The sequence below is a fragment of the Gossypium hirsutum genome, chromosome D06 (assembly GCF_007990345.1).
Source record: "Gossypium hirsutum isolate 1008001.06 chromosome D06, Gossypium_hirsutum_v2.1, whole genome shotgun sequence".
In the NCBI taxonomy this organism is placed as follows: domain Eukaryota; kingdom Viridiplantae; phylum Streptophyta; class Magnoliopsida; order Malvales; family Malvaceae; genus Gossypium; species Gossypium hirsutum.
The window spans coordinates 38,664,984-38,737,072 of NC_053442.1; the positions used below are offsets into that span (position 1 = coordinate 38,664,984).

The 72,089-nt window shown below is 33.8% G+C and overlaps 2 non-coding genes across 2 annotated transcripts; both read left to right on the top strand.

The window, feature by feature from the left end:
- The first annotated feature begins 14,948 nt into the window (after positions 1 to 14,948).
- Positions 14,949 to 15,055, top strand: LOC121218817 (small nucleolar RNA R71). Its single transcript, XR_005915294.1, has one exon. It is a non-coding gene; the product is annotated as a small nucleolar RNA R71 (small nucleolar RNA).
- A 16,377-nt stretch (positions 15,056 to 31,432) lies between these two features.
- LOC121218893 (small nucleolar RNA R71) lies at positions 31,433 to 31,539 on the top strand. Its single transcript, XR_005915375.1, has one exon. It is a non-coding gene; the product is annotated as a small nucleolar RNA R71 (small nucleolar RNA).
- The last annotated feature ends 40,550 nt before the right edge of the window (positions 31,540 to 72,089 follow it).

A 72,089-nucleotide genomic window follows, 5' to 3' on the forward strand; every position in this document is an offset into this window, starting at 1 on the left:
ATTTATTTGCCTTACCCCCTTTTAGAAAGAAGCAATGTCCTCATTGTAAGAACAAAGTAATGAATGAAAACTGAACACCAAGTAGGGTTGTAAAGAAAGAGAGGTGAGTCATTAAGATTGCTTAAATACCAAGTCTTCCTTAATAACCCAATCCTAGACATGTTCATTCCCATTACCACATCACTTAGTCTTATTCTTTCTAAAGAAGTGTTAAGTTTGATCATGCTTGCTATATTTTATTCTGCAGAAATTAAATCCTAAATACGAAAAAAAATTTAAGACCAAAAAATAATTAAATAAATAACAGGACAAGAATCCACCCTTTTATTTTTCTAACTTATTTCCCTTGTCTTCTGTAGCTCCACCTCTGCTTGCATCGTCAGTATCTTTCGTCCATGTCTCAAAGATAGCATCTGAGAACTCAGGAACAAAAGTACTAGAGATATTCTTAAAGGTATTTCGAATTGAGTCATCTCTAATTTTTGCATATTTCTAGTAATTTTGTACTTGATTCTGCATGAACTTGTACATATCAATCAAAATTGACAACTCCGATTTCCTTGAAGTACTTATAGAAGTCGGCATGGGAGTTGTATATTTAGGTTCAACAATTAGCTTGACTGGTTCTTCTTCTGGCTCAACCTTTGGTTCAAGAATGTTCGGTTCCTTATCAGATTCTTCCTCTTCAGTGTCTGTGATTGGATTAGCTTCAGTTTCAGTTCCATTTGTTGACTCCTCTGTATCTGGCTTAGTTGGCTCTTCTTGCTCGCCTTGATTTAGTTCATGCACCCTTTCTACTAATCTTTCAAGATCATAATTTGTAATTCATCCTTGAACATATCGCCTCTTCAGACTTGCTTGTGTTTTAACGGGTCTTTAAGCAAAGTTAAGTGATTAATGATGGGAAAGAAGCACTTCCTGCCTTCTTTTTAGCACAATCGTGAATCTCCTTGAGGATAATTTTCCCAACATTAATGGACTTTTCTGTCAAAATTGCATATAACAAAAGCATCCATTCCATCGAGATGGTGGAACTATGTGAGATAGGCATAAAACTGTAACGAACGAAATAAAACCATACCTTTGCTAGTCGTTTTAAGTATTCTCTTTGACAAGAATGGCTCCCATACTTTCTTATAATCCATTGGGATCCCAGATTTCTCAAAACATCAAGCACTTGTTCAAAAAAATCCCAATTGATATTGTCATCATAGGGTAGTACTCATCTTCTTCAACATTAGGTAAATTAAACAAATCATTGATGGACTTAGAAGTAAGAGGTACCTTTTTCTTTCGAACGATGACTTCAGTAGCATATTGCATAGTCAAACTAGTTCATCATCGGGAACTGAACGATCATCACAAAACCGTTCCCATTTGAGAGCATTGATTTTCTTTCTAATCAGTATAGGAACAACCATCAAATCATTACTATTTAAGTCAAAACCTTTTTCCAGCATCATAGGTTGATGCTTAAAGATTGAATCAAATCTCTCTTTCACTTCTTCACCGATCAAAATCGGGTTTTCAAGAGTAGTCTTTGAAGATCTCGTTCTTTTGCGAGACATTGTATCTTTTCCCGAAAATTCGGCAAAGTTTCTGCATAAAAGAGAAAAGAGAAATCGGCAAAGTGGGTAGAACTTGCTACGGCAAAAAATCTTGCGACGGCAAAATGGAATTTTGGCAAAAAAAGGAAGAGAATTAGGGTTTCTTTTGAGATTTGAGGTTGACAGCACAAAAGGGATATTTAGAGATTTTTAGGGTGTAAGCAAATTGCTTTGAGGGATATGAAAATTAGTAGAATGGGGAGGGGTTTATATAGGGAAAAATTAGGGCAACATGTAGCAAAAAGTTAGCTACATTATGGTTACTTGGTTGGGAAGCAACGGGTATGATGGCAAGGCATGGATTTTTCCCTCCTTTTTGCTGTCTTGGGACTCAAACTCAGACTGTATCTTACTAAAAAAAACTGATTAGTACTTGCGCCAAATTTGACCCCCTTTATTAACATAAAAATTTAAAATTTAAACAGAACAAATGAAAAAAAAATTAATTAGAAAATTAGAAAATTTCTTCTTAACAAATTACATTAAATTAATTCCCAAGAAAGGTTGGAGGGGTTACAGCGATCCCGCTTAAGTTCCAATCTCCTTAGACAGAATTGATTAAATGTAATAAGTTAAGAAAATAAGTTCTAATTATTTATTTATTTACAAAATGAGTTCATGAAAAATTAAAGGTCTGTTAATTTGAGCGAGTTGAACTTCACCATCCTAGTAGTGTTTGAGACGTTGACCATTAACTTTAAATGTACCTCTGTAATTGTTGTATAATTCAATAGATCCATAAGGATAAACTTGGTAGATGGTATAAGGTCCTTTCCATCAGGATTTAAGCTTCCCAGGAAATAACTTCAACCTTGAATTAAATAACAACACCTTCTGACCTTCTTTAAACTCGCGAGGTTTTATATGACTATCATGCTATCTCTTTGATCTTTCTTTACACATTTTGGCATTCTCATAGGAAAACAGCCTCAGCTCTTCCAACTCATCAAGTTGTAACATCCTTCTCTCACCGACTTGCTTAAGATCAAAGTTCAACTCCTTCAAAGCCCAGTGAGCTTTATTCTCCAACTCTAATGGCAAATGACATGCCTTTCTAAAGACTAACCGATAATGAGTCATTCCTAACGGAGTCTTAAATGTTGTTCGATAGGTATAATGCATCACTGAGCCTTCGAGACCAATCTTTTCTGCTAGGGCATACTACCTTTTCAATGATACCTTTGATTTTGCGATTCACTCTTTCAACTTGCCGATTAGAGTGGGGGTGATAGGCAGTAGCAATCTTGTGCTTCACATCATATTTTTCAAGCAACCACTTAAGCCATTTGTTCACAATGTGAGAAGCTTCATCACTAATAATAGCTCTTGGTGTGCCAAATTGTGTAAACACATGCTTATGTAGGAATCGCATGACTACCTTAGCATCATTTGTAGGGTATGCTTCAGCTTCAACCCACTTGGATACATAGTCCATAGCAAATAAGATGTATTTGATCTCATACGAAGAAGGAAACGGGGCCTAAAAAGTCAATGCCCCATACGTCGAACAATTCACTCTCCAAAATGTTTGTCAAGGGCATCTCTTTCCTCCTTGATATATTTCTAGTCCTTTGGCATTTATCACAGTTCTTCATATAAGCATAAGTATCTTTAAAAAGTGTAGGCCAAAAGAAACCTGCCTGCAAAATCTTTGCTGCAGTACGGAACCATCAAAGTGTCCCCCGCTTGGAGATGAATGGCAATGATACAAGATCTCAGCAATCTCGCTTTCAGGTACACACTTTCGGATTATATTATCTCCACATTGTTTAAACAAAAAACGGATCCTCCCAAAGATAATACCGACTATCATGAAAGAATTTTTTCCTTTGTTGGTATGTCATTTCTCGAGGAATTATTCCACATGCAAGATAATTGGCAAAATTAGCAAACCAGTGCATTTCATGAATTCGATTTACCTCAAATAAGTGTTCATTTAGCAAATTCTCGTTGATAGGCACACATGACTGAGTTACCTCATCTTGCTCCAACCTCAACAGATGATCATCTATTTGATTTTCGACACCATTTCTATCTTCGATCTCAAGGTCAATTCTGGAGTAAAAGTATCCAATGAATTAGCCTTGGTTTTGCATCTTTCTTCGTGAGCAAGTATTTAATGGCTGCATGGTCAGTAAATACTATAATTTTGGTACCTATAAGATATGAACGGATTTTTTCAAAAGAAAAAACTATAGTGAAGAGTTCCTTTTCGGTTATCATATAATTGCGTTGGGCTCCCATCAAAGTTCTACTTGCATAGTAAATAGGGTGAAACATTTTATTTCTTCTTTGACCCATCACAACTCTAACGACATAGTCACTTGCACCGCACATCAACTCAAAAGTTGAGTTCCAATCAGGTGTAATGATTATTGGGGCTGAGATTAACCGCTTCTTTAGCTCTTCAAAAGATTCCAAACATGCTTTGTTGAAATCAAACACTATATCTTTCTTTATCAACAAACACAACGGTTTGAAAATTTTTGAGAAATCTTTGATAAACCTTCGATCAAAATCGGTATGGCCTAAAAAAATTTATATTCCTTTCACATTCATTGGGGTCGATAATCTTTCAATTACGTCTAGCTTTGCTTTATCAACTTCAATTCCTTTCTTTGAGATATAATGACCTAAGACAATCCCTTCCTTGACCATAAAATGACATTTTTCGCAATTAAGGACAAAATTCATCTCTTCGCATCTCTTCAGTACCTTAGCCAAATTACTCAAATAGATATCATAAGTGTTACCAAAAACAGAAAAATCATCCATGAAAACCTCAACAAAATTTTCAACCATATCAGTAAATATTGCCATCATGCATCGTTCAGAAGTTGCAGGTGCATTGCATAAACCAAAAAGCATTTGCCTAAAAGCAAACATACCGTATGGACAAGTAAAGGTTGTTTTATGTTGGTCCTCTAGAGCTACAACTATTTGGTTATATCCCGAATAGCCATCTAAAAAATAATAGAATTCATTACCTGCCAGTCAATCTAACATCTGATCCATAAAAGGCAACAGAAAATGGTCCTTCCGAGTGGTTTTGTTCAACTTTCTGTAATCAATATAGATTTTCCAACCGGTAACAGTTCTCGTTTGAATTAACTCGTTATGCTCATTTTCAACAATCGTGATTCCACCTTTCTTTGGCACACACTACACCCGACCTACCCATGAACTATCTGAAATAGGATAGATAATTCTTGCATCTAACCATTTGATCATTTCATTTCTCACAACTTCTTTCATAATAGGATTGAGCCTCATTTGCCCATCAATTTGAGCTCTTTCACCTTCTTCTAAAATGATTTTATGCATGCAAAAAGAAGGGCTTATACCTTGAATATCAGCTATGGTCCAACCAATTACTTTCTTAAATTTCTTTAGAACAACAATTAGTTGCTCCTTTTGATCTTTCGTTAGTTCTGCTGAAATAATCACAGGCAAGGTAGAATAATCACCTAAATAAACGTATTTCAAATAGGAACCAAGTACCTTTAGTTCGAGTTTAAGTAGTTCTTCAATTGACAACTTGGGTTGCACAAATTCTCTGACTTCCAGCTCCAATGGTTAAACCGTGTGGATTGAATAAAATTTCTCGGATTGGCTTCCATCAAAGCCATGTTTTCTTCACATTCTTCATCCTCCAAAGGGTCAAGATCTAAGGCTTTCTCCAATGGATCTTCTTCAAAATTTCTTTCCATAGAAACCAAGGTTACCTGATCGACAGTTCCTATGTCGGATTGGGAAATTTCATTGCTTTAAAAATGTTAAAGGTTACCTGATCATTTTAAACTTGCATGGTGAGTTCTCCTTTCTGCACATCAATTAACGTTTTTCCCGTGGCTAAGAAATGTCTCCCAAGGATGATCGACAGTTCCTTGTCTGCTTCAAAATCTAAGACAATGAAATCAATAGGAAAAATAAATTTATCGACTCTTACCAAAACATCCTCGATCTTTCCTTCGAGATATGATAAAGATCGATCCGCTAGCTAAAGCATCACAATTGTAGGTCTTACTTCACCTATCCCTAACATCTTGAAACTAGACTTAGGAATCAAGTTGATACTCGCTCCTAAGTCACACAAAGCATTACCACAGTAAGATTTCGGTGGCAATTTGTTCTGCAGGAACGCACTGCACTCCTTTGTCAAGGCAACAGTCTCATACTCACTCAGTCACTTCTTCTTGGATAATATATCCTTCATAAACTTCACGTAATTTGGTATTTGTTCTAAAGCCTCCACCAACAGAATATTGATGTGTAACTGCTTCAGAACATTCAAAAACTTCTTGAATTGCACCTCATGTTTCTGCTTGTTTTACTGTAATCTTTACTGATATCGAGGTGATGGAACTTCTGGTTGAACCTAAAAACCTTTCTGATAGAGGGTTGCGCGCGGACCAAGATCGAGTTGTCAAGTCACGGGAAAATTCTTACGAGGCTTTAGACAATCGGATCTAAAAACGAAATAGAAAACTAAGATTAGATTCGATTAGATCTGAATAGATAGTATCCAAAACAATAAAGAACAGCCAAGAAACAAATGTCCTTAAGAATAAAAAATCTTGGATGTTAAGAACACGATTGGTAATCGAATTAAACCCCAATTTGCCAAATCTGAAAAGAACAATCACAAACAATAAGTTAATTTTAAAAGTCCAGCAAATTGATGGAATAAAACATAAGGTATGGACGACAAGAACTAAAGAAAGATTTAAGAATCGAAAACGGTTCTTGGAGCCCAAGGAGATGTCGATTTGCCCAAATTGAGAAGCAAATTAATTTCCCCCAAAATTCCAACAACCGAATTCAACCAGATTTGAAAAGGAGAAATCGGCAAGAACAATGGAATTTAGGGATCTTGAATGATCCTTGCTGCCAAGAACAAAGGGGGCCGATCCGATTTTGAATGATGAAGAGATCTTAGAGTTTTGGAAAGGCTGAAACGCAACAAGAACAGCAAACAAGTTAGTTAATAAAAATCGACACGAGCAGAATTTAAAAGATAGGATGAACAACAAGAAATAAAGATAAAGTCCTAAGAAGCCTTGAAATCCCGAAAGATTTCACAACTCCCTTCAAACGGCTCTAATCTCCCCTCCAATGAAGATCAATGGCAAGAAGAAGGCTAAAGATGGCTCCCACAATCAAAAAGATTGTTAAAACAACTTCTAAAGAAAACTCAAGAGAAAATTCTTGGAGAACTTAAAGAGAATTTTCACTAAAACACAAATATGAAATTTTCAAAGTGTTTCTAATGTGTTTACAAGGGTGGCCGGTCATGCCTATTTATAGGCCTTAATATTTTCCTAATCTTATTAGAAAGCTAAAACTAAAAAAAACTCCTAATTAAATATTAAAGAGAAATTCGGTCAAGGGCCTTAAATTAGGCCTCTTGGACTGAATAATTACATAAAATTAATTTAGAAAGTCTAAAATTGAAACTAAGAATTAATTTTTTACAAATTGGGCCACTTTAACGATTTGACTTGATTTTCAACTAAGTATGATTTTGACTTCTTGGTTGGGCTTGGAATCGTCTTATTTGGCCTTGCCTTCAAGAACTTGGGCTTGTAGTCCATCTCCTACTGAAATTGGTTCGTTGATGCTCATAACGGAGATCCAATGCGCCTTGGCCACAAGATTCGATTTCTTGGACCAAGATTTCCAAGATTTGAAATCTTGATTTTCTTGATTCTTGAAATCACTCCAAACAGCAAGATTGGGCCAAGATTCGGTTTCTTGATTTTCTTGAAAACAAGAAAGTGAATCTTGATTTTCTTTTTCTTTCGTGTATGCATCTAAGGCCTTGCTAACAAATTCTTGAATGGTCCCATTTAGTGTGGAATGCATTTGTCAGGCCTTTGACCTCATTATTGGGCCTTGTGGTAATTTGAGCCCATCACGTTCTTGGGTTGGGCCTTTGTGACTCATATCATTCCCCCTTCCTCGAAAAGATTCGTCCTCAAATCTAAAAATCAAATGGGGACAAGTCAGCCACATTAAAAGTAGAACTCACATTGTACTCACCAAGTAGATCAATCTTATAGGGATTGTCGTTGATCCGCTCAAGTACTTGGAAAGGCTCATTGGCCCTTGGGTCTAACTTGGACTTTCTTTTTGTAGGAAATCGTTCTTTCTTCATATGTACCCAAACCCAATCTACGGGTTCTAGGACAACCCGTTTGCGCCCCTTTTTTGCTTTGTTGGTGTTGGCATCATTTGTTTTGGCTATTCGTTGCCTAGCCTTCTCGTATAAGGATTTCACCAACTCAGCTTTCTGTTCGCCATCTAAATTAACAATGTGTTCAAGTGGTAATGGTGCAAGATCAAGTACTGTTAGTGGGTTAAAACCATAAACAAGTTCAAATGGAGAATAACCAGTTGTATAATGAATAGATCTATTATATGAAAATTCAACAAATGGTAGGCATTCTTCCCAATTTCTAATGTTCTTTCCCACAACAGATCGTAACAAGGTTCCTAAGATTCGATTAACTACTTCAGTTTGGCCATCAGTTTGGGGGTGACATGTAGTAGAATAAAGTAATTTCGTACCAAGCTTTTCCCACAATACCTTCCAAAAGTGGCTAAGGAATTTGACATCTCTGTCAGAAACAATTGTTTTAGGGATGCCATAAAGTCTTACCACCTTCTTAAAGAATAAGTCTACCACATGTGTAGCATCATCTGTTTTGTGACAAGGAATAAAATTTGCCATCTTTGAAAACCTATCAACAACAACAAATATGCTATCTCTTCCTTTCTTAGTTCGAGGCAAACCTAGAATAAAATCCATGGATAAGTCTATCCAAGGTGAAGTAGGAATCTGTAAAGGAGTATAAAGGCCATGAGGCATTACCTTAGATTTTGCTTGTTTACATGCAATGCACTTGGAACATACCTTTTCAACATCCTTCTTCATATGTGGCCAATGGAAGTGTTCTTGCAAGATGTCTAGTGCTTTGGCCACTCCAAAATGTCCCATTAAACCTCCACTATGGGCTTCATGAATGAATAAGTCTCTCATGGAACACTTTGGTATGCAAAACTTGTTTATACGAAAAAGAAAGCCATCTACAAGATAAAAATTTTCAAAAGTAGTATGTCCACAATTCTTATAGATATGGCTGAAATCAGCATCATCATCATATAAGTCCTTAATATGTTCAAACCCTAAGACTTTAGCATTCAATGTAGTTATTAAAGCATATCGTCTAGACAAAGCATCTGCAACTACATTATCTTTACCTGTTTTATATTTTATCACATAAGGGAATGTTTTAATGAATTCTACTCATCGGGCATGTTGTTTACTCAACTTACCTTGTCCCTTTAACCATTTAAGGGATTCATGATCTGTATGTATGACAAACTCATTAGGCAGCAAATAATGTTGCCATTATTGAAGTGCACAAACCAATGCCAATAGTTCTTTGTCATAAGTTGAGTAGTTTAATTGTGCACCGTTCAATTTCTCACTAAAATAAGCAATTGGTTGCTTATCTTGCATTAAAACGGCGCCAATTCCAATTCCTAAAGCATCATACTCAAGTTCAAAAGTATTAGAAAAATCAAGTAATTTAAGAAGAGGAGCAGAACATAACTTAGCTTTTAGGGTCTGAAAAGCCTTTTCTTGGGTTTCACCCCATTTGAAATCCACAGATTTCTTTATCACCTCTGTTAATAGGGCAGCAATAGTAGAGAAATCTTTCACAAATCATCTATAAAAACTAGCTAAACCATGGAAAGATCTCACCTCAGTTACTGATTTAGGAGTCGACCACTCCTTAATTGCCTTGACTTTGTCCTCATCGACATAAATACCTTGAGCACTAACTATGAAACCTAAGAATATTAGTTTATCACAACAGAATGTGCATTTATCAAGGTTGGAAAATAATCTTTCAGCTCGCAGAATATCCAAAACGGTTTTAACATGGAAAACATGATCATCTAATGTCTTAGAGTAAATTAAAATATCATCAAAGTAAACTACTACAAATTTACCCAAGTGAAGCCTTAAAACGTGATTCATTAATCTCATAAATGTACTAGGTGCATTAGTAAGGCCGAAAAGCATAACTAACCATTCATACAATCCAAATTTTGTTTTAAAGGCTGTTTTCCATTCATCCCTTTCCCTCATTCGAATTTGATGATAACCGCTTTTTAAATCAATTTTAGTAAATATGATTGAGCCATGTAATTCATCAAGCATATCATCAAGTCTAGGAATTGGATGTCGATACTTTACCATTATTTTGTTGATTGGGCGGCAATCAACACACATTCGATACGTACCATCTTTCTTTGGTACCAATAAGACAGGAACGGCGCAATGGCTTAGGCTCTCACGAATGTACCCTTTGTCTAATAATTCCTCAACTTGCCTTTGCAATTCCTTTGTCTCATCGAGATTGCATCTATAGGCTGGTCGATTTGGTATTGAAGCTCCGGGTAATAAGTCAATTTGATGCTCCATCCCTCGTAAAGGTGGTAAACCTTTAGGGGCCTCATTGAAAACATCCTCATAATCCTGCAAAAAAGACTGAAACACTAGGCAAATTTTCGTTAATGTTAGATAAAGATAAATAATTTTGCCTAAACCTCACAAGGATATAAGGCTATTTATTGAGTAAGGCTCTCCTCACATCTTTTTTTGTTGCCAAAAATTTTTTTCGCTCATTTTACCACTTGTGGATTCACTCACCTTTGGGCTTTTTAAATTTTGACTTTTGCCACTACTAGCCTCTTTTCTCTCTGTCTTTTGCACTTGTCCTTTCTCCCTTACCCCCTCACAAAATTTCATCATCTTCAATTGATCTTTATATACATCGATGGGATTTAAAGGAGCAAAAGTGAATTTTCTACCTTTAAACACAAAGGAGTATCGATTAAGCTTACCTTGGTGTGTAACATCGCGATCAAATTGCCAAGGCCGTCCAAGGAGCAAGTGTGCCGCATGCATTGGGACCACATCACACCATACTTTATCCTCATAATTCCCGAGCTTAAAAGTGACCAAGGACTATTTCGTAACTTTAACTTCAAACCATTCATTAAGCCACTAAAGGTGATATGGCTTAGGGTGTTTGGTACAAGGCAACTTTAAAGAATCCACCAAATAGCTACTCACTACATTCGAGCAACTCCCACTATCAATAATGAGTGAACATAAGTTACCTTTAATAAAACACAGAGAATGGAAAATATTGGTCCTTTGGTTATCATCATCTTTCATCTGAATGTTAAGGGTTCGGCGAACTACAAGGCATTGAAAATCAGCAAAGTCTCTTTCTTTTGTGGTTCAACCAACTCTTCGCCATTATCACTGTCATCCACAAGTTCTGGCATATTTGGATCTATTTTATCAGAGTCAGAAGTGTACTCACCATTATCTTTCAGAAGAAGTAATATCGTGTTAGGGCATTCCCTACTATAATGACCACGCCCTTTGCACTTAAAGCATTCAATCTCACGAGTCCTCTTCACATTCGAATCACCTAAATTGGGCTGCTTAGAAGGTGTTTGCGTTTTAACAGGAGCCCCTTTTTTCCAATCTGATTGCTTACTTCCATTACTCAAAGAAGACTTATTAGTAACAAAAGAGGATTTTGAACTTTTAAAATCAAAATTGGAATTGTTAACTCGATAATATTGTGAAGTAGAGAAGGAACCAAACCTTTGTTCCTTTAATTGTTGCTCGATCTCAATGGCTTTGTGAACTGCTTCTTCTAAATCAATGTAAGTTTGTAGCCTCAATGTATTAGCTATCGGCCTGTTCAAACCATCAATAAATCGAACCATAGTTGTTTCCTCATCCTTCTCCACATTAGCTCTCTGAACGAGCATTTCCATCTTATTAAAATATTCATCCACCGTCCTACTACCTTGAACAAGTCTTCTAATCTTTGTTTTAATCTCTCTATAATAGTGAGGTGGAATAAATATTTTACGCATAATCTGTTTCAACTCATCCCATTTCGAAATCTCACATTCATAATTCCGATGATGATTTACCCTAAGTTGAGTCCACCAACTTAATGCATAATCTGAAAATTCCAGTGTTGCTAACGCTACCTTTTCATCATCCAGACATTTATAATATCAAAACATAAGTTCAATCTTAGATTCCCATTCACAATAATCTTCTGGATCATTCTTACCACGAAATTGGGGAATTGTGAACTTCAGTTTTGCCAAAGAGGGTTGCCCGCGATCATGAAAATCAGAGTCAGTCCTAGGGACACGTCGAGGACCGTGTCGATGAGCAGGAGACTAGTTATCCATATCTTCTTTAATTGGATCTCGATATTGAGGCTCTTAATTCAATCGTACCTCATTTAAAGTAGCACCCAAAGGTCTGAGTAAGGCAGCCTGTTCGTCTAACTATTGTTGGAATTTTGTAAATGTGTCGTAGAAATCATTATGATCATTATCACCTTGACCAACCTTAGACATTTTCAAAAACCTGCAAAATAAACACTCAACACTCAAAAAGAAAAGTTAGCAAACCTCACCGTTAATCACTCAAAAAGAAAAAATCAAATTCTCAATGAGGTAGAATTCAGTCTTGTGAGTTCTTTAGTAGAGTCTATATCAACCAATTAGAAAGTGTATGAATCGAACTACCAAAGAATCCTAATTTGCACTAGGATGCCAAAAAACTGACGTGACACCAACTGATTTGTGTAGCACCGAGGAAGAATTGTGCACACTTTAAAATTCCTACTAACACAAGAAACAATAAGGTGTTAGATAGTGTAAAGGGAGAATAAAGGAAAACAAATGAAAACCTACAGCTAAGAATCAATAAAAATTGCTGAAACCAGAAAAACCCGAAAAACTGCGGAGTAACTTGATAACTTTATTCGAGGTGTTCCTGATCTTCAAAAGTCACAAAATTAAATCTGGAATGTCCTTAAATATTTAATTTTTGATCTGGAAATTTTGGGCACCAAACTAAACCCGCTGAATCTTTTTTTAAATTTTTATTTGATTTCATATTTTTTTTATATTTTTTTGACTTTTTTGACTAAATTTTTTATGGCAAATATTTTTTTATATTCAATCACAGTACCACAAATATGTATGTAAAATTTCAGATCAATCAGACAACGTTTACCCACTCAAATGAATTTTTTTCGAAAACTTTTTCTGGGTAAAACTGCTGTTTGTAGTTTAAAAAATAGAGATCAGTTTAGAAATCAACCAAGAACACCCAAAACGCCCAAAATCTAATACCAAATGATAGAGGGTTGCGCGCGGACCAAGATCGAGTTGTCAAGTCACAGGAAATTCTTACGACGCTCTAGACGATCGGATCTAAAAACGAAACAGAAAACTAAGATTAGATTCGATTAGATCTGAATAGATAGTATCCAAAACAATAAAGAACAGCCAAGAAACAAATGTCCTTAAGAATAACAAATCTTGGATGTCAAGAACACGGATTGGTAATCGAATTAAACCCCAATTTGCCAAATCTGAAAAGAACAATCCTAAACAGTAAGTTAATTTTAAAAGTCCAGCAAATTGATGCAATAAAAGATAGGGTACGAACGACAAGAATAAAAGAAATATTTAAGAATCGAAAACGGTTCTTGGAGCCCAAGGAGATGTCGATTTGCCCAAATTGAAACAGCAAATTAATTTCCCCCAAAATTCCAGCAACCGAATTCAACCAGATTTGAAAAGGAGAAATTGGCAAGAACAATGGAATTTAGGGATCTTGAACGATCTTTGCTGCCAAGAACAAAGGGGCCAATCCGATTTTGAATGATGAAGAGATCTTGGAGTTTTGGAAAGGCTGAAACGCAACAAGAACAGCAAACAAGTTAGTTAATAAAAATCGACACAAGAAGAATTTAAAAGATAGGATGAACAGCAAGAAATAAAGATAAAGTCCTAAGAAGCCTTGAAATCCCGTAAGATTTCACAACTCCCTTCAAACGGCTCTAATCTCCCCTCCAATGAAGATAAATGGCAAGAAGAAGGCTGAAGATGGCTCCCACAATCAAAATGATTGTTAAAACAACTTCTAAAGAAAACTCAAGAGAAAATTCTTGGAGAACTCAAAGAGAATTTTCACTAAAAAACAAATCTGAAATTTTCAAAGTGTTTCTAATGTGTTTACAAGGGTGGCCGGTCATGCCTATTTATAGGCCTTAATATTTTCCTAATCTTATTAGAAAGCTAAAACTAAAAAAAACTCCTAATTAAATATTAAAGAGAAATTCGGTTAAGGGCCTTAAATATGGCCTCTTGGACTGAATAATTACATAACAATTAATTTAGAAAGTCTAAAATTGAAACTAAGAATTAAATTTTTACAAATTGGGCCACTTTAACGATTTGGCCTAATTTTCAACTAAGTATGATTTTGACTTCTTGGTTGGGCTTGGAATCGTCTTATTGGGCCTTGCCTTTAAGAACTTGGGCTTGTAGTCCATCTCCTACCAAAATTGGTTCGTTGATGCTCATAATGGAGATCTAATGCGCCTTGGCCGTAAGATTCGGTTTCTTGGACCAAGATTTCCAAGATTTGAAATCTTGATTTTCTTGATTCTTGAAATTGCTCCAAACAGCAATATTGGGCCAAGATTCGGTTTCTTGATTTTCTTGAAAACAAGAAAGTGAATCTTGATTCTCTTTTTCTTTCGTGTATGCATCTAAGGCCTTGCTAACAAATTCTTGAATGGTCCCATTTAGTTTGGAACGCATTTGTCGGGCCTTTGACCTCGTTATTGGGCCTTGTGGTAATTTGAGCCCATCACGTTCTTGAGCTTGGGTTGGGCCTTTGTGACTCGTATCACTTTCTGAGTAGGTAAATCTACATCCAGAGAAGATGTTAAAATATCTAAATTCACTAAGTCAGGGTTTACCTTGTCAGACTTTGCAGATTCTGATTCTTTTGGTGTAAGAACTTCAACAGCTGGTTGATTTTTCTCAACAGACTTATCTTCGACATCAATCAATAAGGGTTCTAGAATTTTACCACTTCACAATGCCACTACCTTGATATGTTCTTTACCCAAATTTCTTGGATTCTCAATATCGCTCGGCAAGGTTCCTTGTGGTCTATTATGTAGCTTCATAGCTAACTGACCCATTTGGTTTTCCAAATTTTCCAGTGTTGCTACTTGGCTTTGGATCAAAGCATTATTCTTTGTCATGTACACTTTCAACAAGTTCTCCAAACTATTTGATGCCTCAGCTTGAGGTGGTTTTAAAACTTGCTGATTAAACCCTTGAGATTGGTTGGGTCTTTACTGCAATGAGTTGTTATTTGGTTTTGTCAATGTCTCCAACTGAATACCATGAGGAATCCCATGATGAGGACACTTACAAAGTAACTCCTTGAATTGTTCCCAAGCCTCATACAAAGACTCGTCATCCAATTATTGGAAAGTTGTGATCTCGTTCCTTAACTTAGCGTTTTTTGCTAGGTGGGAAATACTTAACCAAAAATCTCTCTGCTAATTCTTGCCATGTAGATATAAAACTTGGTGGCAATGAATTGATCCATGCTCGTGCTCGATCTCGCAACAATTATGGAAACAACTTCAACCTCAATACGTCTTCAGTCACACCAGCTATCTTAAATGAATCACTCACCTCCATAAACAATCAAAGGTGGAGATGTGGATCTTTCGTGGGCATACCACTAAATTGGCCCATCATTTGTAGCATTTGAAACATCACTGGTTTCAATTTAAACTGGGTTGCCTCAATATATGGCCTTTTAATTACTGAGTTTAACTCACTGAAAAGTGGCACAGCATATTGTTTGATGCATCGATCCCTATCATCGATCCCTATCACATGATCTGCTTCCTTACCTTGGTCTTGATTCTGATTTCCAAGGTCCATCTCGACTTGTCTTTGAGCTATTCGTTCACGTCTTCTTTGTCTGAAAGTTTGCTCAATTTCAAGGTCTATAGGGAATAAATCGATAATTTGATCTATGCTCATAAACACCTGAAAAGAAAATCACAAAAATTAAAAAGAATAAGTTAGTAATGTTAGAAATAAATCAAATTGAAAATAAATAATTTCACAAAAAAAAGACTATGGCAACAGTTGACAATCCCCGGCAACGGCGCCAAAAACTTGTAATGCGTAGGTTTGTGCAAGTGTACACAGTCGTTATCAAGTAATAAGTAAGTATCGAGTTATAGTCTCCACATGGATTGTATTTGTGCTAAGTCACTTAATTTGTAAAATTATATTAACAATTTGGTAAATGAAAACACAATATAGTTGAGAAATGGTGATTAAAATATATTAAACTAAATGTAATGATCCCTAATGCAAATTATCCTAAGTATGCAAACTATATGAATGAAATAGATTTTAGTAAAATTAAACACAATTTTCAACAATTATAACATAAATAAACTAGGAAAATTACTTTAATTAAACTCAATTTATTATCAACATGCTTAATAGCATTCGGAAAAACATTCCATGACAACTCGATCTTTCATGAGTTTGGAAACCACATTAGGTTCTTTCGAAATCCTTTACTTAGTAAATACGCATTTTACTAATCCTTATTTACTAAGGGTTTCTTAGCATTCATGTGAGGTAACAGGGACGTGTTAGGTTTGAAACAATTTAAGCATAGAAATCTAAAAACTATGCAGATAATAGAGCTTGGTCAGAGTTGTTATGCAATCTTCAATTTAATCGGGTCAGGATCTAAATGAAGCATGCACATTTCAATTATGTGTCCATTAGTCGTCGTCTAGTCAAGATCGCTCAGCTAATTCAGGTGCATTTCAATCACGTATGAACGAAATACAGACACGATTTTAATTGAAAACATGATCGATTGAGGCACAAACATTATAAGGATGAATCAAATACATATTATTTAATCAAAGCAATCATCCTAACTTAAATAAAATTAAGCTAACATTGTTGTAAACAAGAACAAATAACAGATAGCAAACATCTTTATATTAAATTAGAGAAAAGGAAGATTAAACCTAATTCAGAGTGGCTGTCACCCAAGACTCTGACTGACGAGGCTCCTTCAGTCCATTGCTTTGCTCCTTTGTTGATGGCTCTCCAAGGTGGCTGACTAAGGGTTCTTTAAGAGGCTTAATTTCAAAAATCTCTATGAAGAGATGATGCTAGGTGTGGGAATGGAAAAGGCTAAGAGAATTTGGAGAAAAGAGAGAATGATGAATGATGAGAATGAATGAAGAATGATTGAGGGATGCTTGAGGGATGATGAATGAAGGAATGAGAGGGTCTTATTTCTAGGTGACGACAGGCGGGTAGTTCGCTAAAAATAGTGGATTTTAACCTCTTCAAATCTCCTCAAATTGTGGCCAGCCATGCTTAGTGGCTTTTGACTTGATTTTTAAGCAATTTTGGATGCCACACAACTCAGGACTGAGACTCGGTCAATCGTAAATCTTCGGGCAAATCTCTAATTTCTTCAACACTGCAAGGCCCTTGTTTAGTTAAACCAAAGAATGGTTTAAATCGACAGCCCTATGTAGCCTAATATTTGGTTGACTTGGTCTCTAATTTGGACGATTTTGTAATCCAGCAAAGCTATCAGACCTATCCAGAATAAATCAACAAGTTAGAGGACCAAAGAATAAAATTTATCCAATTTATTTAATTAATTAAAACCCAAATTATTAATGAAACATTTTAAAATGAATTATTAAATATAATTTTATATTTTATTATTTAATTTAATCATGCATGGCCCACTTTATGTCTTAAAAAATATAATATATTCAAATTAATATAAAATAAGTCATTTATTGCATGAAAACTATATAATAAAGTATAAAATCACATTTTAATAATTTCTATGTCCTAATTTCATATTATCACATATTTCATTAATTTATTAAACAATTATTTAGTTTTAACAACGAATTTAAGTAAAAAGGTGATAAATTACATAGGAAAAATCCTATATATTTTTCTGTTTATAGCTTGGCACACGGGCATATGGCTTGGCCATGTGACCCAACTTAGAGAGTTACACGGGCATGGACACAAGCTGGGACATGGTCGTGTGTCCCTATTTTGAATGTTACACGGGCGTGTGCCTCAGCCGTATAAGTCACACAGTCGTGTGACCCCTGTAGTTCAACCTTTTTAACTTTTTCTTGAACTTTTCAATTGATTCCAATGTAGCCTCAAACAATTTCTAAGGTATTTTTAAGGCCTCGAGGGCTCGATTAAGAGACGTTATGCATGTTGATGAATGATTTATGATATGTTTATGTTAAGAATTAAAATGTATGTTTTAAAGTTACGTTTTGATGGTAATGCTTTGTAACCCTATTACAGCGATGAATATGGGTTAGGGGTGTTGCACTTACCGGTATCAATGCCACGATTTAGTCGGTTCTCAGACTGAATATAGCATGTATGAGTCTAGAAATACATGTCATTATATAACTTGTGATAGTGTGATAACTCATAACTCGATTTGAACTATGTCTTCCTATAGATATAATGTCATCCAACCAAGCTGATTCTGATGAGGCTGAAAGTAACACGCAAGCCTCCATTCACGGAGCAGCACTGAGTGGTAGTAGGCTCGTATTTGAGGGCTAAAGAGGAGAGGCTAAGGATGCCTTCTTTCTAATGATGAATGAATAGTTTACCGAGTCCATACGAACGAACCTATGGCTCAATGACTTCCACCCTCACCTGTTCCCCAATCGGTTCCCATAGTTCCTCAAGGTTTCAAACCAGTACGAGTGAGCAAGCCTCCAGTTCATAAAATCCGTAAATATTGGGCTTAAGAGTTTAGAGGTACATCTGAAGATGACCCGGAGAGAGCTGAATTCTGGTTAGAAAATACGATCAAAGTTTTTATGAATTATCATGTACTCTGGCATACTGTGTGAAATGTATTGTTTCCTTATTGAAAGATTCAACTTATCAATGGTGGAACACCTTGGTTTCGGTTGTGCCGAGAGAATGAGTATATTGGGAACTCTTTCAAACTGAATTTCGAGAGAAATATATGAGTTAGAGATTTCTTGGTAAGAAACGTAAAGAGTTTTTTAAGCTAAAATAGGGCTGGATGATAGTATCTGAATACGAGAGAGAATTTTTTTTGACTCAGAAAGTACGCTCGAGAATGTATACCGATAGAGGTTGTTATGTGTACATGTTTTGAAGACGGGTTGAATGAAGACATCAAGCTATTAGTCAAGATTCTCTAATTGAAAGAATTTGTTGTTTTGGTTGACAAAGAGCATAAAGCTGAAGAATTGAGTAAAGCAAAGAGAAAAGCCAATTATGGGGCTCGTGATCCGGGAAAGAGACCAGTAGGAAAATCATATCAATCACTGTCAAAGAAATCAAAAGAATACCACTGTCGTTCGTCAGCTTTAGTCGGTTATTCAAGTAAAGATAGGGAAAACAATATACGAGCTCAAAGCCTCAGGCTATGTCTGTAGCTAGTGTGGGCAATGTTTGTGATTATAAAATGAAAGACAGGGCATGTTTTAAATGTGGTTCTATGAACATTATATCAGAGATTGCTTGGAAAGGTCTGACAAAGCAAAGGTTTAGACTACTTGACCGAGTAATACTACTACGAAAGGTAGACCACACAGAACACTAGAAATGCAAGCAATAGCCGTAATGGAACAAAGGACTCTACTTGAGATCCGAGGCACAAGCGTCGGCTAGAGCTTATGCGATCCGTGCACGAGAGGAAGCTTCAACGCCAAATGTTATCATTGGTATAGTTTTTATCTTTGATACTGATGTTACTGCTTTGATTGACTCTAGGTCAACACATTCATATGTATGCACGACTCTAGTGTCAGATAAAAAATTATGTTTTAAGTCTACTGAGTTTCTAATTAAAGTAATGAACCCCTAGGTTAGTATGTTTTAGTTGATAAAGTTTGTAAATATTTTCCTTTAATGATTCAAGGTTGCAACTTTCCAGTTGAATTGATGTTACTACCTTTTGATGAGTTTGATGTGATTTTGGGTATAAACCGATTAACTTTGCATGATGCTATTGTGAATTGTTGATGAAAGTATATTGTGTTAAAATGTTAAAACAATGAAAAGCTTCAAATTGAATTAGATAGACCGGATAGTACGTCTAATGTTATTTTCGCTATGTCAGCACAGAGATATGTTAGAAAAGTTTGTGAAATGTATATTGCTTATATATTTGATTCTAGAGTTTTTGAGTTGAAGCTAGAATCAATTCCAGCGGTATGTAAGTTTATAAATGTGTTTCTAAAGGAGTTACCCATATTACCACCACTCAGAAAGGTTGAGTTTGCTATTGAGCTAATGCCGAGAACATCTCCGATATCGATAACTCATTACAGAATGGCACCTACAGAATTCAAAGAGTTGAATGTACAATGGTAAGAGTTGACAGATAGAGGTTTTGCTCGACCCAGCTTTTCTCCTTGGGGTGCTCCTGTGTTATTTGTTAAGAAAAAGGACGGATCCATGCAATTATGTATTGACTATTGACAGGTCAACAAAGTCACGATAAAGAATAAGTATCCATTTCCACGTATCGATGACTTATTCAACTAGCTAAAAGGTGCGATGATATTTTCAAATATTGATCTTTGTTCTGGTTATTATCAGTTGCGAGTTAAAGACTTAGGTGTACATAAAACCATGTTCAGAACCAAGTATGGACATTATGAGTTTCTAGTGATGCCATTTGGTTTGACTACTGCACTTGCGATATTTATGGATTTGATGAACATAATTTTTAGTGTGTATTTAGACAGCTTTATTGTGGTATTCATCGATGACATTCTAATTTATTCACGAGATGAGATAGGGCATGCCCAGCATTTGAGGATTGTTTTGCAAACTTTGAGCGAAAAATATTTGTTCACCAAGTTTAGCAAATTTGAGTTCTAGCTTCCAGAAGTCAGATTTTTGGGACATGTTGTACCACGAGATGGCATTAGAGTTGATTAGAGTAAATTTCAACTGTGTAGATTGGAAGCCTCCGAGAAATGTATTTGATGTCAAAAATATTTTGGGTTTAGCTGGAAATTAGAGAAGATTCATCAAGAAATTCTCAATGGTTGCTATGTCGTTGACGTAATTGTTGCAAAAAGATGTTAAGTTTGAATGGTCTGATAAATGTCAACATAGCTTCAATCAATTGAAAGCATTGTTAACCGAGGCACCTGTGTTACTTTAGCTTGAGTCTGGTAAAGAATTTGTGATCTATAGTGATGCTTCATTAAATAGTTTGGGTTGTATTCTAATGCAAGAGGGAAAAGTGATAGCGTATGCTTTTAGATAGTTGAAACCACACGAAAAGAATTATATGATGTATGATTTAGAGCTTGCAGCTATTGTGTTTGCTTTGAAGATCTGGGGACACTATTTGTACAGAGAAATATGTCATATATTCACTGATCATAAAAGTCTGAAGTATTTGATGTCACAGAAGGATTTAAATTTGAAATAGTGTAGATGGCTCGAGTTATTGTAAGACTATGACTTGATTATTGACTATCATCCGGGAAAGGCTAATGTTGTGGCTGATACTTTGAGTAGAAAATCTCTATTTGCTTTGCGAGCTTTGAACATGGAGTTGACTTCCATTGATGATGGTTCAATTTTAGTTGAGTTGAAAGCTAGACCTACGTTTTTGTAACAGATTTGTGAAGCTCAAAAAATGTTAATGTTTTGGTAGCCAAACAGAAACAAATTGAGGCGACACCTGATTTAGATTTTCATGTTGGTTCCAATAATAGCTTGTATTTCAAAGGCATAATTTGTGTTCCGAGAAATTCTGATCTCATTCAGGATATTTAACAGGAAGCTCATAGTAATAGCTTGTCTATTCATCCTGGTAGTAATAAAATGTACAGTGATTTGAAACAAATGTATTGGTGGTCAGGTATGGAACAAGAAATTTTTGAGTTAGTATCGAGATGTTTAGTTTGTTAGTAAGTTAAAATCGAGCATCAGGTACCTTCTGGTTCGTTACAACTAGTGATGATTCCAGAGTGAAAATAAGAACATATTATGATGGATTTTTTAGTTGAGATTGCCTCTGCCACCGAAAAAGAAAGATGTTATATGGGTCATTGTTGATCGTATGATGAAGTCCATGCATTTCATTCCAGTGCGTATGGATTTTTCACTTGAGAGATTAGCAGAGTTATATGTGCTTGAGATCGTTAAATTGCATGGTGCGCCAATTCCTATTATTTCTGATAGAGATCCACGATTTTCATCTCGATTCTGGAGCAAATTACATGAAGCTCTAGGTACCCGATTGCATTCTAGAACTGCATTTCATGCTTAGGGTAACCGCCAATCTGAGTGAGTGATTTAGATACTCGAAGATATGCTTCGATGTTGTGTTTTGGAGTTCGAAGGTAACTGGGAGAGGTTTTTACCGTTAATTGAGTTTGCATACAACAAAAATTATCAATCGAGCATTAAAATGGCATTGTATGAGGCTTTTTATGGTCAAAAGTGTCGAACTCCATTTTATTGGACTGAGCTCAGTGAGAAAAAGCTTTCTGGGGTTGATTTGATACGAGAAACTGAAGAAAAGGTTAAAGTAATACGAGACAGTTTGAAAGCAACTTCGGATCTATAGAAATCCTATGCGGATTTTGAAAAGAAAAGACATCAAATTCCAAGTCAGTGACAAAGTGTTTTTGAAAGTATTCCCTTGGAAGAAAGTTCTTCAATTTGGTCGTAAAAGAAAGCTTAGTCCGAGGTTTATAAAGCTGTATGAGATCATCGAGAGAATCGAGCCAGTAACTTATAGATTAGCATTTCTATCGGAGTTAGAAAAGATTCATAATATATTCCATGTGTCTATGTTATGACGGTCTCGATCAGATTCTTCACACGTGATTTCACCTGTTGAAGTTGAGATTCAGCCAGATATGACGTATAGTGAAGAACCGATCAGAATTCTAGCTAGAGAAGTTAAAGTATTGAGAAATAAAAGCATAGCTTTAATGAAAGTTCTTTGGAAATGTCACGGATTAGAAGAAGCTACCTAGGAACCAGAAGAAGCTATGAAAGTGCAATATCTGAACCTCTTTTCTAGTCAGATTTTTTAGGACGAAAATTCCTTAAGGGGAGAGAGTTGTAACAGCCTATTTTTTGGGAAATCAGAATAGTGGTTTTGGGACCATAAATTCGACTAGTAAAATTTTATTTTGTTATTATTTTAATATCTATGGAATACTAGTAAGGTTGCACAAAAAAATTGTTAAGAAAATTTAACGTTTGCATGTTTAATTAAGTAAAAAGGACTAAATCGTAAAGGGTTCAACAGTAGAGTTCTATAAGTTAAAGGTATAAATTAGCTATGAAATTTTTACAATAAAGGAATTTATATGGTAATTAGACCATTATTATTAGTGGATAAAGATGGGAATGAAATTGATGTTTTAATTAGTTTAAGTTAAAGATTAATAAAGTAATTTAATAAATAAATAAGGAAAAATAAGGTAAAAGGATCGTATCATCTTCTTAGTTGAGAATAACCATCGAAATTAAAGAACAAAAACACCATTTTTAGGGTTGGAGCATTCGACCAAGTTGTTTTGCTTGCATCTAAGTGATTTTGGTCCCGTTTTTAAAGATTTTTATGTTTTTGAAGTCGTTGTAGCTTAATCTAGCTAGCCCAGGGACTAATTTGAACAATTTTCTAAGGTTTAGGGTTTTTCCATGAGTATTTTTGTATGGTTTTTTAAGTTTAATGAAAGAATATGAATCTTTGTTCTTAAATAAGCAAGTTTTGTAAAGGGATTTTTGATGAAATTGTTATTTAGGAACCTATTTGTAAAAGTGATAAAAGTTTGTGTTAAATTCTTGAAATGATGATTTGTATGAATTATTAGAGGTCCCTAGTGCATTTGGTTAGCATGAAATGTGGATGAAATTGCTTAAACTTGAAAATATGAGATTAAAGGCTAAATTGTAAAGAAGTTAAAACATTAGGGGGAAAAGAGTAGTTTTGCAAAAGTATGAATTTTGGATTAAATTGAATAGTACGAGTATTAAATGGATTGAATTTGCTTATTTAGATCAAGATAAACCTTGTACAGATCTAGATCGAGGAAAAGCTAAAGCCTTGGAATAATTGATCTAGATTTTACGTCTTTGTCATCGAGGTAAGTTCGTATGATTATTTAATGTTTTAATGTTATAATGAATTATATATCCATGTATTGTTTGTCATGAAATCAAATGTGGAAATCCAAGGATGTTACGAAAATTATCGAGGCCTGTTTGAACCTTAGGAATATGTAGGATACAAATGACATGTCATTAGGGTTACAATGTTTCGAGTGCTGGTCCTGAATGTCCTACCAATGGTTGAGTTCTGACATTTGTTACCGATACTCAACAGCTTGTGTGAACAGTATCGCATAGCTTACGTTCCAACTGTCAGCTTGTGTGGGTAGACCCATTTCATAGCTCGAGTGAGCAACAATGTAAAGGAAAAGGAAAGGTTATATGTTTAGCACACTTTGTGTGAGCTTTCCCGTGTATCCGATTTTATTCTAAATGGTTCAACGGGAATGAAAAGGAAAGAAACGCTCAGTTTTCAAATGAATTATATCATGATTCTATGAAAAGGATTGAAAAGGAAAGAAATGCTTAGTGTTCAAACGATGGAGCAAACAAAGCATTATTGACCTACTCAACCATTTCAAACATTGGAGTGTAAAACTATTGCTAGGGTATTCCTTATCATTCAAAACCAAATTCATTTAGGTTCAAGAAATTCTAAATGTATTAAAAGAACCTTACTACAGATTTAATTGCATTGATACTTAAGTTATTCTACTTTTAGGAATCAATTTTCAAACAACTATCCTAAGTTAAAAATGTTTAACCAACATTAACAATTTTCTACATTAATTTAAGAGTTATTATCCTCATCGAACATCACCGATATCAATATACTTAGCATAGTTTGACAGTTATTTCGCATTTGTATGTAATGGAAAAATGATTGAAAAAATGCATGAATATTAAAGCATCTATCTACGACATTCTATATTTACAACACAACACACCTCTAAACCTAAGGGATGCATTGTTCTCAATACATGAACAATGAAACATGTCAAAATGCAAAAAAAAAACAACTCAAAATTATAAAAATACAATGACAACTAAATATGAATGCATGAAACATATGGTATAAAATAAAATAAGAAAACAAAGGCTTGGAAAGAATTTGGGTTACTCTAATTGGGTTGGGTGGATTTCTTGGTAGCACATATGCATCGCTGCTTCCTTTCTACCTCACTAGCATCATGTTCAATAGATTTGCCAGTAGCTCGCTTGTAGTGCTTCCATTTTAGCTGGTTAATAGGCACCTCTTCTTCGTCATCAATGTCTAACTTTGTCAGATCATTAATCAGTTGATGAACTGCACATTCTTGTTCAGTCATAGGTGCATTGTTTGGTGTAGTGGTGTTGTCAATAGGTGTAGTAGATTAAGTCACATCATCGTCATCCTTCTCAGATTCAACATGGACATATTCGGTTTTCTCTACTTCTCCTTCTTGTTCGTGGTATTCTTCTCCACAGTGGTCTCTTCGCCATCGTCATCATCATCATCTAGCTCCAACAACAATTCTTTAGGAAAAATAAGGAATGTAGGCATGGGTCAAGTAAAGTTCTTCTGAAGATATTTCCTCATGGCCTTATCTCTTTGTCAGACATACCCCTAAAATAGAGCCATTTCTTCTTGAGCTTGGCCAAAATTAGTGGCCAACCTTTGTTGGTGTTTCTCAAGTATTCAGAATTGCTCCTACATGTCAAGCGCGTCAATCACTTTCTGTTCAAAGTTACTATGAGATGTTGATGGAGCAGTGTTAGTATTCAGAGGTGGTGACGATGTAGAGGTGGAACCCGGATGCCTTGGCATTTCCTCCCCAGAAAATCTTAGGGCGAGTTGATTTGTTATGGCTCCTTTATTGGCGATTATGTCTTCATTTTTTTGAATAGGAAACTTCACCCACTGACAAAGTGTCGTAATGAGCGATGGAAAATTTAAGGTATCGACATTCTTTTAAGAGCAGCGATGGACTTCTCTAAAAATAATGCTTCCAACATTGATCTTTCTGCCCACCATAATCGAGTGTAATAATAATAGGCTTTCTTTTGAAATAGTTGAGTTGTGAGTAGAAGGGATGAGACGAGTTTTAAGGAAATGATACTAGACTCTGCAATGAGGCTTCAACGATACACGGTCAATGGTAGAGTCCTTTTCTAGTCATAGTCTTGACAAATTGAGTGTGTTCATCGTGGCCGTCAGATAACCCATATTGTGCATTAATGGAGTCTTCATCAAACATTACCGAGACACTGCGCACATATATAAAAGCATTTTTAGGATAGGAGAGATGAGCATAGAATTCTTGTACTATCGTGGTGAGAACGTCATCAAGGTGAAGATAGAAGATTTGCCATCCATGTTTCTTCACTACAGAAGAGATTGCTTCAGAGTAGCCCATAAAAGGGGCATCTTGAAAAAGGAAACCTTTTTCCAGAAAAAACGACCTCTTTGATATGTTCTAGGTATAATTTTCTTCCACGATTTTGCTGAAAAATGTTTGTGGAGGCACAGAGGTGGAAGAAGATGGTGCTTGGCGAGCCATTATAGAGACAATAGTGACTAGAAAATAAAAAAAAAAGGTGAGACCTTTACAATTTAAATGGAGTAAAAGTAGAGAAGGTTTAAGGAGATAAAACAAAAAAGAAGTTAGAAGAGAAGTGAAATGAATAGGGTAAAACGTGAGAGAAAATATAACAATGACGTGGGGGCTAAGATTAATTTGAGAGTGTCCTGACACAAGAAAAAATATCAGGAAAACAAAAATAGCAAAAAAATTAGGAAATTAAAATTAACTATTGTGTTAAATGAGCTGATTTCTACAAACCTGGGCCATAATGTGCATGTAACAAAAGAAAATAATAGTTAAATAAACTTATTGAAGAAATTAACACAAAAATTAAAAGCAAAGGAAATGAATAAAATAGAATAGGAAAGAAATATTAAGTAGTTCAAAAAGAGATGGAATTTTTATCACAAATTATAAGGTCTCCAAAGTAGTGCTTTAATCATTGGCCATTGACTTTGAAAATTGAACCAGTCTTGCTATCTTTAACTTCTACAGCTCCATGAGGATGGACATGCACTATCTCGAATGGGCCAGACCAACGAGATTTCAATTTCCCAGGAAATAATTTAAGCCTGGAATTGAATAACAAGACCTGCTGTCCAAGTGCAAATTGTCGTGGCAAATTTTTTTGTCATGCCATTGTTTAATCTTTTCTTTGTACAGCTTGGCATACTCATAGGCTAGTGCTAAAAATTCCTCCATCTCATCCAACTCGAATAGCCCATTAGTACTAGTAGCACTCCAATCAATATTCAAATTCTTAATTGCCTAATATGTCTTATGTTCAAGTTCAACGGGCAAATGACAGGGTTTCCCATAAACAAGCTTGAAGGGCGACATCCTCAATGGTGTCTTGGATAAAGTGCTATATGCCCATAAAGCTTCATCCAATCTAGATGAGCAATCTTTTCTGTTGGGATTGACTACCTTTTCCAAAATTTGTTTAATCTCTCTATTAGAGACTTCCGCCTGCCCATTTGTCTGGGGATGGTATGCCGTGGCAATTTTATGTTTAACTCTATACCTATTCAGAGCATTAGCAACTAGTTTGCAATCAAAGTGTGAACCTTCATCACTAATTAGAGCACGAGGGGTACCAAACCTAGTAAAAATATTTTTATGTAGAAATTTCAGTATCAATTTGGCATCATTTGTTGGTAAAACAATAGCCTCAACCCACTTGGATACATAATCAACAGTTAAAAGTATGTATGCATTTCCCCAAGAAGGTGAGAATGGTCCCTTAAAATCAATTCCTCAAACATCAAATAGCTCCACTTTTAAAATAGTCTGCAAGGGCATCTCATACCTTCTCAATAGATTTCCAATTTTTTGACAGTGATCGTAAGCCTGGAAAAATTAATGAGCATCTTTAAACATGGTTGGCCAATAAAATCTAGATTGGAGAACTTTTGCAATAGTTATCATGCCCCCAAAGTGCCCTCTAGATGGTGCTGAATGACAAGATATAAAATACTTTGAATCTCATCATCTGGAACACACCTCCAAATTATCTGGTCTGCACAATGTTTGAATAAAGGTGGCTCATCCCAATAATAAAGCTTGGTATTATGGAGAAATTTATTCCGTCTTTGATTTGTAAGGTTAGGTGGCAACAATCCACTAGACAAAAAATTTACAACATCAGTATACCATAGTAATGCCATGGCAATTAAAAGTTGCTCATCTGGGAAATCACCCTGAATGTGTTGAATATTACCATTTTTATTTCTTGCTTCAATTTGAGACAAGTGACCAGCCACTTGATATTTTATGCCTTTCCTACCTCTAATTTCCTGATCAAATTCCTACAATAGCAGTAGCTGTCGAATCAATCTGGGCTTAGCGTCTTTCTTGGTCACCAAGTATTTAATAGCAGAGTGGTCCATATAAACCGTAACTTTGGTGCCTACTAAATAAACTCTGTATTTGTCAAAGGCAAATACCACATCTAATAGCTCCTTCCCAGTGGTGGTATAATTTAGTTGTGAATCAGTCAACGTATTACTTGAATAGTAGATAGCATGAAATACCATGTCCTTTCTTTGCCCAAGTACTGCCCTTACGGAAAAATCACTGGCATCACACATAAGTTCGAAAGGTAAAATCCAATCTAGTACTGTGACGAGCCACTTTTTCAACTCTCAAATGCCTATTAGAATTGATCATCAAAATTGAAAGATATGTTGCGTTCTAACAATGTACGCAGGGGTTTTGATATTTTCGAAAAATCTTTGATGAACCGTCGATAGAATCCTGCATGGCCAAGAAAACTGCGAATACCTTAAACTGTAGAGGGTGGTGGCAATTTTTCAATAACTTTGATTTTTACTCTATCGACGACAACCCCTTGCTGTGAAATTTTCTGTCCCAAAAAAGTGCCTTCACAAACAATGGAGAGGCACTTCTCCCAATTGAGAATAAGGTTGGTTTCTTCACATCGACAAAGAACTAACTCTAGATTTTTTAAACAATCTTCAAAAGTATCACCAAAGACCAAGAAGTCATCCATAAAACTTCTAAAAATTTCTCCACCATGTCTGAAAATATTTCCATTATGCAATACTAAAATGTTGTAGAGGCAATGCATAAATCCAAACGGCATTCGTTGGAACGTAAAAGTTCCATAAAGACATGTGAATTTGGTCTTCTATTGATGAGTAGGAGCTATGGCAATCTGGTTATATCCCAGATAACCATCTAGAAAACAATAGAAGGCTTTCCATACTAATCTATCTAACATCTGGTCAATAACTGGCAGAGGAAAACTGTCATTTCTTGTTGCTATGTTGAGTTTAGGATAGTCCATACAAACCCTCCATCTCGTGACAGTTCGAGTAGGAATGAGTTCATTGTTAACATTGCTTACCAAAGTGACACCCCATTTTTTAGGTAGACATTGATCAGGGCTCACCCAAGAACTATCTGAAATTGGGTATTGATTCCAGCATCCGGCCATTTGATAATCTCCTTTTCACAATTTCCTTCATAATGGGATTTAGACTTCTCTGCTTCTCGATAGATTTTCCATGGTAATCCTCTAGTAATATTTAGTGCATGCAGATTGTTGGATTGATTCTTTTGATATCCACAATCGTCCATCCCAATGTTTTCTTAGATTTCTTCAAAACTTTCAAAAATTGAGCTTCTTGATCTAATGTCAATGGCACTGAAATAATTACTGGCAATGTGTTATTATCTCCCAAGTAAGCATACTTCAAATCTACTGGCAAAGGCTTTATTTTAACATAAGAGGATCTTCTATGGATAGTTGAGGAAGTTTAAAAGAATGGTTCGATAAATTTAATGGTTCAAAACTTTTCCTTGATCCATTCTCGATTTGGTTAGCATCCATTAGTTCACCAAGCTCTTCAATCATTTCTGCTTCAATAAACTCAATTGAATATACATCATTATTACAATTATTGTGATAAAAATCTACAATTTCTTCCTAAACTATTGTGTCAACAATCTCCATGATGTGACATTTTTCATCTGTATATACACACTTCATAGCATCAAAAACATTAAAAGTTATCTGTTGATTATTAACTCTCCTAGTTAATTCACCCTTTTGGACATCAATTAATGTTTTGCCAGTTGCTAGAAAAGGTCTCCCAAGTATGATTGGTACCTTTTTATCATCCTTACATTTCAAAATAATAAAATCTACTGGAAAAATAAATTTGTCAACTCTTGCCAACATGTCTTCTATTTTACCTTCTGGATGTGCATATGAACGACCAGCTAATTGCAAAGTGACAGTTGTAGGTGTTGCCTTTCTTATTCCCAGCTTCCTGAAAATAGACATAGGCCTTAGATTTATACTTCCACCTAAATCGCATATTTCTTTGCCAACATAATGGTTTCCAATAGAGCAAGGTGTAGTAAAACTCCATGGATCCTTCAGGTTTGCTGGCAATTTGTTTCTCAGCAATGTTGTGTATCCTTCAGTGAGAGCAACAGTTTTGAACTCTCCTAACCTTCTCTTCTTTGATACGATATATTTCATGAATTTCACATAGTTGGGCATTTGTTCCAATGCTTCCACCAACAGTATGTTGATATGTAATTGCTTTAGGACATCCAAGAATTTCTTGAATTGAAAATCTTACTTAGATTTTTGGAAACGCTAAGGAAAAGGTGGCGGTAACCTTCCTTCCATTTGTTAAGGTTGTTTTACAGTGGCAGTTTTATTGGCAATGCAAGATGAATCTGCTTCAACATTTTTCTAGTTGTTCTTTTCCTTTGTAGCTTGATGCACTACTGATTCAGAATTCTTCTTATTTGTGAAATTTGAACTACTTTCTTCAATAGTGGTCTCATTAACAACTCCTGATAGTTGCATACCACTTCTGAGCATAATGGCTTTACACTATTCCTTTCCTTGAGATCGTGAATTTTCAGTATCACTCGGCAGTGCTCCTTGCAGTCTTGAGCTTAATGCTTTGGCAATTTTCCCTACTTGATTCTCTAAAGCTCTTAAAGAAGTAGCTTGACTTTAAATGATAGCATCATTCTTGGCCATGTATTCCTTCAATATATCTTCCATCGATGAAGAACTCAAAGCTGAATTTTGCTAAATGCTTTGCCGTGGCATGAGTTAATTGTATCCATGCGGTGCACCTGTAACATTTTGTCGAATAGCATTGTTGGAATTTCCCATCACTAGATTACTCCAATTGAAGTTGGGATGTTGCTTCCACCCCGGATTATATGTTTTGGAATATGGTTTATTTTTTTCTACGATTAAAATTTCCCATATAAATTGAGTTTGGATTCTATGGGCATTCATGAAAAACATGATCTTCTCCGCAGTAAACACATGCTAACTTGGTTGTTTTTATTTCTTGCACTGCAGCTGGTCTTTTTAGTGTTTTAATCATATTAATTAAAGATGGTACCTGAGCTATTAGAGAAGTAATCGTATCAAGTTTCATTACTCTAGCAACTCTTCTGTAAGTCCCTACTCTGGTCGTGGGGTATTGATAATCAATGTTTGCTATCCTTTCTAGAATTTTATATGCCTCATTATATGATTTATCAAGAAAAGTCTCATTGCCAGATGTGTCAACCACCATCCTTATATGCGCATTCAATCTATTGTAAAACATTTCCATTTGTGTCTAATGTTGAAAACCATGCATCAGGAATTTTCTAATTAACTCCTTGAATCACTCTCATGCTTCATATATTGTTTCGCCCTCAGATTTTCAGAAAGACGTAATATCGTTCCTCAATTTGGCATTCATGTTTGGAGGATTATATCTTAGCAGAGACCTCTGACAAAGTTCATTTCAAGATGCCATCATACTTGACAGCAATGCATTTAACCATGCCCAGGCACAATCTCGTAATGAATAATGGAATAACTACAGTTTCAGGGCATCATCAAGAATACCCTACTGCTTGAACGAATTGTAGACTTTCAAAAAGAGTCTTCAGTGAAATTGTGGATCCTCAGTAGGAAATCCACTAAACTGCCCTACTTTTTGTAACATTTGAAACATCACTGACTTTAACTCAAAATGTTGAACCTGAATATGCTGCCTAACAATTCCTGGATTCAAATCATCTAAGATCGGTACTACATGTTCTCTGATGGTTCTATCTCTTTCATCTATTATTCGAGGAATATCAGCATCCCTTCCTTCTTGATGTAATGGCTCTTCTCTAACCTGATCATTTCTAATTTTTTTTCCATTTCTTGCAATTAGTTTCTCCTTTTTCTCAAGGTTCTCTTAATTTCTAGATCAAAAGAATACTCTTCAATTGCAAAATATCTCTATTCATTCACCAACCCAAAATCCTAAAAACCAAAAAAAAATCAAGCAACTAATTAAGCTAAACTACTAAAATTAAAGAGATAATAACATACCAAATTTTTTTTCACCAAAATTGTGATCTCCGGCAACGGCACCAAAAACTTGTCGTGTGTGAATGTGTAATGTGAATGTGTAAGTATACACGTTGAATCAAGTAATAAAGTGATGAGTGAGTATCATCTCCACAGGGATCAAAATTGATTAAAATAACTGGTTATGCTAATACTATAAAATTGATTAATTAAACTATGAAAAAGAAACAAGTGACTAATTGATAAAGAAATGTAATGAATGGATTAATAAAATCAATTATGAATGAAAATATGCTAGGTCAATTAAAATGTTGTGGCAATTCTTAAAGAATCAATAGGAAAGAGTTTGTACTGTTGAATGATAAAGGTTAGAATTACTTGGGCTTATTTTTATAACATAATAATGCCATTGGAAAATCTTGATCGTTCTACTACTCAGGGACTCACTACTGCAGTCTGCTTCTTTCAAAAGCTAGACCTTGAGCTATCATTCAAAGTTTTTGTACGTCTACAGAATTCAAGAATGATATCCAGATTTTTCTGCCTGTCCATGTACAGATTGCAACCTCTACGTCTAGAGTGCTGCAAATATTATTTTGAATAAATGCCTGTATCAACCACTTATAATCTAATGTAATTAATCCTTCCAGAATTAAATCAGATCTAATAACATACCACACAATTATCTATGTTTAGAGTTTGCATGCATGTATTTAAAATAATCACAACTCGAATGAAATAATATCCTACTCAAAATCAAACCATGGGCATTAAAGATAATAAAAATTCACCCAAATAATTCTAACCCAATAAGAATTAGCTCATGGGTTGAACATTCAAATCCATAACAAAACCATTCAACATAATTTTTTAAATTCACGAATCACAAAGTTCAAATAAAAAAATAAAGGCAGAACTGCAAGAAGCTTTCGTTACTCTAGCTTTTACTCTAATAATGAGATTTGATGCAACACCCAAGGTAGATTTCTTTTCCCCCTCCTTGCATCTGTAATTCTTCTGCTCTGTTAGCTGCTACCCTCTCCACTATTTCTCTGAGATTTCACGAGAACCTGATGCAGGGAGAAAAAACTATTTTCTAGTTACTCTCCCTCTCTAAATTTTTCTTTTCTCTTTTCTCTTTCCTTCTTTATAAGGTAGGTCCCTCCCTCTCAGCACACACCTTTTGCTTCCCCTTTTTCAAGGTGGTTTATCTAATACAAGTATAGTTCGCTGAGAGTGACGTGGACTGAGTGTTGTGTCATCTTCCTAGAATTACCATGGCATTTGTGTTGGCAGTTTAACCAACATTTTGTTATGGGAATATTTCACTTCCTTCATTTTCCTACTCTTTTTCTCTTCTCTTCTTTATCCTACACCTGCTACCAACCACAAACAACATCTTTCTTACCTAATAATAAAAGTAACAAATAATAACATTTATAGCACAATTCAAGCTTTGTTATGTAAATTTCTATAAATATCTAAAAATGTAAATATATTTACTTAATTACAAACAATTAATTCAATCTAAAGGCTTGAAGTATAACTCTTTTCAAGAGTTATCAAATGGCACGGAGGTGGGGTAAGCTTGGTTAATTGTGACCAAGTTTATTGAATCATAGCAAATAGTCAAGAATGAAGTGAAAGGAAAGAAAAAGGACATATGAGTATAAAGGGGGATCCTGTAAGAATTGTAAAATAAATTATTTGAGGAAGGGAATCAACTTATTTGAGGAAACAGAGGGTGGACAGTAACCACTTAAGTCACATGGAAGAATTATAGAAAAAATTAAATAAAAAAATGTGAACATTAAGACTTGAACCTTGGACCCTTAAGATAGTTAAGAAGTCTCTAAACCACTAATCCATTCAAACATGCAAGAACTCGGTCCAGATCAGAATTTCAGACAGAAATCTCATGTATGAAACTTTTACTCGATCCATCAAAATTATATCAAAACATTCAGTATAATTAACTTAGATCAATTTCTTGCAACAGTTTTGAATATACATATATAAACATCAATAACAATATTTAATAATGAATTATAACCAAAATAACTGTAGAAACTTACCCAGACAAAAATAGTTGCGAAAATAAGGCTTCGATTAATCCATTAATTTAGCTTTTCCATTATTAGAGTCCAATTGTTTCGTTCCTTGATCTAAATAATTTTTATTTCGTTCCATTAATCCATTCAAACATCTCAAATAATTGAACTTAAGCTTATAAGCCCTTTTAATATAAATTTACAAAACTACCCCTAAAATTTACAATTTTGTAATTTAGTCCCTAATCCCAAAACTTACAGTTTAATCACATTTAAGCAACACCCATTCTAGTCAATCTCTATATAGTCCCTAATCATCCCAAAACTATCAAAGTTTCACAATAATTCCATGTAATTTCACTAATTTAACAATTAAATTCTTAAACATTAAAATTTCGAAAAATCACTTTACGAATTACTCCTATTTAACAACCAAGCTTAATAATCTACCATTAAACTTCAGCAACACTTCTATTTAATCAATGGAATAGTTTAAAACATTTAACAATTTTACAAATTAACCCCCAAGTTAGCTAGATTAAGCGACAATGATGTCAAAAACATAAAAATCACTAAAAATAGTTGAAAATTACATACCATGCAAGGTGGTGTAACTTGGCCGAAAGCTTTATGTTTCTTTTCATGGAGGAATCGATTTTTGGCCAAATAAATTAAGGAATATTATAACCGTTATCATCTTTTTTTTAGATTAATTAATAATTAAATTACCTTTTTAACTTTTTAAATTAACAAAAATTCCTTAATAAACCAAACCAAATCGTCCACTATCTTTATATATGGTTTAATTACCTATTAAGGCCCGCAATTTATAATTTCATAACCATTTAACATAAATAAACTAATAGCGATTAAATTTTTGTAGTTATTACAATTGAGACCTTTTTATTTAATTAACTATCCAAACGTCAAAACTTCTGGACCACAATTCAATACACCTATATAATCACTCCATAACTATTTAGTAAAAATATTTATGGGATCCTTTTATAGAAATGAGGTCTTAATACCTCATTTTCTAAAACCACTTGACTTTAGAGACAACCACTTGTACTTAGCACTTCTTTTAATTTGCAAAAATTATTAAATCAACATTCAATATAATTTTATAATTGACTCGTAGATATTAAATAATAATATTTACAACCCCACTTGTCAGATTTGTTGTCCTCAGAACCACTATTTTTTACGCCACTAAAAAACAGGCTGTTACAACTCTCCCCCTTAAAAAATTTTGTCCTCGAAATTTCTCACCTTATAATAGTTTTGATTATTGTGTTCTCATAGATTCTTCAATTTTCCAATCAAATCTATCCTGACTAGCTTGTTCTCGCAAAATTGAATTGGATGATACAACACTGTAATACGTTCTCTTAAATCTGAAGTATTTTTTTTTACTGTCTGTTTGTCTGTACCATAGTTTCTTGTATTTCAGATGCATATAACTCAACTAGCTTTCAAGAGAGTAACCTATTCTGATCAGAAATAAATGAATCAATTTAGTGTGACAATTATAACCTGAATTGATTCTTTCTTTCATAGCGTCAAAAATAGTCTAGATATAGAATTCATCGTGCTTCGTCTTCATATCAAATCAGAAATCAAAACAATCCGTAATAACCAAGACATTACTTGATTTTCAACTTTGCTATACTAGATATCTCGATTCAAACTCCAAATTTTCACATTTTATTTCCAACCATCAATAACTTTGTTTCAAGTCATTTCACAGTTTATCACACTTGATTGAATCAAGCAAACACTGCATTAAGCCTCTCATAATATGTCTCGTATAATCTCAGATTTGTTCAATATATATATTTGATTTAAAAAATATAGATTATCATCATAATCAGTATTGAAATTAGTGATTTGATCATTTTGATTTTGTTCCCGTTCAATTAACAAAGTAGGATCTTTTCCTTGTAACCCACAAATTTTCTGAAGAAATAACGATTTAACTCTTAGCTCCATGATAAACAAACTAGCATAAATCAAAATCATCTGACTGAACCATTACTATATTTAATGAATTCCTCCTTGGACTAAATTGGATCAGTAGCGGAGCTTCTATCAATAACATCTCTATTGGCACTTAACTGATCAAACAAATTCAACGTATCTCTATAATAGCTTCATCATTGGTAATAATTATTGAGAAATTCTTAATAAATCATCTGTCAAAAAGTGGTTGAGAAACCTGATTCACCAAATCCTCAAATGCTACAAGGGCATATTTAATTTGAAAGACATAACTAGAAACTCATAGTGTCCGTAACAATTTTGAACGTTGTTTTCAGTTCATCTATATCTTTAACTCACAATTGATGATATAATTTATACACAATCCCATCGACCCATCTTTCTTTTTCACAAACAGAATAGGTGCGCCGCCCCAAGGTGATGTACTCAATCAAACAAAATCTTTGTCAATTAATTTTTACAACTGATTTTTTTAATTCTTTAACTCGATTGGAGCCATTATGTACAGAGCAATCCAAATTGAAGCAATCACTAACATTAATTCTATAATGAACTCAATGTCTCGCTCTAGCAGTAACCCAGCAATTCTGTAAGAAAAATATATTTGCATGTTGTTGATAATTGATTGAATTTCATTTTAGATATTCTATAATCCAGGATATAAATTAAAACATATCAAAACCATTTTGTATAAATTTCTGTGCAGATACCACTGGAACCATATTCATAAAATGATCATACATAGCAGATTCAATGAAAATCAAATTTGTTTCTATCGGTAATTCATTACAACATCATAAACAGTAGCTATTTTTTCCCAAAGATAACGTCATATTTATTAAAAAAAATACATCAATTTAATAGAAAAATCGTAACTCTAAATTCTCAATGAACACTATTTCCAGACTAAAACATATATGATACTTTAGCCTAAATTATTTGTTACTTTAATAACATATTAAAGCGACACAACCGATAAAATCTTTTCTGTTACTAACTTAGTGTACATATAATAGTGTCTTTACCTAGAGTCAATAAATGCATACAGTAACATCAAAGGTAAGAAAGATACCAACAAAACGTCAAGAGCTGAGGCTTCCACACGGGCTCGAATCACCTAAATTCCAGTGAGAACTCAAGCTCCAGATCGAACCGCTATTCTTTTTTTCTTCTTCTATTGACTCAACAGTGCTTCAAATTCCTGGTAGTCCATCTCTCGCAAAAGTAACAACAGGTTTTTTTGTTCAGATCTCGGTTCAACTCAACTCGAATCGGGCAATCTTTATTAAAATGATCAGGAAATTCAAAAAACAAAACATGATCCTTCTTTCAATCTACATATTCCAGAATGATTTTGGGCATAACGATCACATTCAAATCTAATCACATTCCGAACACTAACTACTAAAATCATTGATGGTCTTACATTACTTTATTTCAATTTATCTTTACTAGAAAATCCTAATAATACTGAGAAACGATTATTAAATTCCTTCTCTTTTTTGGCGAGAAAATAGAAAACATTCTGAATATATTATTTTATTGCAATCTCAAACTCTCATCTTTCTCTGTTTCTTGTGATTACAAACTTATTCTGTTTCCTGAGCTCGATTAGGTAAAACTACGAAGTAACAAAATTCAATTGTATCTACAAGCATTTTGATCTCATCATTGAATCCATCATCAAACTAATTGCATAATTCCTCTTCAATCGGTACCGTCTCATAAACATATTTACTGAGCTAAACAAACCCTCACCCAAAATCTACAACTGACCTATTTCCCAGCTTTAACTCAGGAAATTCATTTTCATTTTTTTCTTGCCTAAATATCACTTGCTGACACAATTCTTTCAGAAACCAATTCAGAAGAAATCCTAATTAATCTGTTCTTTCGATACCATAATAGTTAAAGTTGATTACCAGAGAATAACTTTCTTCTTTTAACAGTAACATAACACACTTCAGATAATCCTTGAAAGAGCATAAAATTTGTCACATCCCAAAAATTTGGTTAGTAGAAATTGGGTTAATGAACCGAGAGTGTTCACGAGCGAATTTTTATTTAGATAATATTTTACTTATTTGATAATAAATAAATATCAATTATAGTGATTGAGTAATGGTGGAGCTGTCCTTGATTATATGAGTTCGAACCCCTCCCCTCTCATTCATTTCTTTTTGGTGCAAATTTGTTTTAAACCCTTAGCAAAGGTCATCCTATGTTTTTAAATATTTTCTGTTAAAATAAAAAACAAGGAAGTAAAGTGGCCAAGTGGTTAAGTGCTCTTAAGCTATTGTAGAGGTCTTAAGTTCAAGTCCCTTTATTTTTATCTTTTTATTTAATTTTTAACACAAAAATCGATGTGATTATTAAGCTTGTCATCCACCCTATAGCTTCCATGAATAGGAGGATCCCTTTCCTCCATTTTGGGTCAAACATACCATAAGTTGAATGAGCATGATCCCCTTTTCACTCCATGTCTCCCTCTCTTACCATTTCATCTCTCCCTTGCCATAGTAGAGATTTATTGAACCTAAACTTAGTTGACCAACCTTTCCTCCCACTCACCCACCTATCATTGTCACCCCCTCCTCCTCCTCCTCCACATTTTTTTTATTTCACTCCGTTCTCACCTATTTTTTTTCTTTTTTTTGCAACACCACCACCCTTTCTACCTTTTACTTTAACTTCCTCCACTATGACCGAACCCTCCACCATTGACCACCGTACCTCATGGCCACCGCACCTCTTTTTCCACCTCTTCCTCTTCCCTCGCCGCCCATGACCATCGTGACCACCACGACAAACCATCGTGGTTTTCTTTTCTTTTGTATTCCTCTTTCTTTCATCATAATATTTCACCTTTGTTTTATCGAACCTTCATTGTTTCTTTTACTACACCTTTCGTCAGACTATCGCAGTTGTCACCGAACCACCACCGCCAATGCTGTTGGTTTTGTTTTCCTCTTTTTCTCCACATTTCTTTTCCATTATTTTATTTTTATTAATCCTATACCCTCTCACTTTAATAGTTCTTTTAGATCACCCAACTCTCTAATCTCGTGTCTATATTCATCCATCGTTCATCTCGAATTGATCAAGTGTGTAAGTAAGGGTTATTTAATCATAAACACATCCTCTTGGTGATTTCCTCTTTTGGTCGAATGGTATAATAGTCATAGTAATTATTGTTATTTAATTATTCACGTATTAATACTATCATTTATGCTCTCTGAAGTTCCAATCAATAATAATAGTAGAGATCCTTAAACTTTGGATCAAATATTGTAGATTTGAGTGTGCAAACCGTGAGGTAAGTGTTATGGTGAGATTTTTAGTGATCAATCTATTAATAATAAATATTTTTTGATCGATTATAACCAATAGATATCATTTGTGTGTTTAGATACATCTTTCGAATTTAGATCCAAGCAGAATCAATTGTAACAAATCGTTTTTCAGTAGTTTCAGAAACAGTGGTTTTGGGGCCACCAAATCTGACGAGTAAGTTCGTAAATATTATTATTTAATATTTATAAGTCAAATGTGATTTTAAAAAGTTTTTTTATTTGATAATTTATATTATATAAGCGATTTATTAAGTTCAAGTGGTAAGACCCTAAGGTTAAGTAGTTTTAGAAAATAAGGTATCGGGACCTCATTTCTATAAAATGAGCCGTAAATATTTAATATTTATAAATATTTACGGAGTGTCATTAAGGTTGTATTCAATTTTAGATGAAAATTTTTAATGTTTCAATATTTAATTAATTAAAAAGGACTAAATTATAAAAGTTGAAAAAGTCAATCACTATTAGTTTAAAGATGTTAATTTGATTAAAGAATTATAATTAGATGGCCTTAATGGGTAAATTACCCATTTTCAAGTTGGTGGACAGTTAAAGCTTTAAATGTTTTAAATTTATATGTTTATATGATATTTTTATTATTAAAATAAAGAAAAAAATATTTAAAAAAAGAAAACATAATCTTTTCTTCCCCATTTTGCATTTCATCGCCAAATTTTCCATGGAAATAAAAAGGGAGAAGCTTAAAGCTTCAGCTTTCACTTTTAAGATGTATCTAAGTCCGTTTTAGCCTCGTTTCTAATAAATTTTATCTTTTTAAGATTATTGCAACTAGGTCTAGCTAGCCCGTACCTTCGATTTTGAAAATGTTAAAGATTTGGAATGTTGCCATTAATGAATCTAGTGATTTTTTATGTTAAATGATGAATTTGAAATATTATTTGTTATTTAAAAGTATTTTGTTAAGTGATTTTTGATGAATTTATCTATTAAGGACTAAATTATTAATTAGTAAAAATACAAGGATTGGATGTGAAATTTTTACAAATGTGGGCTATTTTGTGTGCCATGAATACTCAACTGATGTGATTTGGCATTAGAAATGGTTAATTTGTATGTTTTAGGCCCAGTGACTAAATGGAACAAAAGTAAAATTTTAGGGGCAATTTTGTAAAAATTTCAAAAGTGACTAAATTGCATAAAATGAGTTGTTTTACTATCTAAATTAATGGATTGAATGAAATAACTAATTTAGATCAAGATTGAGTGAAAAATCGAGGAGAATGGAAAATTACCAAAATGCCCCTATATTTTTTCAATTCTGCAATTTAGCTAGGTCAGTTCGTATGAACTAAATTCTGTATAATGTTGATTAAATTTAATGTTAGTATGTGATCTATTGTGATTGAATCATTATATATATGTTATTATGCAATTTATCTTGTCAAGAAACGATGGAAATTCAACAACGTACAACGACTATTGAGCCTTGTTTAAACCTTATAAATATATAGGATACAAAGGAAATGTAATTAGGGTTACCATGTTTTGAGTGCTGGTCTTAAATGTCCTACCGATAGCTGAGTTCCAGCATGTGTTGCTGATACTTGACAACTTATGTGAGCAGCACCGTGTAGCTACATTCCGACTGACAGTTTGTGTGAGCAAACCCAGGTTACCATGTTTCTGGTGCTAGTCTTGACTATCCTACTGATGGCTAAGGTCCGACATTAGTTGTGGATACTTGACAGCTTGTGTGAACAGCATCGTGTAGCTTACATTCTGACCGACAGGTTGTGTGAGCAGGCCTATTTTACAGCTCGTGTGAGCTACAGCTATATGTTTAGCACACTTTGTGTGAGCTTTCCTGTGTATCTGGTATTATTCTAAATGGTTCAACGGGCATGAAAAAGGATGAACCGGTAAGGGTTTCAATGAAATTCACTATGAAATTATGGAAAGGTATGATGTATCGAAGATCAAAGTATGAACATTCATAATTATGGAAGGTATGACATAGGTGATGCTATGTTTATGTATCGTATCTTACCATATGATGATATTGTTAAATTATGTGTTTAATCACTAGCTTGTGGCTATGGTTAATGTTATGTTTATGTCTAATGTGTTATGCAAATGAAATGGTAACTGTTCAATAAGAACCAAGACATGTATGTATGAAACTCATTGAAATGGTGATACATGGAAACCATGATATGTTATGAAGGATGTATCATATCTTACAATATGGTGATATTGTTAAGTTATGTGTTTACTCACTAGCTGGATCATGCTTAAGTATAGTGGTTATCTATGTTAAGTTCACATGAATTATATTTAAGTATGCTAACATGAGTTGTTGATGTTCTTAGGCTTGTGCCAAGCTTATGATTGGATTATATCATGCTTAGTCTTAATGAAATACATTGAAACAGTAAGTGTTCATTTGGTAATATGCTTATGTACATGAAAAGGGTGGTATAAATTAAATTATGTAATTTCTTATGAAATGGTTTATCATGTAGTTGATTTCAAAAGAGCTATGTTAAATGCACTAGCTCATGGTCATGGTTGATGTTATGCTTATGTACTGTATTATACAAAGGAAACGGGTATAAAAAGGTAATGAAATTGGTAAGTTCATAGTTGAAATGAAATATGATGAAACAAAAGGGAATAATGAGTTAAAAGATGTACTTGTATGTGTGAAGTTTACGTATGTTATGGATGAATATACCTAGTTCATGAAAAAAATATGCTAATTAATTAAGTGATGTTTTTATTTAAGCTAAAGTAAGTAAATGGAAGGGTTCAAAGTCTTATGAAATTCTACTATGTTAGGAATGATAAATATATATATGGTGTTGATAGACTTATTCCATTGTGAGCTGATGATTATGGTTCGACAAATATTGAGGCATTGGTATAGGTTTATATATAACCTATAATGTTCATTATTGAAACGGAATGCTATGTTTAAGTTTTTGCAAGCTTACTAAGCATACATTGCTTACATAGTTATTTTCCTTTACCTTACAGATTATCGAAAGCTCGATCAGGTTGGAAGCTAGTTGGAGATCCATCACACTATCCATTGATTTTATCGGTAGATTTTTATGCTTTGATCACGGTTATAATGGCATGTATAGGTGTTATGTGCTTGATGATATGACCATTATGTTTGGCTTGTAAATATGGTTTTATGATTGATGGCATTTTGGCATTTTTGGGCTTAATGGCTAATGTTGAAATGGTTTAGTGATGATATGTTTTGAATGGCCAAATTTGTATGCTTGTGTAATATTGGCATGAACTGTTGCTTTGAATTTGTGAAACTTATGTTATTTTGATGTTTTAATGGTTGCTGTTTATAAGATCAAATTGAAGTATGGTTTGTGGCCAAACTGATAATTGTTGGAATGGTTGCAAAATGATCATTTATGGCATGTATTGATATAGTATTTAAATCAAATATGTTTAGTTGAATTATGACCATTTGGACATCAATTTGGAATGTATATATATTGGATGTTGAAACCATTTGGTAATGGCTAGTTTTGTATCATTTATATGATTTTGTTATTTTGTTATGACATAAATCTAATATGGTAAAGTTGGTATGTGTTAATTATGGTATGTTTTGGTATGGAAACAAATTAGTTGCTAAATGGTTAAATATGCACATGTTTAGGTATGTTTAATGTATGTGTTTGAGGTATCTTTATGGCATATTAGTTTAATGGAATTTGGATATTTAAAATTGGTCATTTTATGTATGGTTGAACATGTTTTGATACTATGGTCATATGTGCAAATGGCTTGTTTAGGTGCGCTTGAATTGGGTGAAAGAAATGGCTTCAATTTGGCCTATTTCTTGTCCACACGGCCTAAGACACGGGCGTGTGTCTCAGCCGTGTGTGACACATAGCCACGAGACACGGCCGTGTGTCCCCTATAGGTTTTTAAAGGTTGTATTTCGAGAGTTACACAGCTTGGCACACGGGCGTGTGGCTTGGCCATGTGAACCAAGTCAAAGAGTTACATGGGCACGGACACAGGCTAGGACATAGTTGTGTGTCCTTATTTCGACTGCCCACACGGGCACCTGTCTCAACCGTGTGAGTTGCACGGCCGTGTGACCTCTGTAGTGTGAATTTTTCCATCTTTTTCCATGAAGTTTTAAATGTTTCTAATTTAGTCTTGAATCATTTGTACAGTGTTTCTAAGGCCTCGAAGGCTCGAATAAGGGACGGTATGCATGTGTTTGAATGGAATATGATGTGATTCATGAGATGATTTGGAATGAATGTTTTGATGTTTCGATTTTACGGTAATGCTCTGTAACCCTATTTCGATGATGGATATGGGTTAGGGGTGTTACATTAATACTAGTGGATTGTGGCATTTTAGATCTACAAAAAAGGTGTAGGTTCAATACGATTAGTTGTGTGTGATGTGTTTATTTTTGCTATATTAATAATTTAATTATAATTAACTATGAGTATATTAAGTATTCAAAGAGGATGTGAAAAACTCATCAAAAGGTATCCAAGTAAGTGACTCTAACATTTTATGAAATGCATGATATACGATATGATTATTGCTATGATAATGATGTATGTGTAGATCTTATCCTCATGATATGTGATGCATGGCTTATGTGATACGTTTGATGATTTAAACATGTGATATCAACAAATGAGTATGTTAATATTGAGATCTATGATCTAATGTGATAAGCATGTTAAACATGTTAAAGTGATTACTAAGTGATATGTGAGCATGTCTACATGCCTAAGGGTAAAAGTGATTCATATGTGTTAAAAATTTAAATTGCCATATCACAAGCATGGGGTGGGATTTTATGAAAAGTGGAAGTAAGCGGTAGTTTATCTGCAAATCAATGGTGGCTTGACCTTAAAATGTTTCAGTGGTAATATATATGCATACTAGTGGTGGCGTGTCTACAAAGTATTATTAGTGGCAATTTATCTGCAAATCAGTGGTGGCTTGTCCACAAATGGTGTTTCGGATGGACGAGTTCTGGGGAGCTCGATACTAGTGTGTAGTGGAGATGGGTAAGAAATTTTATAAAATGTGTATCGTTTTAAAATATGCATCGGCATGTTCATGCATAAGTATCAATGTTAGAACTTGTGATTATTATGATGATTGATATGTTGAGATTGATATTTTGATATGTATGCGATTATATTTGTGTTGATCTCACACTGGACTCTTTAAAAGTCACCCATTTTACTTATGCGTTTCAGATAATCCTCGAGGTTAGGACTTAAATGCGATCGTCGATGATGCTCTTGAAAATAGTTTTTAAATAAATATGGACTTTTATTTATGATTTGGATTTTTATAAACTTTATTGCTATTTGGCACTTTTCATGTTAAATTATGGTACTATGGCATGAACCTTACTTTGGGGATTTTATTCTGATTTGCATGACTTGGTTTCATGACATTAAATTTTAAAAACTGCATAAGTTAGTATTTGATAAGATTTTATATGAAACTAGATTTTTAAAATAATATCTGTTAATAATATATTTTTTCGCCGCATTTCTAAAAAAATGAGTTTTTAATAAAATTAGACTTTGTTTCAAAATTATTTAATGTTTACAAATGAGTTCTCTAAAGACATTTGATTTATGAAGTTAATACACTTTTATTTCTAAAATAATGACGAATAACCAAGCTCGCCAATTTTGAATAAAAAGATAAATGATTTAGAAGCATGACTGAAAACTCGAAATAGTTTTGAATAAATGATTGAATGTTTACAATTGAGATATTATTTATTTCGATTCCTGAAATTTGTACGGCTTTTTATGAAATTAAAATAAACGCTTTATATAATTTGTTTTGAATTGCTAAACCAATAGTTTTTAAAAAAATTCAAAATTTGAAAGTTTATTTCGATCATTTTCGTGGACAAATGGTTTTTGAAATGAAATTGAAAATAAAGTTGAACATTTGATTTTACTAATTTTGAACGAACTACGCAAATGGTTTAAAAAAAGTACGTTTGAAATCAATAAATTTTTTCTGGGTCATTCTAGTGGCGAATGTAGCTTTCTGAATTCAGCCATAATGACTGGGTCGGGTCTGGGGTGTTACAACATTTTATCTAGAACCCTCTATGTGTTTCTAACTAATACTCGGCTCTGCACTTTTAGACTTTATCAATACAAATTCTGTGAGTATTCGGTCGTATAGGACATTGAGGATGAAAAGGTGAAGATTGTTGAGACACGAAATTACCTCTAATAAACACATTAAACATATCACTCATCATATTAAGAAATATATTGTGAGCCTCATCTCTAGGCTCTTGAAACTTTAGCACATTATAAGCAGCCCCTAGATCGGAAGCTTGAGCATTGTTCTTAGCTTCATCAGAATTAGCTTGATTGAAAGATATTTTATATAAAAACGAAAATCAGAAACAATTCAAGTCGAGAGACATCACACTATAATAGGTTATAAGATGGCATGTATTACTAGACTCATTACGTGCTACGTTCAGTTTGAGAACCGACTAAATTGTAGCTCAATACTACTAAATGTGACACCCCTAACCTATCTCTATTATCAGATTAGGATTACAAAGCATCACAATACAATTCAAAACATTTAACTTCAAATAGAAACTATTATTTAGATTAAATACTAACATTCAAACTCACATTACATTTATACCACAAATATACTTGTGGGCCCTAAATCGAGCTTACGTGGACCTAAAAACAATTTGGGAGCAATCTGGGATCAATTCGAAACAAAATAGAAAATTTTGGAAAAATCATCAAAATTTTGAAAACTGGGGTCACACGGCTGTGTGGCCAACCCGTGTGACATACCCCAGACCGTGTGTATATACTAACTTGAGACACACAGCCGTATCTATAACACCCCTAACCCATATTCGTCGTTGGAATAGGGTTACAGAGCATTACTGAAAAACTGTAACATAAAAACATTCATTTCAAAACACTTCATAATCATTGAAAAATCCAATTGAACACATATTTAACGTCCCTTTTTCGAGCCCTCGAGGCTTTAGAAACACTTTAGAAACGATTCGAGACTAAATCGAAAACATTTTGAACTTCATGGCAAAAGATAGAAAAATTCCTACTACAAAGGTTACACGGCCGTGTAGTCAGGCTGTGTGACTCACACGGCTGAGACACACGCCCGTGTCTCAGGCCGTGTGGACAAGAAATAGGAAAAATTCCAGTAATTTCTTTCACCAAATTCAAGTACACTTAAACAAGTCTTTTGCATATATGAACAAGGTATCAAAACATGTTCAACCATGCATAAAATGATCAATTTCCATTCAACCAATATGCCATAAAGGCACCTTAAATACAACAACCAAATATGTTTAAACATTTGCATTATCTAGCTATTCACCAACCATACACACCTATCTATTTTCATGTCAAGTCATAGCACAATTAACCATATGTCAAATACATCTAAATAGACCAATTTTTGTCAATCAAAACATATCATCACTAACCATTTCAACATCAACCATTTGAGCACCAAAATGCTAGCATGTCATCAACCATAAAACCACATGTATACATGCCAACATGACAAATGGTTCATCAACCAAAATACCATATTTACAAGCCAAACGTAATGGCTATTTCAACAAGCACAAAACACCTATACATTAAACATTCCTAAACATGTGCATATTTAACCATTTATCAACTATTTTGTTTCCACGTCAAAACATATCACAATTGATACATATCAATCATACCATAATAGATTCATACCATATCAAAAATAACCTTACCATTTGAACTATTCCTCTCATGCATTATAACCACCTAAATAACATAAACCAACCATTTCCAAATAATACCAAATAACCGACATTTATAAACCATATTTACATCAACACATCTAGTTCTAAACCTTTCCAAAGTGACTTATATGTTGACCATGTTGAGATCAATTTCTCATATACCATTTTGGCCATTTAAAGATACATTAACTTATACCAATTTTGGTCATTTCAAAACATGCATCAATTTGACCATACTAACCCTAACCAACAAGACATCAATAGTACCTTAAGTACTTCAAATCCAAGGCAACATTTCATGCCATAGTCATCAACCAAAATGACATATATATGTCAAACTCATCAATTAAACATAAAACATAGTCCACCTATACATGCCATTATAACCACTACCAAAGCATCAAAATCTACTGATAAAAAAATTGATGGATAGTGTGATGGACCTCCAACTAACTTCCAACCCCGATCGAGCTTCTGATAATCTGTAAAGTAAAGGAAAAATAACTATGTAAGTAATGTATGCTTAGTAAGCTCGTATAAACTTTAAGCATAGAATTCCAGTTCAATAATAAAATTTATAGAATAAACATAAATCTATGCCAATGCCATAAGATTCATAAATCGATATGAACAACAACTCGCGAACGAGTAAGTTCATTAATGTCACATAAATCTATCATTCATAACGTGATATGATTTTAAGGGACTTAATAGATAATCAACAACCTTTCTATAAGATTATACACTTTTCAATTTACTCTCTTTTCATTTTGTTCCCAATGCTTATCATAAGTCTAAACAATATTATCAATTCCCAACTTAGTGTATTTATCCATGATATAGATATATTCATCCATAGCATACGCAATTTGCTCATATATAAATACATCATTTATCACATTAAACTTTTTATAACATCATAATACATCCCAATTACGTACTTACCATTTCATTCCCTTTTCTTACTCGTTTCATATGCATTGTACAACTATAATCATAAATATCAATCATATCCATATCCACAAGCTTGGCATAAGCCTAAGCACATCAACAACACATGTTAGTTCATTTAGACATGATTCATATGAATTTGACATGGATAACCATTATATCTGAGCATGATTCAATTGGATTTATCATCCATCTCGACATAACATACTTTTCAAATTCATTAAACAGATTACCTTACCGAGATTTTCCATTCGAAGAATAACTTACGGGTAAGAGTACATCGTTAGATAGATCGAACACACCAGACAGAACCTCATAAGAGTTAATCCAACCGAAATATGCCAAACAAAAGCTCATAAGAGCTAGTCCACCCGAAACAGGCCAAACAGAAAGTATAACACGAGAGTTCGGAACAAATGCTGAACCTTGATTTAGTTGCGTAATATTCAAATATCTCCCTCCAATACCATCTCCACTCCAAACCCCCGTAATACACCAAAACACGAATGTACTCTATCCTACGTTCAATTCAAACCGAGCATTAAATTCAATATTATAACTCAGATAATGATTCATTTCCAAAAATGGAATATATATAATATCATGTAGTACAAATCACCTATTTATATAAATATTAAATTTTTACCGTACAAACTTACTTGACTAAATTGCAGAAATGTCAACGTATAGGGGCATTTTGGTAAATTTCCATTCTCCTCGATTTTCCACTCAATCTTGATCTAAATTAATAATTTCATTCAATCTATTAATTTAGAAAGTAAGACAATGTATTTTATGCAATTTAGTAACTTTTGAAATTTTTATAAAATTGACTTTAAAGTTTTACTTTTATTCAATTTCATCTCTGAGCATAAAACATGCAAATTAACCATTTTTACCCAAAATTGAGCCTAGCAGAATACTCATTGCATCTAATAGAATCCATTATTGCAACAATTTCACGTCAAAACCTTGTACTTTTACTATTTTAACAATTTAGTCCCTAATCAAAATTCATCAAAAATTACTTAATAAAATACTTTTAAATAACAACTAATATCTCAAATTTATCATTTAACATCTAAAATCACAAGGTTCATCAATGGCAACATTCAAAATCGAAGGTACGGGATAGCTGGACCTAGTTGCAATGATCTCAAAAACATAAAAATTATTAAGAACGGGGCTAAAATGGACTTACATGCATACAGGGAAGCTTGGTCGAAGCTTCAAAGTCTAACAATGGCTTTCTTCTTTCTCAATTTTGGCAAAACATTTAAAAGAGAAAGGTGATTTATTTAGTTTATTTTATTGCCTTATAATTTGTTTTTTAGTTAATAAAACATATATATTTTCATAATAAGACAAAGCCAACTGCTCACTCATATATATAATATGGTATATTTGCTGTGTTAGTCCATGAATTTAATTTTTCATAGAAATTAAAACATCTTTAGTTCGTAGAATTAAATTTTAACACCTTTTACGATTTAGTCCTTTTCACTTAATTAACTATCAAAACGTTGAAATTTCTCAACAAAAATTTAATACCACCTTAATGACACTCTGAAAATATTTATAAAAATATTTACGGCTCGGTTTACAGAATGAGGTCCCGATACTTTATTTTCTAAAATCACTTTATTTTAGAATCTTACCACTTGAACTTAATTAATCATTCAAATAGCATAAATTACCATATCAAAAACCTTTTTAAAACCATATTCAACTCTTAAATATTAAATAATAATATTTACGAACTTACTTGTCAGATTTGGTGGCCCCGAAACCACTATTTCTGGCACCACTAAAAAATAAGTTGTTATAGTATCGCAGATCATGTCTCAGATCGTGTGAAACCTACATCTAAAAAAAATAATGACACACGGTCGTGTGATAGCCCATGTCCTAGGTCATGTTCTTCACAATTTACCCCTAAAAAAAGCCATTTCAAACCCAATTACCTAAACATCAAGCCAACCCATGCCTACATGTATTCATATGACCAAAACACAATCAAACACACTCCATAACATAACAATTGAACTTTTCTATAAGATCTAACCAATATGCCAACCACAATCACAAATCAACCATGATCTTATTTAACATTACAAGTTCAATCATTTAGCATATTTTAAATTACTAAATGACCATATCAAAAACATATTAATCAACCATTATTTTCCTTAATTACTAAACACTCCAAATTTACGCTTTATTACAAGCCATAAAAAAGGCATAAAACACAAATGAACTTAGCACAAATAAAAAACAACCAATTTACCAAGACAACACCTAAGCCCTATTACATGTCATTTATAACCTTAAACCAAAGCAACAAAGAACTAGCAAAATGATAGTTGGATAATGTGATTGTGCTCCGATAAGCTTTTCGATAATCTAAAAAGAAAGAAAACAACTGACGTAGGCAAATTAATGCTTAGTAAGCTCGTATATAACGGAAACTAAACTTATCGAATTTGAACCATTTTGTACATTTCATACATAATCTCATTAACAAGCTTATGAATTCATTTGTTTCCTATACACACAACAAATCTCATAAATTAGTACGTTCACCTATATACATGAAACTTGAGCATACTATAGCAAAATCATTCAAATAGCATATTTATTTACCAATCAATTCATCCAACTCATATTCAAATGGTAAATCGCATTCCATTTTATTATACCATGTTCAATTTCTCCTTCCAGTGATTGATTCCATATAGCTAATGCATATATTCTTGTCATTTTTACACATATAAGAACTTAAAACATATCATATAATGTTCATAAATAATAATTGCAAATCAATTACCCCTCTCAATCTATAATGTTTCACACATTCCCTTCAAAGCTTGATACCATATAACTATTTCAAGTATTTCCCTTGTCACAATATTATTCAACAATTTCCAAGTCAGTAAACGTTTAAACATTCAGATATTCAAAGTTCATGATCTACTTACTCCAGTAAAACATTTTCATATCAAATAACCCTATTTTTTTCTGATGAATCTTTGTAAAAGTATTCAATACATAAGTCTAGAAACAGATGATGCTCATAAGAGCTAATTAGATACAGAATAAAAGTATGGCCTTGCACTGCTGCTTCTCTTGTGATCTCGAATTTTCGTATCACTTGGAAATACCTCTTGTGGTCTCAAATTTAAAACATTCTCTATTTGCCCCACTTGATTCTCAAGAGCTCAGAGACACGCAACCTAACTCTAAATTACAGCATTATTCTTGGCCATATATTCCTTCAGCAAGGCTTCAGTAGATGGTGATGATGATGATGAAACTAATGCCTAACCTTGTTGGACATTTTGCCTCAGTATAGGTTGAGTATAACTAGGCAGTGCATTGATGGCATTTTGTCTTGTCATATTGTTAAAATTCCCCAAACCTTAATTATTCCAACTAAAGTTCAGATATTGTTTCTACGCAGGATTATACGTGTTGGAATAGGGGTTATTGTTCCAGTTGAAATTACCCATGTAGCACACGGATGCTAGATTTGATGGGCATTCATCCAACACATGATCTTCACCACAATAAACACGCGATAGTTCAGCTGATTTTATCTCTTGGACTGTAGTAGGCCTTTTTCTTATTTTAATCATATTAGCCAAAGAAGATACATGGGCTGTCAATGAAGTGATTGTGTCCAATTTCATAGTACCAACAGCTCTCTTACCCATCCCAACTCTTGTGGTAGGATATTGATAATCATTATTGGCAATATTTTCCAAAATCTCATATGCTACTGTTCCCGATGGTAAAACATTCAATCATGCTCTCGCACGATCTCTTAAAGAATATGGAAACAGCGTCAGCCGCAGAACGTTTTTATGAACACCCTATTGCCTAAATGAGTCACAAATCTCAAGAAAAAGTCATAAATGTAGTCTTGGATCTTCAGTAGGCAGTCCACCAAACTATCCTACTGTTTGCAACATTTGAAACATTACCGGTTTCAGCTCAAACTGCTAACCGTATTTGTTGTCTGACTATCCTTGGATTTAGGTCATCCAAAATTGGCACAACATATTCTCAGATTTGTCTATCTCAATCATCTATCACCCCTCAAACATGAGGATTAGCGCCTTGACCATTCAAATTATCATTTAGACCAGTTATCACCCTACGAACATGAGGATTAGCATCTAGACCATTTGAATTATCATTGAGGCTAGTATTATTCCCGTTCCTAGCCATTTTTCAGAGTTCTTTCCACCTTCTTCGTAAAGTTCTTTCAATCTCTGAGTCAAAAGGATATTCTTTGTTTGTAGGAATGCGTTTTCTCATGCACTGATGGCAAACATGTAGAAATTAATGTAAACTACGTTAAATAAAACTAACAGAATTAAGTAAAATAATTAAATCAAATTACACCAAATTGCTGATCCCCAACAACAACGCCAAAAACTTGTCGCATGTGAATATGATATATGAATTGTACAAGTATGGAATGACAGAAATGTGCAAGTGTACACAATTGCAACAACTAACAAAGTGACAAGTAAATGTCGAGTTACTGTACCCACAGGGACTATGAAAGAAAAATATTTATGAAATGTAAATCAAACACTTTGGTGATGGGAAAATATTTTGTTTTGAAGAAGTGATTTAAAAACTAAAAATTAACTAAGTGATAGAAACGTAAAAATTCCAAAGCACGATTTAAAAAAGAGGAGTTTTAATCAATATGACATAATTGTGCTAGATCAATTACATTCCTTAAATTAGAATTACTAAACCCATGTTCATGTTGTTACAAATATTTTCACGGCAACTTGGTAATTTGTTAACTACTGCAAATACATACTTACCAAATTAACCAATCTCTTGAACATTTTTCAATGCCAATTCAAACAATTAATTAATCTTCTTAAGCACATATAAGATTAAGTGAGGTAACAATATATTTCTATATTGAAGCAGTTTAATCACAATAATCTTGCAAGTTTTGCAAGGCTAATGTACCGTTTAATACTGTCATTAATTTAACCTTTAGCTACCTCAGAAGATTAAACATGCACCAATTAAATATTGTGTCAATTAATTATAATTTTAATACGTTTAATAATTAATTCATTCTTTACCTTACATTTTATAATGCAATTATAACATAAGCATGGTTTTATTTAATTTAACAACTCACCATGGCCTATCACAACACAAACATGATTTTAATAATTCAAGTGGATAGAATGCAATCAATCTAACATGAATTAATTTAAGTCATGTTAATTAGAACAAGAACAACAAGAAAATGATTATTCTTATTCATGATCACAACATAAAGAAGAAAATTAAATAGAAGGGAACTAGGAAGCAAATCTAGTATTTCTCTGAAACCAGGCTAGTGCGCTCCTCTTCTTCTCTGCTCGTTGTGTTGAATTGAGGCTTCTATGAAAAATTGAATGATGTTATTCCAAGGTGGAAGAAGGCTCTTTTTCAAGAGGGAAATCGGCAAGGGGAATGGGAAAATAAGGAAGGGAATGGAAGAGAGAAAAGAAAGTGAAAGAGAGAGATATGTGGGAAATAAAGGGTGTGTTGAATGAGGTAGCAAATGTAGGTATTTATAGGTGTGAATGGTTACTAAAAATAGAAAATAATTAGCAGCCACACACTCTTACTTGGCCAGACATACAACAAGCAAGTTTGAATGTTTTAAACTTACTATTTTAACCTAGGGGCAAAGGTTTGAATGCACGAAAATTGGAGGGGTTTGAATGGATTTTAGGGAAAATTTTATGGTTGTTTTGCAAGCATAAAAATCAGAAAAGAATCAGCTGATTGGGTCAGCTTATTGGAGGGTTTTGGGATATTATTTGCTTGGTGGATCAATCTTCTATTCTTAGCATACTGGGCCACTTTCTCCTTCAGGCTTTGTATTAAATTTTAACCCAATTAAATTTGGATAAAAATTAAATATAAATTATATAAAATAATCAAAATTTGGACCTTCCTTGGCTGAAAAAATATTCAGCCTTCTCTTGGTTCACTCGATGCAAAAATTTCTTCAACGGTTCAAGCCTTTCAAGGTGTCTGCCAAGCCAATTTTCACCTTTTGTGCAAAACTGTCGAAAATAAAAAAAATTTGTGAAAATTAATTATAAAAATAATTAAAATTCAATATGTTAATAATTTAAGTGAAAGTTAATTATTTTATAATTAAAGTGTGAATTTCAACAAAATTTACTATGAAACTGAATGAATTAGGGCTCAAAAGGTGCTAAAAAATTCTATATATTTTTGTGTTTTCATACCCCCAAACTTAATTCATTGCTCATCTCGAGTAATGCACAAATTTAAAAGAGGAAGTGCTTGAAATCATCATTCAAAAATGTCTTTAGAATACATTTCCAACAGAATTATGAGTTTAGTGTAATTATGCTCAAGAACAAGAATTTTGAAATTATGCAACTCAAATATACATATTGTTCGAATTATTCTCAATTTTTATTATGTCAATAAGAATAGACTAAATGTTTTCTTAATAAGACATACTAATTCTTACCACTAAATTTTTTTTCTCTTATTTAAGACTAAACTATAATCACTAAGTTTAACTTATGTCTTCATATGTTAAACTTAGCAATTTCTCTACACTAATGTAGGTAACATACAAATCTGAATCGAAAGGTCTTTTAAATAGGTTGTAACATGGCTAGGCTAGGGGTAGGTAAAAGATAGATAAATTTAAGCTAAAAACCCTAGACTCAGCTTGCATTGGACCTTCAGAATAAGTATCTTCAATGCACCAAATCATTTTTCTTTCACATTCTCTTTTGTACATCTATTTCTTTCGAGTACATATGCTCTTTCTTCTTATTCTTCTCTTTTTTTAGAATACGAGCATTTTACTATATATACTACAATTTTTTGAGCATTTGATACTTCTTTTCAACTCCCCCAAATTTATTTTCAAAGAATATTCTAAATAGATTGATTCTAGTGCTTGGGTCAATTGAAAGATAATTATGAAAGAAGTGATGGCTAAATATTGCAAAGGTTTAAATAAAATTAGGCCATATAGTCTCAAATTTGGGTTTCAAGCGATAAAAATTCATTAAGGTTGGCTTGAAAGGCTCAAACGGTCCAAACAAAAGTTTGCCTAAATCATTTTCAAAATTTCATGCTTCATAGGATTTTGCCTCAAGAAATTACTAAGTCAATTCTAGAAACTTAAACTTTCATGCATGTCTAGCTCTCCTGAAGAAAAAAAATTATGGTATGATTTGCAAACTTTATTAAGAGTAACATTATGTCATAGTTCAGCTAACATAGTAATTATTGAGATAATAGAACTTTATTTATACTAGAAGTTAGCATAATTAACAAAAATTCAATTTTTTTAACAAAATATAACTTAATCATAATTATAAGAATAATGTATCTTGAAGAACGATTTCAATTTTTGGTCCCACTACTTAAGATGAACAATGTCCCCATTGTTCAAAACAATAGGTAGAATGAGAATATAGAAGTGAATAGATACTGGACACCAGGTAAGACCCTAGGAAAAATAGGTGAGTCAAGTTTGATTCCTTAAATACCAAACTTTACCAACACAAATCCAATTCTAGACATGTACATATCTACTGCCACACTTCTTATTTTGCAATTTGTTCAATTTTATTGATGATTCCCAACTTTTATTTTATTATGTGAGAGATAAAAATCCTAATAGAACCTAATCCTAAAAAATTTAAATATCCTAATAAAGAAAATAAAATAAAATAAACATTCCCCCTTTTTATTTATTTGTAGATCCCTCAGAATTTGACTCGTCTTTTGCTCCATCGTCTTTGTTTTTGCATGAATCGCTTCGTTTCCTCTTTGATGTTGAGCTCTATGGTTCAAATATAAAATTTGGAAACTCAGGTACAAAAATAAACGGGTCATGAATTATTTTCGTAAAAGCACTTCTCATTTAGTCATCCCGTATTTTTGAATATCTCTAATAAGCTTGTTGTTGCCACTGCATATGTTGCATTAGGTCCATCAACTTTGATAGCTCGCCATGAAGATCTAGGCAAGGTGAATGAGTTTTGAATGTTGAGGTCACCATGTCAAGTTCGTTTATTAGTTCAATTGGTTCTTCCTTATCAGGGATTTCAGCTGACTGCACTGGTTCGATCAATGTGGGATCTTCTTCTTCTTCTTTGGGATCCTCGCTCAATTTAACTCGTTGCTACAGAACAAAATATCTGGTTACTCGGTAGAGGTCTCAATCTGTGATTGTGCCTTGGTTATAACATGTATTCTTTATGTTTGTGAGAATTTTAGCTTTTAAGCACAAAATTTTTATCGCAAAGGGAAACTATGATGATCCAAAACGTCTAGCGGCACAGTTCTGAATTTCCCTTAGAATTATTTTTCCCAAATCAATGGTCTTTCCCATTAAAATCAAGTATAACAAGACTATTCGCTCTAATGAAATTGTGGTCCCATGTGAAATAGGCATAAGGCTAAATCAAATGAAAGAAAACCATACATTCACTAGTGGTGTCAAATATTCTCTACGACAAGTGTGAGTTCCATGCTTTGACACAGTCCACTTAGAACCTAGAACTGTACATTCCTTGAGAATTTCTTGCAATTTTTTGGCCTCAATATTTTTCATTAAGGAATAATATTCATCGTCTTCAAAATCAGGTAAATCAAAGTCGCAAAAAAATCACAAATTAACTCTTCATTTGCACTTAGGCTTTTCTCACAAAATACTTCCCAATTTAAAGTTTCAGCAACCTTTCTAATGCTCGCCATGAAATTACTGCAATTTCTTTCTTTCAGTGTAAAGCCTTTTTCTGGGAGCATTTGTTTATTTTTTAAAATATTGTCATATCTCGCTTTGGCTTCTTCACACTGGAATTTCTTTTATGATTCTTCAACTTGGAAAGAGGCACGAGTTCTTTTGCGAGGCATGATTAACCTGGATATAAGATGGAACAAATATTTTCTCCCAAAATTCAATTTGTATTAAATATTAATAATTTAATAAATTGAAAATTCAAATAATTAAATAAAATTTAAATTTAGGAGAAAATTTTTCTTACCACATTTGTATAAAAATTGCAAACTCAAAAATAAAATTAATACGGAGCTACACCAACTCATATATTAATTTATCAGTTGCTAATACTTTATTTATTTAAATAAAATATCTTAAATAAAATATTAAAGAAATTCTAATCCTATATAAAGTTGATAATAATTAATATATATTACATAAAATGTAATTATATATTAGTTATTATCATCTTATTTATTAAAAAATAAATTAAAAATTTTATTTTAGCTGCTTTTAAAGATATTTACAAAAAGAGACAGCTAATTTCAATATTTACAAAAAGAACAACCAAATTTTGCACATAATTATATTAAGTACCTAAACTTAAAGAAAATTTGAAAATTGAGTTGTAATTAAAACTTGGATCAAAATTGACCCTTTTCTTTGCAAAATTAAAAATTTATTTTGCGATTTAGGAAATAATTTCTCGAAAGATTATGTTAAAATCAATTCTCAGGAAAGATTGGAAAGGTCACAAGTAGTCCAGCTTAAGGTACAATCTCCTAGACAGAATTTAATTTAACATACTAATCCAGAAAATATACCTTAAGTCATTTATTTAAAAGAAAACGAGAAAAATTAAGTATCCGATAAAATGAACGAGACTTTTTCTTGCTCAATTTTATCCCTCCAATAATGTTTTAAGCACTGAGCATTAACTCAAGAATTACCTCCCTTACCTTGAAGTTCGACAACTCCGTATGGAAAAACTAATGAATAGTAAATAGAACGCACCAATGTGATTTCAACTTACTTGGAAAAAAATCTTAATCTAGAATTGAATAACAAAACTTACTGACCTGTTTCAAATACTTGAACTCAGATGTGCTTATCATGCCATCTCTTTAATCCCTCATTGAATAACTTGGCATTTTCATATGAGAAAGTTCGAAATTCTTCTAACTTGTTAACTTGAAGCATCTGTTTCACTTTGGCAAGCTTAGGATCCAAATTGAGCTATTGGAGAGCCTAGTAAGCTTTATGTTCTAACCCCAAGGGCAAATGGTAGGCTTTCCCAAGCACCAGCCGATAAGGAGACATCCTTAAAGGTGTTTTGTATGTTGTCCTATAGGCCCATAAAGCGTCATCTAGTCTTTTGAACCAATCTTGTCGGTTTGGAAAAACTACCTTCTCGAGTATATCTTTTATCTATTTGTTTGCCAGTTCAGCATGCCTATTCATTTGCTAATGGTAGCTGTGGCACTCCATGTTTGTCAAGTAATCATTTCAACCATTTGTTCACAAAATGGGACCCTTCATCAATGATGATGGCCCTAAGAGTACCAAACCTTGTGAACACATGCTTCTACAAAAACTTCATCACAACCTTTGCACCGTTCGTCAGATATGCCTCGGCCTCAACCCACTTAATACGTGGTCTACTTCTACCAATATATACTTGTGACCAAAAGATGGAGGGAAAGGACCAAGAAAGTTAATACCCCAAACATCGAATAATTTTTCCTCAATAATTTTTGTTCGGGGCATCTCATTTCTGTTGGTGATGTTTTCAACCCTCTAGCATTGATCACAACTCTTTACGTAGGCGTAAGCATCTTTGATTAGCGTTGGCCAAAAGAATCCAGCTTGCAATACTTTGGTTGCAATACATGTACCTCTAAAGTGTCCCCCACTTGGAGCTGTGTGACAATGATATAAGATCTTATGTACCTCATTTTCTACCACGCATCTCCTGATCATTTGATCTGCATACTTTTTGAACAAATATGGCTCTTCCCAGAAATAGTATTTCACATCATGAAGAAACTTTTTCTTTTGTTGATACGCCTTATCAATCGGCATCAAACCACAAGCTAAATAGTTAGAAAAATCAACAAACCAAGGGGTATTATGGACATGATTTACCTTAAGTATGTGTTCATCTAAAAATGTCTCCTAAATGGGTAAAAATGGATAATTTCCATCTTGCGGCTCTAATCTAAATAAGTGATCTGCTACTTGATTTTCTACCTCTTTTCGATCTTGAATTTCTAGATCGAACTCTTGGAATAGAAGTGCCCATCAGATCAATCTCAACTTAACATCTTTCTTGGCAAGTAAATACTTAATTGTAGAATGATCCGTATAGACAGTCACTTTAGTGCCTACAAGATAAGATCGAAACTTGTCAAAAGCAAATATAATAACAAGTAACTCTTTCTCTGTTACCGTATAATTCAATTAAGCTACCATCAGAGTCTGACTTGCGTAGTGGATGGGATGAAAAACTTTGTTCCTTTGCTAGCCCATCACAGCTCCTATTGTGATGTCATTTGTATCACACATCAACTCAAATGGAAAATCCCAATCTGATGTGACTATAATGGGTGCCGAAACTAATCGATTCTTCAGATCCTTAAACACTTTCAAACATTCTTTATCAAAGTTCAATATCATGTCTTTCTCCAATAATTTTCATAAGGGTTTAGCAATTTTGGAGAGGTCCTTGATAAATCTTTGATAGAATCTGGCATGTCCCAAAAAGCTCCTAACACCCCTTACAGATGATAGAGGTGGGAGTTTCTCAATAACAACTACCTTTGCTTTATCTACCTCGATTCCATGTCTCGTCATTCGGTGCCCCTGAACAATACACTCTCGTACCATGAAATGACACTTTTCACAGTTGAGTATGAGGTTTGTTTCTTCACACTACCTTAGTACCTTGGCTAGATAGGCTAAGCAACCATCATAAGTGCCTCCAAACACTGAAAAATCATCCATAAGAACTTCCAAAAACTTCTCAACCATGTCAGTAAAAATAGCCATCATACATCTTTGAAATGTAGTAGGTACATTACATAAACCAAATGGCATGCGTCTAAATGCAACTATACTGTACGGGCATGTGAATTTTTTTTTGTTCATCCTCTGGTGCTACTGCGATCTGATTGTATCCTAAGTATCCATCAAGAAAATAGTAATAGTCTCACCCCGCGAGTCGGTATTAGCTCGTTATTCTCGTTCTAAACGACTGTAATACCTCCTTTCTTTGGCACGCACTGGACTGAACTTACCCATGAACTATCAAAGATAGGGTAAATTATACCTGCATCTAACCATTTTATGATCTCTTTCTTTACCACATCCTTCATAATAGGGTTTAGTCTTCATTGTCCATCAATCGTTCCTTTCTCGCCATCTTCTAAGATGATTTTCTGCATGCAAATAGATGGGCTAATACCATATATATCGATTATGGTCTATCCGATATAGACTTCTTGAATTGTTTCAAAACTAAAATGAGTTTCTCTTCCTACTCTTCAGTTAACTCTGCTGAAACAATCACAGACAAAATAACAAAGTCTACTTCAAAGTCTAAAATAACAAAGTCAGTAAAAAAAATAAATTTGTCTACACTTACCAATATATCCTCTATTTTTCCTTCTGGATGAGCTAAAGATCAATAAGCTAATTGACATGTAACTATAGTAGGTCTAACTTCACCTATCACTAACTTCCTAAATATAGACATGGGCATCAAGTTGATGCTTACACCCAAACAACATAACGTCTCACCATAATAAGTTGCTCCAATATTGCAAGGTATGGTAAAACATCCAGGGTCCTTCATCTTTGGGGTAGTTTATTTTGAAGGTATACACTGCATTCCTTCGTCAGAGCCACCGTCTCAAATTCTCCAAGTCTTCATTTATTGGTCAAGATATCCTTCATGAATTTAACGTAGTTTGACATTTGCTTAAGTGCTTCTACCAATGAGATGTTGATATGAAGTCGCTCAAGTACATTTAGAAATTTCTTGAACTAGACTTCCTGTTACTGCTTCTGAAGTCTTTGAGGGTAGTGATGTGTGCTCGTAATCACGAGTTCAATTACAATACGCTAGTTTTGCCGATCCTCTAATTCTGTATCTTCTCGATTTAGCTTTCAAGGTGAAATTATGAATAATGGAAACTTGGTAGATGAAAATGACTAAAAGTAGGTTGGATGGATGAATTGTACGAATCAAACACTTAGCAATGAAACAACGATATGAGAGACCGTGACAGGATTTCTATAAAGTGAAATAACAAATAAGTCTTTGAAGAAGAGGAAGTAAACCGTGACCTGCTATTTGGCAAAGTAAGACAATCAAATTTTGTTGACATATAGTTGGAACAAAGCCATCAATGTCCAAATCAACTTGCAATTTATTGTTATTTGAATCAACACGAAACAAATCATGAGAGAAACATTTTAAAACACTATTTTAGACAAAATCAACAACTTTATTCGACGAATAACAACAAAATAGGTTATTGTAAAGAATTTTTTTTAGATCAAAAAAATTAGCAAACTTGTCAATGAAATTTAAAGAATATCAATTTGATTGAATCTCAAGAGGTTCCTTACCTTGCTTACCTTCAAAGATTTGATGAATATTTTTACTCTCCAAATTACCTTTTTTGATCAATTGGAACCGTCTCTCGTCGAGAAGGTAATGAAGTTGGAACTCGTCTATGGGTGGAGTTTTATAAATCTGAAATGAAGAGAAATCAAAAGGAAAACTCAGATGTGGGTTAGTAAAAATAGTCCTCACCTTTGTTTGAATACTCTCTTTCTTTTTCCACACTTTCTTTTATTTTTGAAAACTCACTCTTACTCTTCATTTCACTTTCTTTTTCAACAATGTCACTCATTTCATTCACATTTTCTTTTATTTCTTCAATCCCAATGAAACATTTATCTTTCACATTTTCTTTTTTTTTTGCTCTTCTTTTCCTCTTTTTCAATTTATTTTTATTTTTCATTCTCAAACTCTTTTTCAAGGTTCTTTTCCCGTTGGCATTCTTTTTCTTTCTCTATAACATCCCAATTTTGGGCCTAGTTAGAACAGTGGTTTCAGGACCACAAATCCGATGAGGAAAAAATTATTTTTCTTATATTTTATGGTCTATGATTTCTCGGAATGATTTTGTGAAAATTTTGTTCAAAAATTTCGACGTTTGGGCACTAAATTTAGTCAAAAAGACTAAATTGTAAAAAGTGTAAAAGTTGAGTTCTACATGTTAGAGGTGTCCAATTGTTATGAAACTTTAAATTGGAGGTCCTTCTATGGTAATTAGACCATTGGTTAAGCTGGTAGGCAAAAATGGACATGAGATAAGTGAAATAGGAAATTTTTAAGTTAGGGGCAATTTGGTAATTTAGTAATAAAAAGAATTAAAAAGGGAAAAAGATGGCAAAATGTGCTCATCTTCTCCATGGTGAACGAAATCAGCAAGGGGGAAGCCATATTTAGGGTTTTCAAGCTTCCAAGCTCTATAGTAAGTGATTCCAAGCCCCGTTTTTAATGTTCTTTACATTTTTGGAGTCCCGGTAACTTAATTTAGCTTATTCTAACAATAATTCAACCTAGGGTTCATATTTGGAAAAATACCCATAGGTGAAATGTGTTTACTTTGATGTTTTATGGTAGAATATAAAGCTTGGAATTATGTTAAACAACTTTTGCTAGCTGATTTTAAGTGAAAACGAGATAATTAATTAATTTTTAGTGATGAGAGTTCAGGACTGTCGAACAATGAAACCAGGGAGAATTTAACTAATAAACTGTACTAATCGGCCAACCCAAAAATTCTGAAAATTTTATGGTAAGAAGATATATGAGTCTAGTTTTGGGAAAAATTTACGGATCTAAATTTTGAGTTTTGCAACTCGAGTTATAATTAATTTAGTGACTGCTGTGCAGGTGGACAGCTTTATTGTAAATAGTGAAATAAATTATTTTGATTTGTTTACGTAATCAGAAAATTTTTAATGTTCTCGGCTTGGACCCAAACCGTTTCTATTGCATGTTTTAAGGTCTCGAGGATCCTTTTTAGGGACATATTGAATGAACGTGAGAGAATTAATTTTAAAGGCGAAATTTTTATGCTTCGAATTAGTACGTTAAGTTAGGTAACACCTCGTGCTTGACTCTGACAACAGTCTCGGGTAAAGGGTCTTACATTTGTTGGTATCAGAGCAGGTTTAGTCGGTTCTCAGAATATTCAGTATGAATAAGAGTCTAGCTATACATGCCATACTTGTATTTTGATAGTGTGACGACTCTTGACGATTTTAAAATGTTTTTCTTTTATTGTTATGGATCCTGAAAGAGCTAGTACAGATGATGTAAAAAGTATGCGCCCGCTCCCGCAGAAGTGACGGTGCCACCAGATGGTAGTGAAAGGCCCGTTACAGTTAGTCAGGGAGGAAGGGCTCAAAAAGCCTTCTTCCAAGCTATGAATGAATGGTTTGCTCAGTTCGTTCGTATGAATCTGACTATTAGACCTCCACCCCCTCATGATTTTTAGATTCCCCATGTAGCTCCCCCAGTTACAGGTATAGGTACAGTTATAAGAGAAAGGCCACCAGTTGATAAGATCAGAAAACAAGGGCTGAAGAGTTTCGGGCTACTAAAGATGATGATGCAGAGAGAGCAGAATTTTGGCTTGAGAATACTATCAGATTATTTGATGAGTTATCTTGTACACCTGAGGAATGTGTGAGGTGTATTGTCTCACTCCTTAGAGATTCAGCCTATCATTGGTGGAAGACTCTTGTGTCAGTTGTACCGAGCGAGAGAGTTACTTGGGATTTCTTTCAGGAGGAGTTCCGTAAAAAGTATATCAGTCAGAGGTTTATTGACTAGAAAAGAAAAGAGTCCCTTGAGTTAAAGCAGGGTAAGATGACTGTTACTGAGTATGAACGTGAATTTGTCAGACTCTACAAGTATGCTCGAGAGTGTGTATCTATAGAAGCTATTATGTGTAAAAGATTTAAGGATGGGCTCAATGATGATATCTGACTATCAGTTGGTGTTCTAAAGATAAAAGAGTTTGTTGTTCTAGTTGAGAGAGCCTGTAAGGCAGAGGAGTTGTTAAAAGAAAAAGAAAAGGGCAAAGCTGAAATTGAAGTTCAAGACTCGAAGAAAAGGCAGATGAGTCAGATAGTTCTCTTGCCATGATTTCTGTTATGTCTGCTCAGAAATGTTTGAGAAAAGGGTATGAAGCTTATCTTGCTTTTGTATTGAATACTAAAGATCCAGAGTTGAAAATTGAATCAGTGCCAGTAGTTTGTGAGTTTTTCGATGTGTTTCCGAAAGAATTGCCAAGTTTGCCTCCTATTAGAGAAGTTGAATTTGGTATTGAGTTGATTCTAGGTACAACTCCTATTTCTATTGCTCCTTATAGAATGGCTCCGATAGAATTGAAAGAATTGAAGGCTCAGTTGCAGGAATTAACTGATAAAGGTTTTATAAGGCCTAGTTGTTTTCCGTGGGGTGCACCAGTACTTTTTGTGAAAAAAGAAAGACGGTTCGATGAGGTTGTGTATAGATTATCGACAGCTAAACAAAGTGACAATAAAAAAATAAATATCCACTGCTTAGAATTGATGATCTGTTTGACCAATTGAAGGGAGCCACAGTGTTCTCCAATATAGATTTGAGATTCGATTACTATCAGTTACGGGTTAAAGAATCAGATGTTCTGAAGACTGTTTTTCGGACTAGGTATGGTCACTATGAGTTTCTTGTTATGCCATTTGGTTTCACTAATGCTCCTACCATATTCATGGATTTAATGAGTCGAATCTTTCGACCGTACTTGGACAAGTTTGTAGTTGTGTTTATTGATGATATTCTAATTTATTCTCCTGATGAGACTGAACATGCCGAACATTTGAGAACAGTTTTACAGATTTTGAGAGATAATCAGTTGTATGTCAAGTTTAGCAAAAGTGAGTTCTGGCTTTAAGAAGTCGGATTCCTTGGTTACATTGTCTCAGGTGATGGTATTAAAGTTGATCCGAGTAAAATTTTAGCAATTGTTGAGTGGAAATCACCCAAGAATGTATCAGAGGTTAGAAGTTTTCTTGGACTTGCTGGTTATTACAGACGAGTTGTAAAGGGATTTTCCATGATAGTTACCCCGTTGACAAGACTGTTGCAGAAAGATGTCAAGTTTGAATGGACTGAGAAGTGTCAACAGAGTTTTGACAAGTTAAAGGCATTGTTGACTGAAGCTCCTATTTTAGTACAGCCAGAACTAGGTAAAGAATTTGTAATTTACAGTGATGTATCCTTGAATGGATTGGGTTGTGTACTTATGCAGGAAGGTAAAGTAATAGCATATGCTTCCAGAAAATTAAAGCCACATGAGAAAAATTACCCAACGCATGATTTAGAGCTAGCTGCCATTGTATTTGTGTTGAAGAGCTAGAGACATCACTTGTACAGTGAGAAGTTCTGAATATTCACCGACCATAAAAGTTTGAAATACTTGATGACTCAGAAAGATTTGACCTTGAGGCAAAGAAGATGACTAGAGTTGATTAAAGAATATGAGTTAGTGATCGACTACCACCCGAGTAAGGCAAATGTTGTTGCTAATGCCTTGAGTAGAAAATCTTTATTTGCATTGAGAGCTTTGAATACCAGTTTGGCTTTATATGATGATGGTTCCATTTTAGCTGAGTTGATGGCTACATCGATGTTTCTTGAAGAAATTTATGAAGCTCAGAAAAATGACAGTGAGTTGCAAGCTAAAAGAACTCAATGTGAGTCGGGTGTAGAGTCTGATTTTTAGATCGGTTCTGATGGTTGTTTGATGTTTAGAGACAGAGTATATGTGCCAAAGAATAATGAGCTTATTCAGAAGATCTTACAAGAAGCACATAGCAGTTCTTTGTCTGTTCATCCAGGTAGTACAAAGATGTATAATGATCTGAAGAAAATGTACTGGTGGGCAGAAATGAAAAGAGATATTTCAGAATTTGTTTCTAGATGCTTGATCTGTCAGCAGGTAAAGGTCGAACATCAGGTACCTTCAGGTTTATTACAGCCTGTGTTAGTTCCTGAGTGGAAATGGGACTGAGTTACTATGGATTTTGTAGCAGGGTTGCCGTTGACACCGAAAAAGAAAGATGCAATATGGGTTATGATTGATAAGTTAACGAAGTCAGCTTATTTTATTACGATTCGTATGGATTATTCACTTGACAAGTTGGCTGAATTGTATGTTTCAGACATAGTCAAATTACATGGAATACCGTTATCGATTATCTCAGACAAAGTTCCAAGATTTACTTCATGATTTTGGAAGAAATTGCAGGAAGCTTTGGGTACAAAGTTGAACTTCAGTACAGCTTTCCATCCTCAGACCGATGGTCAATCAGAGAGAGTTATTCAGCTACTTGAAGATATGTTCAGATGTTGTGTTTTAGAATTTCAAGGAAGTTGGGAGAAATATTTGTCGTTGGTAGAGTTTGCCTATAATAATAGTTATCAGTCGAGTTTGAAGATGGAACCTTATAAAGCTTTTTATGGACGTAAGTGTCGTATGCCTTTGTATTGGACAGAGCTTAAGGAAAATTAGATTTACAGGGTTGATTTAGTCAAAGAAATGGAAGAGAAAGTAAAAGTTATCAGAGATTGTGTAAAAGCAACTTCAGACAGACAGAAGTCTTATGCAGATTTAAAAAGAAAAAGAGATCGAGTATCAATTTGGTGACAAAGTGTTTTTGAAAGTATCCCCGTGGAAGAAAATTTTCTGATTTGTCAAGAAAGGCAAACTAAGTCCACGTTTCGTTGGACCGTTCAAGGTGACTGAAAGAATTGGGCCCTTAGCATATTGGTTAGCTTTGCCCATTGAGTTAGAGAAGATTCATAATGTATTCCATGTATCAATGTTATGTCGTTATCGTTCCGATCCGTCACATGTGATCTCACCGACAGAGGTTGAGATTCAGCCAGACATGACTTAAGTAGAAGAATAGGTAAAAATTCTAGATAGAGAGATTAAGCAACTAAGGAACAAGAGTATTGCACTTGTGAAAGTATAATGGAATAGGCATGGAGTTGATGAGGCTACATGGGAGCCTAAAGAGACTATGTGAAAACAGTACCCAAATCTCTTTATAAGTAAGATTTTTGGGGACGAAAATCCTTAAAGAGGGGAGAAATGTAACATCTAGATTTTGGGCCTAGTCAGAACAGTGGTTTCGGGACCACAAATCCGATGAGGAAAAATTTATTTTTCTTATATTTTTATGGTCTACGATTTCACGGAATGATTTTGTGAAAATTTCATTCAAAAATTTCGACGTTTGGGCACTCAATTTAGTCAAAATGACTAAATTGTAAAAGTGCAAAAGTTGAGTTCTACATGTTAGAGGTGTCCAATTGTTATGAAACTTTAAATTGGAGGTCCTTATATGGTAATTAGACCATTGGTTAAGTTGGTAGACAAAAATGGACACGAGATAAGTGAAAAAGGAAAATTTTAAGTTAGGAACAATTTGGTAATTTAGTAATAAAAAGAATTAAAAAGGGAAAAAGATGGCAAAATGTGCTCATCTTCTCCATGGTTAACGAAATCAGCAAGGGGGAAGTCATATTTAGGGTTTTCAAGCTTCCAAGCTCCATAATAAGTGATTCCAAGCCCCGTTTTTAATGTTCTTTACGTTTCTGGAGTCCCAGTAACTTGATTTAGCTTATTCTAGCAATAATTTAACCTAGGGTTCATATTTGGAAAAATACCCATAGGTGAAATGTGTTTGTTTTGATGTTTTATGGTATAATATGAAGCTTGGAATTATGTTAAACAACTTTTGCTAGCTGATTTTAAGTGAAAACGAGTAAAACGACATAATCGGTAAAAATACCCAATGTTATAAGTAAGTGTTAGAGTGGGAATTTGATGTTGCCATAGAAGGGAAAAATTTTCAGCATGTCATAAAACATAAGAATAAGGGATGAAGTTTAATTTTCAAGCTTTGGGGCAAAAGTGTAATTATGCAAAAGTTTAGGGGCAAAATTGTAATTTTTCCAAAGTTTGAGTCAATGATTGTTTTGATGAATGTGAGTATTAAATAAGATAAATTTGCTATTATAGATTAAGAAGAACGAAATCCAGAGTTAGATCGTGGAAAGAAAAAGGTTGAAGACTAAAGTGCTAGATTTGATCATATTTTGTACCGAGGTAAGTTTACGGTAAATAAATGCAATATTTTGATAATTATTATTAATACTGTTATTTTTCAGTAATTATGTATTTATTTCATGAAAATATCTAATGTTGACTTAAGTATGAGGTGACAGAGAATCAGTGATAAAAGCCCCGTTGAAACATTGAGAATGTATCGGATACAAATGTCATGGAATTAAGGGAATGAGGTCCCATGTAAGACCATGTCTGGGACATGGCATTGGCTTCATTGAGATTATGAGAGGTCCCATGTAAGACCATGTCTGCGACATGGCGTTGGCACCGAGATGAGAGGTCCCATGTAAGACCATGCCTGGGACATGGCGTTGGCACCGAGATGAGAGGTCCCCCGTAAGACCATGTCTGAGACATGGCATGGGCACCGATATGAGAACTCCCAGGTAAAACCATATCTGGGATATGGCATTGGCAGTACAGAAAACATCCCATGTAAGACTATGTTTGGGACATAGCTTTGGCATGTATTATCAGACAAGAGACCTGAGTATCCTTAGTATTCCAAGTGATTCAACGGGCTAGTAAATAGACCATGTTACATGAAAGTTCAGAAAAAAGCATAATAATAAATTCAGGTGAGTTATAAGGATTAAGAATATCTCAGTTATCAGTTGAGAAAGAAATTTCAGCAAGGGGGAGTAAGTTATAATCATGAGTTATTTAAGTAAGCAAGTAAATAAACAAGTAAGTGAGTAAGTAAAGAAGCGAGTAAAGATTCTAATGTTTGATGAAATTTATGAGTCTGATTATTTATGATAAATGTTGTTAATTAATTACTTGTAAACTTACTAAGCTTTATGCTTACTTTCTTTATTTTACTTATTTTTATAGTATCACCAAGTCAGTTCGAGGATCACAAGGACGTCGGAGTTCGTCTCACACTATCTACAGACATCTCGGTATTATGTGATTTCGAAACGTGTAAAGTTATGGCATGTATAGGGACTTAATCATTTTGAGTGTGTTCATATGATATGGCTAATGATTTGCTATTGAAATGGCTAATTAAAAACAAGTTTGGTATTATGGATGTTTAAATGTTGGTTAATACCAAGAAATTATAAAAGAGTAAAAATTTGCAATGATACAGTTTTTGGACAGCAGCAGTGACGTAATTTTGAAAAATCACCAAAATTAGTAGGAAATCAATTATAGAGTTAATGAGACATATAATTAAATCTTATTGAGTCTATTTTCATATGTAAGAAACAATGCATGCAAAGAAATTTTATATTATGAGATATTTGAATTTTAGTGAGACAGGATCAGAATGGTTTTTGAAGTCCCCTGTTCTGACTTTATAAAATCATTAAAAATTTTACAGAAATAATTAGGAGTTATAATTTATATTTATTGATTCCTTAGTGAGTCTATTTTTAGTAGAAATAAGCATAAGTACCATATGAAGTCTATAAAATGAGATAATTAATTTTTAGTGATGAGAGGTCAGGACTGTCAAACAGTGAAACAAGGGAGACTTTAACTAATAAACTGTACTAATCGACCAACCCAAAAATTCTGAAACTTTTATGGTAAGAATATATATGAGTCTAGTTTTGGAAAAAATTTACGGCTCTAAATTTTGAGTTTTTTAACATGAGTTATAATTAATTTAGTGACTTCTGCGCAGGTGGACAGTTTTATTGTGAATAGTGAAATAAATTATTTTGATTTATTTAAGTAATCGGAAAATTTTTAATGTTCCCGGCTTGGACCCGAACTGTTTCTATTGCATGTTTTAGGGTCTCGAGGATTCTTTTTCGGTAAATATTGAATGAACGTGAGAGAATTAATTTTAAAGGTGAAATTTTTGTGCTTTGAATTATTAAATTAAGTCAGGTAACGCCTCGTGCTCGACTCCGGCAACGATCTCGGGTAAGGGCTGTTACATTCTCTTTTCTTTCAAGCTCTATTTTTCTTTAAATTTCTTTTTCTCTCATTTCTTTTTTCCTCTCTGAATTTCTTTTATTTTTCACTCATTTTCTCTCATTATCAACTCTTGTCTTTTTTTTCCAATTTCCTTTTCTCTCATTCTTTCGTTATAGGATGGGGTTAACATGAAAGAATCAGAATGAGAAGAATTTCGTTGGGTAAGACTGGAAGGATTTACATATGAGACATGATCAACTCTTTGTGATTGAACCTCCATGGATGAGTACTTTGGTGCAGTCGAAGAGATACTTGTGCCTTCTCATTTGTTACCTTAAAAGGCTTCAAACTCGTGGTTTGTGTTACTCCGACTTGAATTCCTCGATGAATAGGAATCAAGACATGGATCTCTTCTTCAAAAATCATAGGACGATTGACCCCTTGCCAGTCTTGCTTCTATACGATCTAATTTGTTTTTGTATTTTCTTGGCTTCAAATCACATAATCATTCTCATTTCTTTCAACAACATTTGCAATTCCAACTCAGAAATTTCTTGGGACATGATTTCAACAAAGGATTAGAAAATAAAAGAAGAATTAAATAGAATTTGAACCTCACCAAATTAAAAATCCTTACAAATCCTCTCAGAAGAAAATAATTTACTCCGCTCGTGTTTCACTAAATTTTGGCTTTTTCTCGCACTTTTAATCTCACCACTCCTGCCTTTTTCCACTCAAGTTCTTCTCTAAGTTCTGGATCGAACTAGTTAGGACCTGATCAAAGAATAATTGCAACAGTCGACTAGCAACAAATGGTTGATATGTGGTAGGATAGGTTAAAAAAGGAAAGGAAAAAGGTAACAATTTTTTTAATCAAAAGATTTTAGTAGTGTGACAACTTGTCAGAAAATATAAGATATACTCTAGGATATGAATCGATTTTTGTTTTCAACTTAAAAAAATTCACGAACTTTCATTTCGTATTTTTTTCAATTTTTTTCTCTATTTTGAAACTTCAAATACGATACCTAGATTACATTTTCGTAGCTCTGATACCAAATGATGCGTGCTCGTAATCGTGAGTTCGATTACAATACGCTAGTTTTCCCGATCGTTTAATTCTGTACCGTCTCGATTTAGCATTCAAAGTGAAATTTTGAATAATGGAAACTTGGTAGATGACTAAAAGTAGGTTAGATGGATGACTTGTACAATCAAAACTTAGAAATGAAACAAACGATATGAGAGACTGTAACCCAATTTCTATAAAGTGAAATAAAAAACAAGTCTTTGAAGAAGAAGAAGTATACTATGACCCATTATTTAGCAAAATGGGAACCGGCAGTATATTAGAACGCCACACTTCAGAACAAAGAAAGAAGGGAAGAGATAAGTTCAAAAGAAAAAGGTTTGATGCCACAAGGAAAACCTTGATAAGTCCAAGTAAGTTCCTTCAAGAACATGAGATAGAACTCTCGCAATAACTCAAAAATATTCATTCATCATAGTCTTATCAAAGTTCTATTTGTAGGATATTTATAAGCACTTTTGTGACTATTCAAATGCCTATGTGAGACTTTTCATATTTAGCCATTAACTAGTATTATTACAAGCACTAATTTCTTTGTTAACTCTTGTATTATTACAAGCACTAATTTCTTTTTTAACTCTTGTATCATATTCAGCCATTAACTAGTATTATTACAAGCACTAATTTCTTTTTTAACTCTTGTATCATATTCAGCCATTAACTAGTATTATTACAAGCACTAATTTCTTTTTTAACTCTTGTAGGGAAGCCAATGAGTCATATCTCTTCATTGGA